Genomic DNA, 72,089 nt, shown 5'->3' with positions numbered 1-72,089 from the left:
AACTCAACTGTGGAAGGAACTGTGCCTCATTCCAAGATTATGAAGTCTCTGAAAGTAAGAATGTTTTAAAAGGTCTTCGTGATGGTCTTGATGACTAGGAAACTGTTCACATTGTTGTAAAAGTTACAGAACCACAAAACAAAATAAAACAAAACAAAACAAGTCATCATCCTACAGAAAAGAATGAGAACAACATCCTTATGAATGTTTTATGGAAATCTGTATATATCCGTAAACAGGACCCATCCCACAGCCCAATCTTCTATTCCACCGTGACACAATTGATGGACAACTGTGATAATTCGAAAAATGTGACAGGCGGGGGTTGGCAAAGTACAGAACTAAATTGGTATCATTTTTCTACTGTTAGAGAAAAGTTTCACTCTTGATAAAAAGGACATATTAAACCTAAGGATTAAAATGAATTTTCGTAATAGATTCGTGAGTTCAGTAGCAATAAAGTATCATTCTTCCCCCCCCCCCCCCAGGTGCATTTTGTGTTCCTAACTCCTTTGTTACAAATTATTGGGAGAAAATAGAGTTCTCTGGCTACCGAATACATTATACCTAAAAGTTTCCACATACAGTGTACGAATAACAAAGCTATTTATACTACTGTCTTGGCTTTCAGACCTTCTGACATAGAGGACTGCTGTTCTAAAATGTGTTTTAAGCTCCAAATTTCCTGCAAATAAGGTTATGAAGCCAAGGAAACCAGGTTTTCTGGAATTAACTTTCACTGGTTTCCTGGAGACAACCATCTGCAAACACCTATACATGGGCACTTGATGAAAATTGCATCGCATACTGTAGCCATGTAATAAGATGTTCTCATGGTTAATAAATATGGTTTGTAAGAGATGCCGAACTTCAATTGTTATTATTCAATAAGGGCATAATTGATGCTCATCTTGGTCACAGTAGCTGAAAAATCTTGAGAGTATCTGATGAGTGGCCCCCTCCCCGTGCATTTAAGAGTTTAAGCCTTCTGCTTTGAGAGATCTTATCCATTAGGATCAACCAAGAACTTTACTGATGAAAGGAACACCCTGTGGAGAGGACCGCTGTGCTCTCCCCTTCACAGCAATGCCACCCTATTCCATCCAACATTTACATAGCAAGCAATGCAAACACACAGTATCATGCAGCACCTAGCGAGAATGTAAAAAGGGAAAAAAAAAACAGTAAACAGCTGATATGCCCAACTTCCTCCATTTGGGAACAGTCATTTATCATTGCACAAGAGAACTCTGACCCCCTCAAAGCTTTTTGAATTTTTTTTTTTAGGTTTTACTTATTTTTGAGAGAGAGAGAGAGAGAGAGAGAGAGAGAGAGAACAAGCGGGGCAGGGGCAGAAAGAGAGAGAGGGAGGGAGACCCAGAACCCGAAGCAGGCTCCAGGCTCCAGGCTCCAAGCTGTCTGCACAGAGCCCGATGTGGGACTCCAGCTCACAAATGGGGAGATCATGACCTGAGCCGAAGTCGGCACTTAACCGACTGAGCCACCAGGCACCCCCACCTCAAAGCTTTTTCAGACTTCCCATCCTCTACCACATTCCTGCTCACAGTGGAGGAATGCAGCCCTTCAAACCACTGCCATGCAGGTGACCTCTCTAATTCATCAGTTTGTTCTTAAGAAGGGAATGCCTTCATTCCATATTTGTCACTAAAACATTTTATCCTCTTTGAATGTGTAACTGCTCATAAAGTATCTGAATAGTATTAAAGAAGAGGTGAGGTTAATAGTTATGAGATGTGAAGAGGTAAATCTTTCCTCCTGTTGCCACCTACCCCCCTCGCCAGACATTGAACTTCCATTCCCTCTAACTACTGTTACGCTTCCTGAAGAAGGAAGACACAGCTCAACAAGGAGATTCCTACTCTGCGTGTTGGAAATGCATGTAAGAAACTCAGGAGAGAGACCAAAGATTAAAATATAAGCCTAGAAGGGGCACCTGAGGGGCTCAGTCAGTTGGTTGAGTGCCTGGCTTCTCCTCAGGTCATGATCTCACAGTTCATGGGTTAGAGCCCACATCAGGCTTTGTGCTGACAATGCAGAGCCCACTTTGGATCCTCTGTCCCCCTCTCCCTGCTTGCGCTCTCTCTCTCTCTCTCTCTCTCTCTCAAAAATGAACATTATATATATACATGCCTAGGAGTCACCTCCCTGGGGATAATCACTGAAAATCCAAGAGGAGAAAAGCATGCCTTTCACTCATGCTTCCATAAAAGATTACATGGACAGTTGTGTTGGCTCATAGCACCAAAGGATACACCAGTTGGTGGCTCACAGTTCAGGTCGGTGCAAATTCTATCAAAACAAAAGCAGGTGACTGGCGTCTGCCTTAGAATGGATCATAACACACTGCTAAATTTCTTCAACCAAATATACATTAGAAATAGGGGCGCAGTCGGTTAAGCGTCCGACTTCAGCCAGGTCACGATCTCGCGGTCCGTGAGTTTGAGCCCCGCATCGAGCTCTGGGCTGATGGCTCAGAGCCTGGAGCCTGTTCCCGATTCTGTGTCTCCCTCTCTCTCTGCTCCTCCCCCGTTCATGCTCTGTCTCTCTCTGTCCCAAAAATAAATAAACGTTGAAAAAAAAATTTTTTAATAAAGAAATAAAAGCTGAATCCTTTTTACAGACTTTTGGCTGAAAGAGGGAACTTCCATGCTAGAGTCAAACTAGCGGAAGTTGTATGCCCTGCTCTTGCTTAATTAAGGTCCAGATTCCTGCCATCGGTGCTCCAGTGAGTCATCTGCATCCTGCCTGATTTACTCGGTGACGGTTGACCCAGTGCCTCGTGTACATAAAAGAATGATGAATCTGAAGCATATCGCGTCTTTGTAGTCATCTCATCAATTTTAAAAGTGCATTTGAATGGTAAATAAGATAGCATCTAAGATGATTATCGCCATAGTTTCATTCTCAAACACTATTCTTACATAGGACAGACAAATAGCAATGATGGAATGTGTTAGGAAGAGGCCTTTTATACCAAGCAGAGTCTCTTTTTCTGTAACATTTGAATACTTGATAGATTGACATAAGAAAGGTTGTTCAAGTCAATAAAAATAATTCTGCTATGTGGAACTTTTAAAAAGAACATTCTAATTCTCTTAAACCCTCATCAGAAATGTATCTCTATGTACAATATGTCACGTTGTATTTATGCATGTGAAATATTCACCACAATATTGGGTATGTGAACATAAATATTAATGGTGTAATACAAAAACAATTCTATTGATTAAAAGTTATCCTCCCTTCTGAGGATATACTCAGTACTATCATTATGCCTATTTAAGTGACTACCATCACTACTGAAACCACAAAGTAGAATTTAAAATTTTGAAAACATGTCTATATTCTAACCAACTATGAATGAAGTCGCCAGCTTCTGATTTAGTGCCAGTACATTTGCAGGCTTGTTTTGTCATTCCATTTGATTTTATGTTATTTTTAACTCTTCCCTATTGCCTCCTACTATACAAAGGCAGCTGTGTTCCCAAATGTGTTCAACTTCACAGTTACGTTGTAATTTTGTCTAAGAAAAAAAAAAAAGATGCAAATAAAACACAGGCAAAAGAAATCTTGGTAAAAAAAAAAAAAGTGAATGCACAAAGATGTTTCTCAATTAAATATTTGCATGAGGATACTACAGAAAGTTTTGAGGACATTTGTACATTTCAAGCCCTAGAGAACAAAGGACGTTAAACATAATTTTAAAAACATAATTATCGGGGCGCCTGGGTGGCGCAGTCGGTTAAGCGTCCGACTTCAGCCAGGTCACGATCTCGCGGTCCGTGAGTTCGAGCCCCGCGTCGGGCTCTGGGCTGATGGCTCAGAGCCTGGAGCCTGTTTCCGATTCTGTGTCTCCCTCTCTCTCTGCCCCTCCCCTGTTCATGCTCTGTCTCTCTCTGTCCCAAAAAAAATAAATAAACGTTGAAAAAAAAAATTTAAAAAAAAAAAAAAAAACATAATTATCTTTTATGACTCATAACTAGGCAGAAGTTGAATGAGTAAAAATAACTAGAAAACTAAACCAAGATATTGATGTATCACTATTTACAACTGAACATTTGTGTATGTAATATAACAGTTATAAAATCAATAAGCGAGGGGCGCCTGGGTGGCTCAGTCAGTTAAGCGGCCGACTTCGGCTCAGGTCATGATCTCGCGGTCCGTGAGTTCGAGCCCCGCGTCGGGCTCTGTGCTGACAGCTCAGAGCCTAGAGCCTGTTTCAGATTCTGTGTCTCCCTCTGTCTCTGACCCTCCCCTGTTCATGCTCTCTCTCTGTCTCAAAAATAAATAAATGTCAAAAAAAATTTTTTTTAAAGAAAAAAATAAATAAAATCAATAAGTGAAAATAAATATAAGTTAAAAAAATTAAATGGACGTTCAAATCCTTAGTCTTATTAACAAGCATTGTGATCTGGGCAAGTTATTTAATTTCTGTCTTCTCACCTATAAAGCAAAGATAATGCATGACAAGTAACTGTATCATAAGATTCTTAGTTGAAAAAATAAAAAAGGAAAAGAAACAGAAGCCAACTCTAGCTAGTTTAAGCAAAAAAAAAGTAACTTGTTAAATGTTTTCAAGTGACTACACCAGCTACAAGAGAACCAGAACAACAAACATAGATGCTATTTAGCAGAACCAGGGCTCTAAATCAGACTGTAAAAAGCTGGAGACAGCACTGCTATTCCCACTGCACACGGACACAGTGATTTGCATCGACAGCATCAAAATCACCAGACACAGGATGCTGTTGTTAGTATCTCTGTCACTGCTACCTCTGAGAAACTGGATGTATCTTCCATCATCTAAACCAGAACAGATTTTGTAGGATATATTCTGCTGGCAGAGTCAGCTTCAAAGACTGGCATGGGTATATCCAACTGGCAGAACCTGAGTCACATATCTGTACTTAGCTACAATGAAGTCGGAGAAATAAGTTTCTGGTTCCCATAATGAGGGGCCTACTCACTGGGTTGAAAGTCCCCTAAATTTAAATAGGATTAAAAAAAAAAAGAGAGAAGACAAAAGGAATGGGAAAGATCCATGACAGTCCACTCCTTTGGCATCTCAACTTTCTCATACATTCTTCCTCCTTATATATAAACTTTCAAGCGAATACATCCATTATTGGTTCCAGTTCTAAGCCAGGATCTCTGGGATAAGATTATTCCTCTTTCACTTTACCATCCCACCTTGAATAAGATGTAACCTATGGATTATAAAAATTGCCATCAGCATAACTCCATATAAAATCACAGGGGACAAGCAAAGGGTTAAAAGACAAAAAAGTATGTGTGCTTAAATACATATATTTTTCACATCAGTCCATTTTTCTTCAAGTCCTAAAGCTCTAGTTGATATTTATGGTTTTTCTTTTACAATATACAGTGCATATTTTTGTTCTTGAACCAGCAACACAACTGGTTGTTGCCTTCAGCTGATGAGATGACACCAAACTATCCCTCAGAGATCTGCGTCCTGAATGAATGAAGCTGCTCCAGTCATCCATCAACACGCACCACTGTGCAGGGAAGTACTTCAAGGCACTCCAGAGGATGCTTGGTTTCATCCATTCTCTATCCTTTCCTCCCTGCCTTCACTGATTAACAGCGACTCTATTTCTCTTAGATAATCCAAACCAATTACCCCTACTATAACATATAGTTTGCCTGTGAGTACACTGGCAGAAAAAGCTAAGAGTCATGTCGGTTTTCTCCAAATAAAGAAACCACATCTGGAGCAGCAATTTCAATGAGCATCGTTGTCTTATTAAGTGGGTCATAATCTACTCACATTCTTAAAATCCGCCAGTCCTGTGTATAGGCTAGATAGGTGAATTGAATGTCCATGTGGTAGAATAACTGCTCAATTAGCTGCAAGTTATTGATGAGGGCACTCATCTCTACAGTCCCTTCAGAAATGTGAAGTAGCTTTTCTATTGTGGTATGGAGAAGTAATTTGAGGGACTTCTGCTTCCTCTTTCCGACAGTGATAGCTCTCACTCCGTATGTTAATAAACCAATAAGGGTATTCTGCTAACTGCTGAATATTTGTACTCCAACTTTGGATTCTGAACCTGGGACATTAACTAATAGGTGGGTTTATGAACTCACTGGGATCATGTGAGAGCCAAAACATCATTAATCACCCGAGTTCCATAAGCCACTAGTCTCACTGGTGAACCACAGTGGTAGAAAAAAGCTATGACTAAAAAGCCCTTCAAGGATCTTGGTTTTCAAAGCCATGGTGGAGGGCATATTCTCTGGGTCAACCTGGGAGTCACAGTTAAGGGGTAGCTGAGCGTTTTGTACGTAATAATTCCTATCTCCCAAAGCTTTTGCATGCCTTTCTCTACAGTTCACTAAGAATGTTCTGACATCTCATTTTCCTTTAACGTGTGAAATTGTTGGGTCTACATTTCAGTTAAACAACCAAACAAATCGCTAAGGACACTCTCATTGCTTATGTTAACACACCGATACCGGAATCTCTGGTTGGCACATATGCATCAATAAATTCAGTCTAGACCAATATAGCATTCTTTCCACCTTGGGCTACCATAGTTAAGATTCATTTCCATACATATTATTTATATTTCTGCCAATATAAATTATCAAAATCTTGTAATTTTTGATGTCTTTGGTGCTCCTCTCAGATCATTTCTTGAACCTGCCTCCTTGGAACCTTTTTATAATCGAGTTCTGTTATAGACCTAGAAACTATGAGATATGGAGGAGTTGGGCAGGATCAATATTTCTCTATAAGACCTGAGGAGAATTTATTACAGATTCTTCAGGTAAAAGAACTCTAACTTCATCAGGTAAGAGAAAAAGGATATTTCTACTGGGAAGGGAGGCTCAGAAGAATTTGAAATAAGCTCAGATGTCTCCATGTCAATCTTTAAGGTTCCACTCTTTCCCACTAATGCCCAGCTTTAAAATGCAGTATCTTCCGAGGCTTTGAATTCAATTTGTGTTGTAATTCAGCCATCCACAGGATCTAGACCATGTGGTATATGAGATAAATACTTCTTTCAAGGCAATCAAGAAAGATTTCTGAGTCTCCACCCAAGCCTTAACCTGTAAATATAAGGCACCAATTCCATCATTTTCTTTGTCTAAGTTCTCCAGCAACTTAGGGACCTGTGCTCCCCTCAAAAATTTAAAATATCCTGTCACACCTCTGCTTACGCTTGGCATGAAGCTTAGGAACTATGGATACAACTGGCGTATAAAATTGACTAGTCTCAGGGATATAAACACAAATCAGTCTTATTTTCTCTCACTAAGACTTTGAAATTTACTTCCTGGAGAAATTTTCTCCTATTATTAGAGTCTACTAGGATTCAGATACTGTTCTAAGCATGTTACAAATATTAACTGAGTGAATCTTCATAATATAAGGCAGTAGTGACTATTATTATTCCCAATTTACAGAGAATGAAACTGAAGCCAGGAGCAGTTAAGAAAATGGCCCAAGATCAACACAGCTGGTAAGCAGTCCATCTGGGATCCAACCCCAGGTAGACATTTGGTTACAAAGTCTAGCGCTTTTAATCACCACATCATGCTGCCCCTTGAAAGTGAAGTCATGGGGCGCCTGGGTGGCACAGTCGGTTAAGCGTCCAACTTCAGCCAGGTCACGATCTCGCGGTCTGGGAGTTCGAGCCCCACATCGGGCTCTGGGCTGATGGCTCGGAGCCTGGAGCCTGTTTCCGATTCTGTGTCTCCCTCTCTCTCTGCCCCTCCCCCGTTCATGCTCTGTCTCTCTCTGTCCCAAAAATAAATAAACGTTGAAAAAAAAATTTAAAAAAAAAAAAAAAAAAGAAAGTGAAGTCACTACTTCCACCACCATCAGGCAGGAACAGCAGTGCCATCCCCAACGCTGGGCACCGGGCGTTACCACTGAAGGCAACGCCACCACTTCCTTGGGAAAATGCACAGGCAGCGATATCTACTGCCGTGCAAGCAGAATGGATTTCATTTTGTACTTGTGTTGTTTTCATCACTGGCTTCTGACTGGTAGAGCCTAAGTCAGATGGTCAAATCCCTATACTCTAATGAAATGGAAGATGGGGAAAAGATGAATATTTCTATAGTGGGAGGTAGAGACTCACTGGAGTTAGAATTCACCAAATATAAGAAGGGCACAAATGTCCAGGAAGGATGGCAAATGTCTTCTATACAACACCTAACACTGTGTCTTGCACAGATGTAGACACACACATGAAATAGGAACAGTAATGATTATTCCCATTCGTTACATAAAGCAGGGAATGTGCACTCTTATGTGGTATCTAGATCTTATTGTAATGAATCCACATTTCTTTATGCCTTTAACTTCACAAAATGAGTCTTCTGTCCATACTTTCCAGTAACACAGAGGAATATGTGTGTGTTACTTCTTTCATTAACATTCACCACTTCACCAAGCCTACACTGTCACAGACCAAAAAAAAAAAAAAAAAAAAAGATCTAAAAATACGTCAACCCACATGCTTTTGAACAAGAAAAAAGGGTTCTCTCTCTTTCCCATGGTGATTCCCTCTCCTCCACACTTCTCAGAATGTTGGTCTAAATTTAGGTTTAAATGACTTCTCAGGGTGCAATGTATTCCAAGATATTATCCACATGTTCATGTTCTCCTCAAATCCCTATTAATGGAAACAGACCCCAAATTAAGGTTCTTAGACATAGAAGATAACTTTAAGTTTTAACACGTCTTTGCAATTGGTGACTCAAGCATTAGGGAAAACTCATACTGCAACAGAAATAACGGAAGAACTAAAATGTTTACGCGTGTTTAGGTGTAAATATATGCACACTAACTAAAGAGAGAAACCAAAAACACAAAAAAGGAAACATGCATATTCCATTGTAAGGCATCATGAAAAATGTTACTGAATCAGATGAAAAGTTAAACCAACTTGGTAATTCTGTCTCCAGGGCGGCAGTAACAGTTCCCTCCAGAACGTGGTCAATTTGCCAGACGCACTTGAACTTTACAGATCCTACATTAAAAAGTAGGTAGCATATCTATAGGAAAATGTGTTCACACTCATTCCAATATCACTAATTAATTTAAACCCAAAGGATTATCAAGACACTACAACAGGAACAGGACTCCAAAGTCACACTGAGAATATCACATGACTTGAGAAACAACCAACCCTTGAAGGCCCTGAAAGCATCTCCATCACCGCGTATTGCAGATGCCTCCCATAGGATGAACAAGGGAGCAGCCTAAATAATTTCAAGGGAGCACTTAAAGAGGCCAGAGGTATGTGTATTCATTTTCATTTCTCCTGGGGCAGGAGCTCTATACATTGCTACTTATTCACAATCACATTGCTTATGCAGAAACGATGACCTGGGCAGAACCACAATGTGCCAAGAATTCTTTTCACATCTTGCTCCTTACCACTCTCTCCCACCCTCAGCCTCCCTTTCTCCTAACTCCATCACACATGATACCCTTGACCTACTCAGAGCCCTCCTCCACGGTGCCACCCTAGATACTGAGGTCAGTGTCTGCAGGAACACTCTTCCCTTCCCTCTCTGTCTTTAGAACCACTCCCTTAGGGCCTTGCTCTCTGCTCTTCTAGAACAGTGGGTAAACTAATACATTAATGAGACGTAAATTATTAGTGGCAAATAATGCCCTGGTAAATTACTTCTCTAGAATAGCTGCATCCTAAAAGGAAATACCTGAATTTTCACATGGTCTTCCCTGATTCCTCTGGGTTAGATTTCTCCATTCATTATTATCTCACTTAAATGTGACATTTTTCTTTTCTTTTTTAAATGTCTACTTATTTTTGAGACAGAGAGAGACAGAGTGTAAGTGGGGAAGGGGCAGAGAGGGAGGGAGACACGGAATCCGAAGCAGGCTCCAAGCTCTGAGCTGTCAGCACAGAGCCCGATGTGGGGCTCGAACCCACAAACTGCGAGATCATGACCTGAGCCGAAATTGGACACTTAACTGACTGAACCACCCAGGCACCCCAAATGCGACATTTTTCTGTATTACATTATAAAATTTATGAACATGTCAATCTCCAGTCTCAGATTATAAGATAGCAGCGGGCAGCCGCAACAAATTTTATATCCTGCAAACATCCAGCAAAGAGTTTTATCAACTCTATGAATAAAGCCTGACTGAACAAGCCAGTTTTTCAGAGTACCTCAAGTCACACCATATAGCATGCCTCCTACTCTAGCTTGGTATGAAATCCATTCTGGAATTAGGCAGTGGGTGGAACTGACATTTGGACCTCCCTGCCTCTCTCTTTCCTCCACAGGCAGTGAAGCTTCTCTTCCCCATCTGGCATACAGACTATTCAAAGTTGGGGTGACATGAATGGGGAGACCGTGAGAAAAAGAATGCTCAGGAAGTAATAAGGTTCTTTACAAAAGACTTCAGGGAAAAGAAGAGAGTGAAGTTGGATACTGTTCTGCAATTTTTTGCTTCTAGGAAACTAGTGAAAATGACAAAGTGGAAAAACAGGTGCTATAAAAAGTGCCAAATTATTCCTCGCCGCTCAGGTTGTTCAGCAAGACCATATCCAACAGGCTACTGAGTCATAGTTTTCCTGGTTGTGAAAAAATGATGTCATAAGAAACTACTCCCACAGAGCTGGTCAGTCACTTAACTCGGAAAATAAAGTCGACAAGATTCCAATAGCACGGCATATGGTATCATGTTACCAAACAGAAGACACTGCTGAAATAAGGTATGCCGTTTTACATTTTTAAAAATCCCATTATCAAGAGATATGCTTATTTCCATTCACATATGTGTGTTTAGAGGAAATATGCACATTCTAAAATTAAAGCTACCAGATCCAATGACAAGATATAGGTAGTTAATGGTACAAAGAAGAGAGAGAAAGAAGGAGAGGAGGAGGGGGGAAAAAGAAGAGATAAGGAAGAGGAGGAAAGAAAGACACTAGATAGAGTATCTTTAAGCATGTAAAGTATTTCTAAAATCAAGAATTCCTACCTCTTAGACACACGTCTGTCATTTTTTAACTGGCTGAATTCTTCCCGAAAAGTGCTACAAACTTTTAAAACATAATCTGCACCTGTGGTGAAGGCAAGCCTCTCCTCTAGAAATGGTGAAAGGGTGGTCAGCTTTCCTACTCAGCTACTAAGTGCATCAAGGAACACTGAAAATGCACCACTCTGTCCAGAGAGGTCTATCTAGCATTCCAGAAAACTTGGAACTAGAGATTTTAAAAAATGTGAGGAAAGCTCTGTGGTTGAAAGGCAATGAATACAACTTGACATTCTAAATAAACAATCTAGGGGCGCCTGGGTGGCGCAGTCGGTTAAGCGTCCGACTTCAGCCAGGTCACGATCTCGCAGTCCGTGAATTCGAGCCCCGCGTCAGGCTCTGGGCTGATGGCTCAGAGCCTGGAGCCTGTTTCCGATTCTGTGTCTCCCTCTCTCTCTGCCCCTCCCCCGTTCATGCTCTGTCTCTCTCTGTTCCCAAAATAAATAAACGTTGAAAAAATAAATAAATAAATAAATAAATAAATAAATAAATAAATAAATATAAATAAATAAATAAATAAACAATCTATCTAGAGGTGGGGGGAGGGCCAATTCTTAAGGAATCCATTTATTCATCCTTTTATTCACCCATCCATTAATTCACATATCCTTCTATTCACTCATTCAACGAGTGCTTATTGACAGCCTCTACATACCAGGCCCTGGAAATACTATACTGAATAAAGCAAACACAGTCGACAGGGTATACATTTTTCATTCCATAGTAAGGTTTTGCTTTTGCTCCAAGAGAAATTACAGAGAAATAATATATTTTGGTCTTGTCATTAAATGGCAAAATATAGCAGACACCTGATGAACCCCTCAGGGATATTAATTGGACTTTGTGTCACTAGGAATGTGATAAATTGATACAACAGAATATACTTCCATTAATTATAACTTGCCTCCCTCATGAATATTTCAGAACTCACTCTTTTAACAGGAAATGGGGGCAAAAGGAACAGAATTTTAGAAAAAAAAATTTCTTAAACTAAAAGATATATAAAGGGAATTCATCTCCTCTTCAGTCTCAAGCAAATCATTCACAGGTCAAAGGTGACAAAGAATTATCAAACTTTGTTTCAGTCTCCAAGGATTTTACATTGTAGATGTTAGGTTTCAGAAGAAGTGGACACCTGAGAGTCTTCCAAAAATCATAAACAAGCAAAAATAAGACTATGCCTTACAAACATTCAGGTTGTCCTGACACCCTTCACATACTGCTTTCCAGCCACGCTGCCTCGCAAACTGATTTTAAATCTCATACATCTCTTTTAATGAACTTAACCCCCAGATCATGTCTGTCTACTAAGTGAAGCTTAAAAATCTAAGGCCAGATAGTGGGTGCTTTTTTAACCAGAAATTCTAGCAGTGAAAACAAACGTGGTATCTGTGTAAACACCCTCCCTCCTGGCTTTAGATGGTCTCCAGTACTCTATCCAAACACTTCTCATAGCCCTAATGTGGTGCTTTGTCACCCCTTAGGGAGGTTTCCCCTATCCCCATGTCCCCAACATTTCCCGTGTTCCTCCCAGCATTTGGAGTGAGTTTTCCCTTGCTCTCCACACATCCAGTGTCACCTCTCCCTTCCAAGGGAGAGAGAAAGAAGGAGAGGAGGAGGGGGGAAAAAGAAGAGATAAGGAAGAGGAGGAAAGAAAGACACTAGATAGAGTATCTTTAAGCATGTAAAGTATTTCTAAAATCAAGAATTCCTACCTCTTAGACACACGTCTGTCATTTTTTAACTGGCTGAATTCTTTTGCTATTCTTTTGCTATTCAAATGCTATTGCCCATAGACCCAAGGTACAGACCTTGGTTCAGGCCTGGTCAGGTTAACAATGCTTCCTCTATCATCTCTAATTCCCATATGATTTTAGTTTGTACTCCACATGTTGATGCTTGGCCAAATATTGACAGCCTCTGTTCTCTGAAGACGAGGAGCTACTTTAATCAGTTACTAAAATATTATAGCACAGAAACACTTGGCCCAACATATGCCTAAGTGTTAGAAGGAAAGTGAGTCCTCAACTTGTTAAAACACAACAGGAAATACAGAAACGAAGAGGTGAAGGGTCTTCTATTCTTCCTTGTTCAAGGTGATTTGTCCTTGTTCCAAGTATGATCTAACTTAATTAGTGAATTATTCAAACTAAACGTGCCCTAAGAAATTATGAAATAAGCAAAGTTTGCCCACAATGCTTCTCACCTTTCCTTTTTAACCTAGACTCTGGGTTACTTTTTCTTCCCAGAGATCACAAAGGAGAACGAGTAATTGCCGTCAGGATCAGGTAAACTAAGTTACTCTCCTGAATGTAGTCTTGAGCCAAGGATCAGGATCAGGAGAGATCTCCTTTGCTTTGCCAGGTCCCAAGTTAGAGAGCAAATTTTCTCTGGATAACGATGCGTAACTGTTGGTATGTTCACTGCAGTGACATTAGGCAGAAAGAGTTTCCAATAAAATCGTCCTATTTCCTATTGAAGGTAGCATTATGGAACAATAATAGCTAAGATTATTTAAACCTTTGCATACGATAGTGCATTTAATCCTCTTGATCCTTTAATGCAGATCATGCTTTCAATGTCTATCCACCTTTGCCCCACACAACCCTGGTCTATGGACAACACAACAGCCAGAGTGAGTTGTTAATACCCTAAGTCAGACTATGTCACTGCTCTGTTCAAAACCCCTCAGTAATACCCAGTCTCTCTGCTAGTAAAAGCCAAAATGTTTACAATGGCCTTCGAGATCCTCCGGGGTCGGACCCTCTCTTCTCTCTCTGACTTCACTTCCTACTACTTTTTGCTCCCCTGCTCCACTCCAACCACCTGGGCCTTTTAGCCCAGATCTTCAAACACAGTAGGCACCTCTCTCCCCGGGGTCCTTGCTCTATTCCATAGGCTCCAATGACATCTTCCCAAAGAGATCATCCTTTTGAAATTGCAATACCCACTTCCATCCCCACAGTATTCCCTGTTCCCTTTATTCTACTTGATTTTTTCCCCCTAACAGTTATCATCATCTCAGATACTACATTATTTGTTTGTTTGGGGGCTTGTTTCTTTATTGGGTTTTATTTGTTGTTTTATCCCCCGCACTCTGGAATATAAGCTCTGCCAGGATCAGGGTTTTTAATGTTTTGTTCTCTTGAATTCCTAGTGTTAGAACAGTGCCTGGAATACAGTAGGCATTCAGTAAATATTCACTGAATGATTGTGTGAAAGTAATTGAGGTACAGAGAGATCAAGAAAATTGTTTAAGGACACACAGCCAATGAGAATTGGGATTTAAACCATCTCTGCATAATCCAACCTCTAAATAACAGCAGAGTGTTCAAGCTGAATCCCTCGGAAGCGGACCCTGATGCCAAGATTTATGTACAAGTAGTATATTAGGCAAATATTCCCAGGAGGAATCTATAAGGGAGTGGAGGACCAGGCAAGGAAGAGGAGGGAGTCAAGAAGGTAAGGCCTCAGACAGTCCTGAAAAGTAGAGTTTCTGCCTGACCCCATAGGGGACCTCTGGAGTATAAGTCACACATCGACTCAGAGGAGTCCTAGTCAGACCCAAAGCAAAGAGATGAGCTTAGTGGCCCTTCATTTGGCAGTCGTTGGCCAAGGGCTGGGAGATGGGTAAGGTGCTGAAGCACTTCCTTCTGGCTCTCTGTGCATAAGGGCAAAGAAGTTGTTCCAGTAGCCTGACAACGATTAGGGTTTAGAGGGGAAAGCACATCACAGGGTAGGAAGCCTTTGGAATGGAGGGACAGCACTAACACATGTGCTACGGTGGTCCTTCCATGTCCCTCCTAATGCCTAAAATCATGTCCCAACTCTAGGTCATGGCCTAAGACCCCACATAATCTAGCCTCTGTTGACCATTCAAGTCACATGTTGCACCACTATTCCCTTGCTTACTGTGAACTAGCAGCTCAGGGACCATGGCCTTTGCACCTGCTACCTTTCTTTCTAGAACACTCTTCATTAAACTCTACATACAGTTTCCTTTTCATCTTTCACAGGCCAGACAAAATACCTTCAAGGAAACTTTTCCTTAAGAGCGCACCATCCCAACACTTTTTATTTCCTAAAAAGAAGAAGAACAAAAAGAAAATTCCTTATCACAATCTGTAATCATTTTTGTTTCTTTATCTATGTGTATTCGTATTCTGCTTCCCCACTAAAATACAAGCCCCATCAAAATAATGCGATGTCTGTTTCCCCGCCTGCGCTATCCCCAGTGCCTAGCACATTATAGAAATTCAAACTATCCCTTGCATGAAAACAAACACTGAGAGATAAATCTCTAACCATGCAAAATCACAGCTGCATCTACCTACTCGAATCTATTTGAGTATATCTTCAAAAAGTTAAATTAGTTATCCAAATAACAAATAAGGTTGGAAAGATAAGGACATACTAGTCTGGTTATTAGTGCCACTTTTTAACCTGGTCATTTTAGCTTCAGATAGACCCCGCTTCTTCTCTTCATCCACAGAGAAGTCATCAATTTAGATACACTACATAAGACTAGAGGTTAAGATTGTGAGCTAAAATAAAAAGGTTTCATTAGCCCATAATTTTGTGAGATTAGTTAAAACTACCCAGGGACTTCAAGCAGAAGCAACCTACAAAAGTATAGAAAACTCTCATATTGTCCAGCCTCCATTAACATTCCCTTTTTCTCTTTTGTGAATCAGAAGATAGTACACCAAATGGAATGTAGAAGGAGTATTTGTATCTTTTCTTTTCTCAACAGTGGAATAAAAGCCACTCTTCTCCCCAAAATAAAATAGTCATTCCTTGTCTCAAAAAGTCTGCTTCTACAAGCACAGATGTTACAACAGATACAAACAGGAGCACAGAACGTGAATTTTAAGAACTCTCTGAGATCAAAACAAACTTTCAATTTGTTGTCTTGACTTAGAAGCTTCAAAGACTTCATGTGTTGTCTGATTTGCCACCAAGGACCAAAGCCCCCAGTGTAAATAGGCTATGAACATTTCCAACTTTCCGATCTTAAAGATTTCTGGCAAGGATGATCTTAGTAATTTCTTTGGAAGTAATGGCATGTTATCTAATAACATGACTAAGAATTCCTACTTGTACCTAAATTTAAACTCTTCTCTTTTTAATCCTAATAATGGGGTGCACACGTCAACTGGGCTTCCATCTTCCGTTCTATATATATAATAAAACCTATACTAGGAGTAAATGGTACCCTTTCTTCAAGGCCAAGCTCAGCCAGCATCTCTTCTAGGTAAATTGTCCCATTCCCACAGCATTAAGTAACCCACGCTACCTTTCTTAAAATTTCCAAAATACTTCTCCCTCGGTCTTCTGGTACCTACCTCTTTCTGCCATCTGTGCTAATGATTCTTGAAGCGAACCCGCCTTCTGTCCTCCCCTGTGTAGTAGCGTGGCGATGGGTTATGAGCTGTGCTCTCGGGCCACGCTGCCTGGCCTCCCCAACTAACCAGCATCACCCGCGCGTGTGATCCCTTCTGCCAGGCAGCAGTAGAAGGGATGCAGTTTTCTTCAACTCAACTGAATCTGTTTCAGCTCCTCATTCCACCTGATTCTGAAGTGACTTAGCCAATTCCAGGTTTCCTCCATCAATTCAGGGCTCTCTCCCTCCCCTATCAGAAAACAACCTCTTTCTGGTGCGGCATCCGTGCAGGGGGAGGGGGAGGGGGGTTGCCAGCAGTTATCATCAGCCCCTACTTGGTGTCGTCTGAGGAATAACTGACCTCATCTGCATCCTGCTGGAGGTGCCCATTCCCGTGGCCCAGGCCCAGTGGCTGCACACCGCTGATCCTCAGCTGCTGGACACCTCCAGATACAGTGGCCCTCAGAAATGTTGCCAGTTTCTCCTGCCTATCCAGGGCGGCGTTATCCTGGTCGTTTTTGTATCATAATAATAAAGAAATGACAACCTTGCTCTTACACATCCTTAGACATACTCTATCTTTCCAAGCCCCCAGAAACATGTACAAAGCTGCATCACCCACTGTGCCTTTATACCCAAAACAACAAAACAAAAAACAAAAACATAGGTGTGGGAGGATTTAAAGGATTATAACTAGAAGATATTTTTCTTTTTCAATGCCCTCTTTTTAAGTTTATATATTTATTTTGAGAGACAGAGAGAGAGCACAAATGGAGGAAGGGCAGAGAAAGAGAGAGAGAGAATCCCAAGCAGGCTCTGCACTGTCAGCTCAGAGCGAGACATGGGGCTCGAATTGGCGAACTGTGAGATCATGACCTGAGTCGAAATCAAGAATAGGGAGGGACCTCAACCGAATGAGCCACGCAGGAGTTCCAAACTTTTAATATTTGTTTATCAAAGTCATACCTGAAGACAAGCTAGTTGTAAGCAGCAGTCTCCAGCCCCGTCCCCTTCTGCTACCAGGCTCAGCCTCTAGCTGTTTGAGAAAAAGAGTACACGCTCTTGATTCGGACTGAGAAGTGTCATTTGGGCTAAAATCCCAACTGGGAATAATATGAAGTGCAACTGTTAAGAAAAAGAAAGCATACTGAGATCATTACACAACAACATATACATTCTAGACCGTGGTCAGAGTCAGTGCTTAACAGTAAGGAAGGCAGTAAATACAGCTCATTGTCTTGCACTGTCAAAGACTCTTTACATCTATTCTCTCTCATTTTTCAGCGGGACAGCAAGACCCTAAAAGGCAAACAAGAGTCACAAACTAGACTCTGCTCACCTCACCTGTCTCCTCCACTTTCTCTGCAACCACCTCTGACAAACCCAGTCTGGCTGAAATTGAGAAATTCAATAAGCCAAAATTGAAGGCAGACATGCAAGAGAAAAATGTCGAACTGGAAAAGCCAACCCAGGAACCCCAGTGACACCTGTGGCCAATACACACTGAACATTCCACAAGCGTTGCCTTCTTATTCTACTTCTTCTAGCTACTTAACTTTGTTAAGAAGCAAAGAGGTTGGATCAGATTTTAAATGATGGTGCTGCTCCTTTTCACATCAAAGAATCGAAAACTACTGACAAGGCCTGTCTCTTCCAGGCAGGTCTGGCTAGCAGGGAAGGAAAATCCTTGAATGTTGGTGAAAAAGCAGCTGGATGGCACCACAGTGAATTTCAGGTAGAAACCAACCAAGCTGGTCCAAGGTGTCCTGCAGGCTGTAAAATGCAATGTGACCAGAATGGCAGTCTGATTCCATTGCATTTGTTGTTGCAATTTGTTGCAGTGTTGTTGTTGTTCAAATGATTTTAACTATTGGAATGCATCATTTTTTAAATAAGCAAATAAAACACAAAAGTTTAAAACGTAAAGAAAAAAAAGACAAACAGCCTGGTTTCACATCTGTATTCACTACTTCACCCTTCAGCATTCTTCAAAGAATTGATATTGATGCAAAGATCAATCACTATTGACAAGGTTACGGTATAGGTTTTGCTGCACTTGGAGAGTCTGGGACGGTGGTGCCTGGGAAATGCATAAAATAACCCTGCATGGATCCTATCTCCCTTATCTACTATCTTTGTGAGCTTGGGTCAAATTAATCTCTCAAAGCCTCAGTTGCCTTGTCAACAAGACACAGATAATGATAGCATTCATGTCATAGGGGTACTGCAATAATTAAATTAAATAAAGCATATAGCACAAATCTGGCATTTGGTAAGCACTCAGTAAACAATAACTATCATTATTCTCACTATTCTTTATATTCTCATATGGCCCAGCCTCTTTGGGTAGTTGCTCCTGTCGCCTTTAAATCCCAGTTTGCTTAAAGTGAGCTATGCCTTAATTATGCTATCTAAACTCATGAAGCCTGTGATCATAAAATACAGACCAGTGCTGCAAGCTTAGATATGTAATAAGAAAAGTAAAGATCCACAGGATTTAGTTTTATTTACAGAAAGTGAGTGTTGAGTAAGCTAATTTCATTTAGGTGTTCAGAGCTATCTGTTCCCTAGAAATAGTCTTCATAACAAGATGTGTCCCTCAGTGAAGCGTTGTTTCCCCTAAAACACCTGAATCCTAAGAGTCAATAATAATGACACAATCATATTTTTAATTTACTGTCTACTATTTCCCAGGCACTACATATGTGTTTTCCACTATGATTTTATGTTTTCATCACAAACACCCTATGATGTGGGCGTATTAAATACACACACACGCACACACACACACACACATACACACACACACACACACACACACGTGCACACACAGAATCAGATGTTAAATTATATGCCCAAAGTCAAACAGTGAGTGTATGAATAAAAACCAGACTACAAGACAGGTCCATCTTACTGTAACACCTGTGTTTCATTTCATTATCTGTGTTCTTGAGGCACCTGGGTGGCTCAGTCCGTTAAGCATCTGACTTCAGCTCAGGTCATGATCTGACAGTTTGTGGGCTGGAGCCCCATGTCAGGCTCTGTGCTGACAGCTCAGAGCCTGGAGCCTGTTTCAGATTCTACGTCTCCCTCTCTCTCTCTCTCTCTCTCTCTCTGTCCTTCCCCTGCTCATGTTCTGTCTCTCTCTCTCAGAAATAAACATTAAAAAATAAATTAATTAAAATTTTAAAAATTCAGATAAAAAAACATTATCTATGTTCTTATAAACTCTAATGGATTCTAAGTGTGTGTGTGTGTGTGTGTATTTGTCACTTCTGTATCTCTAAATTTTAAAGTAGCTATGCAGAGGATGCCTTAAAGTAATAAAACCCAATCAAACTAGAATGGATGAAGTAATTTAAATGATTCTCCTTTGCAGGTTTAGCACATGCTTGAGAAACATCAAGTAGAACAAAGTGAATATGCTGCTGTAACAAATTTTAAAAATAAAAAATAACTAGACTTCCTTCCCCTCCATGAAGTCTTCTGCTAATGGATAACTTACCATTAGATGATAGGGGAATCCAAAATAAAGTAAATGGAAAAGGGATAAACTTCTAAAGGTTTATAAAAGGCAATAAACTTCTAAAGGCTTCTCTGAATTCCCAGCTACTGATAATGCTATTTGCTAATTTTGGAAGAAATCAATTCCAAATCTCTTGAATTCAGTTGGCTAGAAGAGAGGAAGAGAAATTATTGAATCTCTACTTAAATTACTTCCTTATAATTAAAAATTCATTTATCCATAATTCTATTGATCCTCGTGGCTAATAAATAATAATAATAAATTATTATTTCATATACAAGTGTTATTCCAGGTAATTGCATCCAGGATAACTCTATTACTGGGATAGCTTTATGACTGATGTTTACATGTCACTAACAATGACTCATGGCCTATATAAAATAAGCATAGTGCAAGGCTGCAGGCCTTTTCCTTTCTGTTTATAGAATAAACATCTAGGCTGAAGTATCAGACTTCTCCATGGCTGATGCATTAGTGTCTTCAGGTGTCCCCTCAAACTTTGAAGATGATCACAACCATATAGTGCTAATACTTCCCACCACAAGAGTTTATGATTTCCTTTAAATTCTATTAAAGGCTATGAAAACCATTGTCCAAGTTTGGTTTCTTCCATATTATGAACCATATCCCCTAATATCCAAGGTCTTGGGCAAAACTCCCTCCCACCAATAACTTGAATACCTCCTTGTCTTTCAATTCCCCCTTTTCCTGAAGTTTTCACCAGTTACTTTAGCAGGGCATCTCGGAATACAGTCCTTCATGTATTTCTTGCCCCTGGTTCCTTTCAGACAAATCTACTAAAAACATCATGGAGGCAGCTCAAAGATTTTATAAGTAATCAATCAATTAATTAGGCTTATAGATGGTACTCAAACATCAAAACTATCAATGTAAATAGGGACACAGTACTATTGAACAATTAAACATCTCTCTGAAATCTTCCCATGAAATTGTTCTGATCATGAAATTTCATTACTAAGGGCACGCTCTATTAGGAAATTTATGTATACATACAAATTTATAATATATATTAATATGTAATATATTCTATCTATATTTTAATATAGACAATACCTATTAGGAAGTTTATCCATACATGTATTTATTATTGTTTTAAAGATTGGATGTTTCTATACTTTTTAATAAGAAAATCATCTCTAAGCAGATATGGTTTGTACAGCTCTGACTAAAGACTCGTCATAGTTTATCTGTTTCCATCAGTTACTTCATTTTAATTTTGATAAAACTATTGAATAAGGGAAGTGTTTTTCTGAAACTCCACTTTATTCTCTGTGGTAAGTACATTGTCACAACAACTCATGACAAAACAAAGATTTAAGGACTATGGTCTGATCTCACCCATGAGACTAGATTAAATCAAGACAGGGCCCATAGGGCAGTTATATAGGAAGGGTATTTTCAGTGAAAGATGAATTGGGAAAGGGGCTACTTAAAATCTCAAAAAAATCACTAAGCAAAAGAAAAATTATTTTTAAACATGAAAGTAGGAAATGGGACATGTTCATTCATTTGTTCAGTTAACATTTATTACCTACTGTAATCATGTATTATTCTAGGAACTGAGTTTAAAGTGAAGAACAAGGAGCCCCTGGGTGGCTTAGTCATTTGAGCATCTAACTCTTGATTTCAGCTCAGGTCATCATCTCAGGGTCATGAGATGAAGCCTCAAGTCAGGCTCTGTGCTGAATGTGGAGCCTGCTTAGGATTCTCTCTCTCTGCCTCTCTCACTGTCCCTCCTCCACTCATGCATGCACTCTCTCTCTCTCTCTCTCTCTCAAATATAGATAAAATGAAGAGCAAAACCAATGCATTCTCTGCCCTTAAGAAATTAATATTCCAATTAAAGATACAGTTACAGGTAAACCATATATAAACACAACTTGTAGTGAATGTAATGGAATCACAAACTTGGTACAATTACAGAAAATTTAGGAGATCACCTGTTTAGAAACAGTGACAAGGAAAGCCTCATATTTAACTTGAGGGTTGTACAATGAGAAAAGATCAGCTGTGCAAAGTGTTGGGGGATGAATACTTTAGTCAAAAAACATTTTGTAATGGGACAAAGAGTAAATATTTTATGTTTTGAGGGCCATTTGTTCTCTGTTGCAACTACTCAATACTGCTATTGACAATTCCTAAACAAATGAATATGGATGTGCGCTCCAATAAAAGTTTATTGACAGAAACAGTCTGTGGGCCAGATGTGGCCTATCAGCTATAATTTGCCAACTCCTGCTCTAGGCACACATACGACCTAGGGAAGGACAGGAGAGGTATTGCTGTGTTCAAGGAACCGATAGGACACTGTTATGGCTAAAGTAGAATAAGTGGGAGGGGAGGGGCATGAAATGAGCTTAACAGGTAAGCAGGGCTCAGGTTGCGCATGTCTTTGGAGGCCAGGGTAAGGACTTTGGATGATATTTAAACAACTTATAGTTTTAGCAGGGTAGTAACATGGTGTGTGTTTTAAAAGCTCATTACAATTTCTATGTGGAGAATGGACTAGAAGGCTACTGAAGTAGTTCTGGAGGTGCCATCATGGCCTGGATTCACATGATGGCAATGAAAATGGGAAGAAGTGAATATATTCCAGAAACATTGAAAAGTGAGGATCCGAAATCATGGATTGTGCTGGGGTGGGGACACAATGATGAAAGAGAAGGGAAAATTAAGTTTGATGCTCAGCTCTCTGGCTAGAGCAATTGGATTGACCATAGGCAGTCAACTTGAGTTAAATGATAAATTCCAAAGAGGAAGACTAGAGAGAGAAAAGCATTGCAAGTTAAGTTTAACCCATATTAGAAAATATTTTAAGACATAACACTTGCTGAACACACAGCGTGAACATATAGATGAACTGCCGTGCCATCAATCTACTGTTGGAATCTGCCACTGAGCTCTAAGTCTCCTGAGGTAGAGAACGCATTTACCCAGGACCCAACACAGCTCCTGGTATACACCAATCACTCAGTGATGGCAGCATTAAAACAAAAATAAATGCTCTTGAGGGGCAAAGATGGCAGAAAAGCATGGAAGGTTTTTTTTACGTCTCTTGCCCCTGAAATGCAGCCAGATCAACACTAAACCATCTTGCACACCTAGAAAACTGATTTGAGGATTAACACAACAATCTGCACAACCTGAACCACAGAATTCAGCAGGTACACAGTGCAGAGAGGTGAACTGGGGGAGAGAGAAGCCGTGGAGGGCAGAGAGCTGTTTTTGCTTGTGGAGAGAGGACAGAGCTGAGGGTAGAGTACGGGAAAACCAACCCTCCACCCTCAGAAAAAAGGCAGCTGGAGAGAAAGTGGAAGAGTGAAAACAGCCACAGTGAAAAAAGCCACTCCTTTGTTTCTGAACAAAAAAAGGAGAAAGGAGAGAGTTTAATTCCATTAAGACTCTATAAACAGGGGAAGCAGAGTCTGAAACTATGCAGCTTGATACCTGGCAGTGCTCTGGTAGGAAGGGCGATTTCCCAGAAGCAGAGAGCAAGGTCATCAGGGTCCTCAGGCCACATGGGGAGAGGCAGTCCCCCTGCTGGGAGGACATTTCGTGGAGGCTGTGCAGCCACCCCACAGGCAAAGATCCCAACGGACCCCGGAGAACAACCACATTCGCTGGTGTTGGAACAAGGATATTAAGGGGGAAGTCTGGCACCAGATGTGTGTTGTGACTTTCCATACCCTGAAATGCTGCTGCTACATCGTGTGAACTTTCTCTGGCATGGGCTGGCATCCAGCCACAGTCTCCGGGCATTGGCAGCAGGGTGGTCTCTGTGAACATTCCTGGGGATGGGCCAGCACCTGGCTATTGCTCAGTGAGACCCTCCCCCAGAAGGTCTGAGCAGGTCAAAGCCACAGTCCCTCAGAAGTCAGAAGTGAGGGGCCAGGAAACTCAGCCCCATTTGAGATAAAACTCAGGAGGAAGTGCCACCTGGCAGCCTGACAGCTTGGCTATGTAGAAGTGGGGAGTAGATGGAAGCCAGAGACAAAGGAGGGGTGCTTCATTGCTAGGTTTGGAGAGCAGAGTTCCTATATTAGACACTGGGTAACTGGGTGACGCCATTTTCATCCCTCCCACGCATGTGCATACACACCTACGCCTGCCACAACAACCCACCCCAGTAAGCTAAGCAGCACCATCTAGTGGAGGATGGAGCCACTACACTAAACCCTGCCCAACTGGGCCAACAGCGCTCTTGATGAACACCACAAGTCTCTCCGCCTGCTTAGTTTATGGACTATAAAGTGCTTCATAGCTTGACTTCTACAAGAAACCAGATGTAATTTCAATCGTACTTCATTCTGTTTGCTGGTCCTTTTATTTAATTTTTTTTTCTTTTTCTTTTCTTATCCTTGACTACAGAAAGAGAAAAAAAATCTATTTTTATTTTCCATTTTTATTAAAAAGATTTTTTATTTTTTCTATTATATTTTTTATTTTGTAAATTTTTAAATTCTATTTTACTTTCATCATTTCATTTTATTCTATTTTATTGTATTCACTTTTTTCAAATTTTAAACGTTTTCCTTTTTTCTCTTTATTTTTTCTTGTTTCTTCTTTATTTTCCTTTTCTGATCCTTCCCTTTTTTCTCTAATCTATCAAGCTTCCTTCAACCAGAACAAATGCTAGGATTTAGCATCCTTTATTTGATTTTTCTGTGTTGTTTTTAATTTTTAATTTTAGTTTTTTTTACTTTATTAATTCCTTTTCTTCCTCCAAAATGATGAAACAAAGGAATTCACCCCAAAAGAAAGAACAGGAAGAAATGACAGCCAGGGACTTAACACAGATACAAGCAAGATGCCCAAACCAGAATTTAGAATCACAATAATAAGAATACTAGCTGGGGTCAAAAATAGATTAGAATCCTCTTCTGTGGAGACAAAAGAAGTAAAAGCTAGCCAGGATAAAATAAAAAATGCTATAACTAAGCTGCAATCTCAAATGGATTTTATGGCAGCAAGGATGGATGGGGCACAGCAGCGAATCAATAATATAGAGAACAAACTAATGGAGAATAATGAAGCAGAAAAAAAGAGGGGACTAAGGCAAAAGAGCACAAAATAAAAATTAGAGAGCTCAGTGACTCATTAAAAAGGAGTAACATCAGAATCATAGGGGTCCCAGAAGATGAAGAGAGAGAAAAAGGGGTAGAAAATTTATGTGAGCAAATCATAGCAAAAAACTTTCCTAACCTGGGGAAAGACACAGTCATCAAAATCCAGGAAGCATAGAGGACTCCCATTAAATTCAACAAAAAACTACCATCAAACAAGGCCTATCATCGTCAAATTCACAAAATACTCAGGCAAGGAAAGAATCTTGAAAGCAGCAAGGGAAAAAAGTCCTTAACTTACAAGGGAAGGCAGATCAGGTTTGCAGCAAACCTAGCCACAGAAACTTGGCAGGCCAGGAAGGAGTGGCAGGATATATTCAATGTGCTGAATCGGAAAAATATGCAGCCAAGAATTCTTTACCCAGCAAGGCTGTCATTCAAAATGGAAGGAGAGATAAAAAGTTTCCCAAACAAAAATTAAAGGAGTCAGTGACCACTAAACTAGCCCTGCAAGAAATTTTAATGGGGACTCTCTGAGGGGAGAAAAGACAGAAAAAAAAAAAGACCAAAAGAAACAAAGATTAGAAAGGACAAGAAAACGCTACCAGAAATTGCGACTCTACAGGCAATAAATTCATATCTTTCAGTACTCATGTTAAACATCAATGACCTAAATGCTCCAATCAAAAGACACAGGGTAACAGAATGGATAAGAAAACAAGATCCATCTATATGATGTTAACAAGACCCATTTTAGACCTAACGACACCTTCAGATTGAAAATAAGGGGATGGAGAACCATCTATCATGCCAGTGGTCGTCCAAAGAAAGCCAGAGTAGCCATACTTATATCAGACAATCTAGATTTTAAAACCTGTAACAAAAGATGAAGAAGGGCATTATGCCATAATTAAGAAGTTTATCCACCAAGAAGACCTCACAATTGTAAATATTTATGTTCCAAACGTGAGAGCACCCAAACATATAAATCAATTAATCACAAACATAAAGAAACTCCTTGATAATAATACCATAATAGTAGGGGACTTCAATACCCCACTTACAACAATGCACAGATCAGTTAACAATCAACAAGGAAACAATGGCTTTTAATGACACACTGGACCAGATGGACTTAACAGATATATTCAGAATATTTCATCCTAAAGCAGAATACACATTCTTCTCAAGTGTACATGGAACATTCTCCAGAATAGATCACATACGGGACACAAATCAGCCCTCAACAAGTACAAAAAGATCAAGATCATACCATGTGTGTTTTCAGACCACAACACTATGAAACTCGAAATCAACCACAAGAAAAAATTTGGAAAGATAACAAAGAGTTGGAGACTAAAGAACATCCTACTAAAGAATGAATGGGCTAACCAAGAAATTAAAGAAGAAATTAAAAAGTACATAGAAGCCAATGAAAATGATAACACCACAGCCCAAAACCTCTGGGACGCAGCAAAGGTGGTCATAAGAGGAAAGTATATAGCAATCCAGGCCTTCCTAAAGAAGGAAAAAAAGTCTTAGATACACAACCTAACCTTACACCTCAAACAGCTGGAAAAAGAACAGCAAACAAAATCCAAAACCAGCAGAAGACAGGAAATAATAAAGATTAGAGCAGAAATCAATGCTATCAAAACAAAAAAAAAACCAGTAGAACAGATCAATGAAACCAGGAGATGGTTCTTTCAAAGAGTTAACAAAACTGATAAACCCCTAGCAAGTTTGATCAAAATGAAAAGGGAAAGGACCCAAATAAGTAAAATCAAGAATGAAAGAGGAGAGGGGCGCCTGGGTGGCTCAGTCGGTTGAGCGACCGACTTCAGCTCAGGTCGTGATCTCACGGTTTGTGGGTTTGAGCCCTGCATCGGGCTCTGTGCTGACAGCTCAGAGCCTGGAGCTTGCGTCGGATTGTGTGTCTCCCCTGCTCCCTGCCCCTCCCCCACTCATGCTCTGTCTCTGTCTCAGAAATAAATAAACATTAAAAAAACTTTAAAAAAAAGAATGAAAAGGAGAGATCACAACCAACACTGCAGAAATACAAACAATAATAAGAGAATGTTATAAGCAATTATATGCCAATAAAATGAGGAATCTGGAAGAAATGGACAAATTCCTAGAAACATATAAACTACCAACACTGAAACAGGAAGAAATAGAAAATTTGAATACACCCATAACCTGTAAATAAATCAAATTAGTAATCAAAAATCTCCCAAAAAACAAGAGTCCAGGGCCGGACGGTAATTCTACCAAACATTTAAAGAGTTAACACCTATTCTCCTGAAGCTGTTCCAAAAGAAAATATCTTACGTAATGAGCTAAGGAGATTGATTTGTCTTAGTAAAATACAGAAAGTTACTGAAGAATTTTGAAGAGCAGAAAAGCATAACCAGAGTTTGTGCTATAAACAGTGTTGCATTGGGTACAGAGACAAATGTGTCAGGAGTTGGGGGAAATTGTTAATAAATTACTGAAATCTCATAGAAAGATAATAAAGAGTAGGTCCAGGGTTATTAGTATTAGAAATGGTAAGAAATATAAACTCAAGAAGTCTTTTGGTTGGAGAGATTGATTTATTTATTTATTTTTATATTTAAATAAATATAGCCCATATATATAAAATATATAATTTGAGACTAATTATTATTCACAACTAAATAACATAAACAATACAAAACACTTAAAAATTTTTTTAGTGTTTATTTATTTTTGAGAGAGAGAGAGACAGAGCGAAAGCAGGGGAGAGGCAGAGACAGAGGGAGACACAGAATTCAAAGCAGACTTCAGGCTCCAAGCTGTTTGGACAGAGTCTGATGCAGAGCTCGAACCCACAAACTGGAAGATCATGACCTGAGCTGAAGTCAGACACTCAGCTGACTGAGACACCCAGTCTCCCCTGAATACAAAATACTTTTAAACATTAAATCATAAACATAAGTGCCAAATTTTTAAGGCAAATGTTGAGTGATTAAGCTAGACTAGACTAAGAAGTTAGTATGACTGAGACCAAAAATTAACTCTGAGTTCTCTGACAGCTAAAATAAACAGAATAAAAACAAGTGGAAGCGGGTGAAAATTGTTGGATTATATAGCTTCCAATTGCTATAAGGAGACATATCAGCTTTCTGGGGGAGATATACTGAATTTTACACTGTGTATAAAATCATACACTGAATTATAAATATATGTCCTAGTCTTGGGGCGCCTGGGTGGCTCAGCTGGTTAAGCGTCCAACTTCGGCTCAGGTCATGATCTCGTGGTTTGTGAGTTCAAGCCCCGCGTCAGGCTCTGTGCTGACAGCTCAGAGCCTGGAGCCTGCTTCAGATTCTGTGTCTCCCTCTCTCTCTGCTCCTCCCCTGCTCATGCTCTGTCTCTCTCTGTCTCAAAAGTAAATAAAACATTAAAAAAAATTTTTTTGAAATAGATCTCCTAGCCTTTTATATAAGGAACATTAGGACTATAATAAACTATACCATAATAGCTATTTAATAAAATAAGCAAAAAATGATTCTTCATGTCAAAAACTTGTATCTTATATCCCAATACCGAATTAAATTGAAGACATTCTACTGTACACCTGTGATGGTATTTTCACAGAAAGTAGGAGCAATGGAATCCAAATAATGAGTTTTACAGTGACTTGACTTGATTCAGAAATAGAGCTTGGAAAACAGGAATCGATGATGAGTGGTTCCCTTAGACATTCCCTACCCAAACACGAAGTACCTTAGTGAGATCCACTCTACAGCAGTACAGACAGCATGGCAGATAAGAGCTAATGGCATGGACTCTGGAACCAGACAGCCCAAGTCCAACACCCATTTACCAGAGACACTAATGGAAGCAGTGTCATTAGAGCAGCTACTGATACCAAACGGCAAGGTGGTCTCAGGACTGGGATAATCAACAAAGAAAAGTTCCAGTATGGACTATACTCTCTGCTGGCAAAGAGGTCAAAGTCAATTGCCTGCTACACTAACTATTACGCTACTGCCTAGAGGAAGAAATGATTAAGGTATGGCTCCACAACTGGATTTCTCAGTTTGATTTTGAAAAATAAACTTCCGTGTTTCAGGGTATCCAATGAATCTAAATGTGAATAATTTCATTATGAATCTAGTCTGAAATGATTTATTTCCTGATTTTGAATTAGTGTTCCTATGACATGTACAAACTTACCATTTTGCTAAGACAGTTGGGCTGGCTGCACCTAATTTCAATTGAATTTTTGAACTTTAAGGATCCAGTTTAGTCAAACTGTTATTTGATCAGGAGTATTTTCAGTGTACCTCTTAGTCTGGCTTGTTATTTTAAGAGTGCAGAGTCATGTTGAATGAGGAGATTATCTTTTGGCAAGTGTATACAATGTGAATTTCTTAATTGCACCCAGAAGCAATGGAAGGAAAACACATTTATTAAATATTTTTAAAGACTGTTTGTTATCTTAACTATATATCAGTAGTTCAAAAGACCACCAACCCCTAATCTTTTGATTCTAGAACCACCTATGACTAGAAGTTTATTACTAGTCTAGAACAACCTAGACTAGGCGTTTATTACGTGAAAAACAACAGCTGTGACTTTTGTACTTCTTCCAGAGCAAGTTATCTTTGCTTGCGAGTAGAATTTGTTGACACTTACCCTGAACAAAGAGTTGATGTCAGTTGACCTCATCTTGTTCTACCCTTTCCAATCCCTAGCCCCTTCCAACTTTTGCTCCCTCCCTTGATTCTGGCTTCTTGATGGATATCCAATGCACACTCTTAACTCGCTGCCTTTGCTTCAGGTGTTCTTTTTCTCTCCATACTCTCCAATCTGAGAAAATTCCACTCCATGTCTCATAATACAGTGCTAACTCCTCTGTTACAGCATCTGTTATATGCCCTTCCTCCCTGACTTCCTTGAACCCTGCTGAGGCAAAAACTGACTCATTCATCTCTGTATTCCCAGCACCGTATTTGTTTGGCAAATAGCAACTATTAAATAAATGTTTATTTAATTAATTCTTCTTATGATATCTAAAGAAGGTTGGAGGGTTGAAATATTATGTCCTTTCCCAGTAGCATGCTTAGTTTTTACTTTATTCCAGGAACTAAGATGAGTTTCCGATAAGCAGTGGCTTTCTGGACAAAGGGATGGCAGCACAAAGACTTTCTGAAGAAGCAGCATCATGAAACATAGAAAGCAGTAGTAACAGATTCAGACACAGGGGATTAGCGTTCCCTGATAAAACCATGATTATATTAGCTGGTTTTGTGGAAAGTGCTTAAAATCCCTTCTGTCCTGCCTCGGATGGTACAGAACCTTGTAATCCTACCTCTGCTTCTATAGTGGTGTCTCTTCTCATTCAGTGGCAAACGCGTAATAACTCAGACCAGGTAACAAGGTAGACTGGGAGGATGCTTAGTGATTGACATGAGTGTGCTAAAATAAAAATATAGAGCTAAAATTAATAGAGCAAGTTAGAATTATGATGAGGCAATACGAAAAGAGAAGTTATCATAACAGCAAGACTTCCCAGGTACATAACATGTAAAAGGCAAGGGAATGTGTAGGGAGGAGGGCAGGGACTTTGCCTGCAGACAACATAGTCTTCCAATGTAACATTTGCAACAATAGTTGTGTTTCAGAGGATTTTCTAAAGTACTGGAGTCTGGGGCCACAAAACAGTAAAGAACTAATGTACCCACTTGGTCTGTAGACGATATCCAACAATTCCACAGACACTAGTTAGAGAACATGAACATGGTACTATTCTAGACTCTAACACCTACAAAATAAAAGGAAAATTGTTAATCCCAAGGGAAAAAAAAAAAACCACAATCAGGAGCCAAACAAAGCAAGAGTCACAATCTAATTATTGCCATAATCTTCAAGAATCTGTAGCCAGTGAAAGAAATGGAAAATCCTGCAGGAAATCAGAGAAGCCCACCACTACCTGGCTCCACAGAGCCCCTGTCCTGCCCACCTCACCATCACCTTCCAAAAGTTTATTGGTAAATTGACAAAATTCTCAGAATTCTCAGTGATGTTACGCATGGAGAGAAGAAAGCTGAGTAGATTTTTTTTTTCTTTCAAAATGGAAGGCACATAAGTGGCTGACAGAAACTCATGAAGCCAGGAAAGAGAACAGAGCTGACTCTTCAAGGGGAGAGCAGGGGGGGCTCCTAGGTCACACAGAAATCAAAGTCCAAGAGGGCCCCTCACAAGAAAGGAGCAGACCCTCCAAACAGGGAATGGATATGGAATAAGACATTGCACAAAATCTCAGGGGAGGGGCGCCTGGGTGGCTCAGTCGGTTGAGCATCCGACTTCGGCTCAGGTCATGATCTCACAGTCTGTGGGTTCGAGCCCCACATCGGGCTCTGTGCTGACAGCTCAGAGCCTGGAGCCTGCTTTCAATCCTGTGTCTCCCTCTCTCTCTGCCCTTCCCCCACCTCACTTTGTCTCACTCTGTCTCTCAAAAATAAGTAAATGTAAAAAAAAAATTAAAAACAAAATCTCAGGGGAAAGAGCGGTCTAGGTACTCAGATTGCACTCCACCTCATCCAAACTTCCCAGCCTTTGTCATTCCCTCAGGCTAAGAAGAGCAAGCAGAACACAAAATTCCTAGTCATCAGTAGGAAAAATATCTCCAATATTATAGGAACAGAGTTACGTAGCACTCCACTTTCACTTTGTCCAGAGCCACCCAAGCAACATCAAGATGGAGAGAATGTCCCAGAAACTGTGCAAATATACTCTACACTGTATGAGGATTCTCCAGAGAAACAGAACCAACAGGAGGCATGGGGTGAGGGTGAAGGCGTGTGCTTGTGTGGAGAAGGAGACAGAGATTGATTTTAAAGAATCAATTAAGGATTTTAAGGAATTAGCTCACACAGTTGTGGGGGTTCACAAATCTAAAATCTGCAAGGTAGGCTGGCAGGCTGGAAATACAGCAAGAAACTGATGTCTTGAGAGTAAAGGCAATCCGGAGGCAAGAATTTCCTTTCTTGAAGGGCCTCAGCTTCTTTCTTTTAAAACCTTCAACTGCTTACATGAATCCCACCCATATAATGGAGATTGTAATGGCTCTACCCAAAGGCTACAGATTTAAATATTCATTACATCTAAAAATACTTTCATGGCAACATTTGGAGTGGTGTTTGTCCAAACAACTGGGCAACATAGCCTAGCGAAGTTGACACATAAAATTAACCGTTGATAAACACACACATAGCCACCTAGAGTAATAATAATAGTTAACATTCATTGCATGGGCTAGGCACTGGCCTTTATAGTTCACAGGTATTTACTCATTCAATTCCCAAAGCAACCTTATGAGATAAGTACTATTTATTATCCTGTTTGACAGATTAGAAAATTGAGGCAGGGAGTGCTTCAGTAACTTGTCCAAGGCCACATGGCTAGCAAGTGGCTAAGCCAGCATTAAAATTGGTAGCGAGTACTCACGCATTTTACCACCGACCTAGAAGAAAACGTAACTCCGGAAACAGAAGGACATTCCCTCAATTACTTCATACTAAGAACATCTTCATAAGAGCATGAATACAGTAAAATAAGAGCATACCAACAAAATAATAAAGCAATCAAATGAGACAAAAAAGGAAATTACTAGTCTCTGAGAAGAAACTGGAGACTATACAACACGATTATGGAAATAATAAGTAAATTAGAAACAGCAAGTACAGTATAGACAAAAGTGAACTACTGACACAAAGAAGAAAGAGTTCAGACAATCTAAGTGAATGCCGATGAAAAGGGCAAAGAATTAAAGCAAATCAGAAAAATATTAGAGGCATGAAATATTATTTGTCTTACAATATTACATAAATATATATAAATAAATATAATATCAGGACACAAAGAAAAAGATCATAATATTCTTTTTTGTTGTTGTTAAGTTTATTTTCAGAGAGAGAAAAAGCACACGTCAGTGAGTGCAGTGAGAGATGTGGGGCTCTATCCCATGAACCGTGAGATCATGACTTGACCCAAAATCAAGAGTCAGACTCTCAACAGACTGAGCCACCCAGGTGCCCTGCCCATGATATTCTTGAAGTGGAATTTCCACCTCAGTAATATGTTCACAGACATAATAAAATAGAATTTCCCTAAATAAAGAAAGAGAATAATCTGCAAAACCAAAACAGTTCATGATACTCCAAGAAAATTAGATGTAAGATGATCAACAAGGCATATCCTAACTGAACTATTGAATGTCAAGTATAAAGAGACTTTCTCAGATATTCAAGCAAAATGCAAAACACATACAAGCAAGGGGAAAAACTGTCCTACCTCAGAATTCTCCAGGATACCCGAGGCAATGGAGCAATATCCACAAAGTCCTGGGAAAATGAAGTGTAATTTTAAAATACTTTAACTAATCAAGATGTTGTTCGAGTTCAGAAGCCCCTGACAGATATATGCTAGCATGAAAGAACTCAAGGAATGCAGTATGCCTGTTTTCTTCTTAAGGAAAATAATGTGCTTGACAATGATATCCAGCCGAATCAGAGATAAAAAATAAACAAGAAAGGCAAAGCTAGGTTAAAAGGCTCGTGGTGAACAATGAATTTGTTTAAATATAGAACGAACAGTAGACAACTAATGGAAATATGGTAGTAAAATTAAATGTGAATGTTATAAACCTCAATAATGTTCAAATAATTGTATAACTAAGAAAATTGGGAGGTGGGGGGAAGGGGTAATGGGAGGAAGTTAATGCCCTCATCTTTCAAAACAGAGAATAAATAGATATTGTCTGAATATCTATTGTTTTAAGTATTACATGCTAGCCTCTAACGTTTATTCCTAAATCTTGTTTTTGAAAATTAATAGATTCTTTTATAGAAAAAAGTATCTTGTGAAGAAAGTTTTCACTTTTGTTTTGACTTCTACTTAAGACAAATAAAATATAAATTACTACCTGTCATTAAAAATACTTGTAAGGGTCCAATCCTATTTTCGTAACTTTTACTCACCTACTGCTCTACTCTTCGATTGATATAATATGCCTAGAGCAACACTCATAATGATGTTCTTTCAATGCGTAGGGTAGCAATTTCTGAGTTTTGAGTAATTTTTTAAAAAATATATTATTGAACTTTTCTGCATTGCTTTATTCCTTATAAAGAGTACATCACGTCTTATTTTTCAAAACAAACAGGCAACTCTTTTCCCTTTAAAAATTGTGAGCAGTATATCAAGATGTTACCAATGGTTCATTCTAGGTTATAAAATTGAGTGATAGCATTTTTTTCTTTGTACTTTTCTGTAAGCTTTTAATTTACAAACATAAATAATGATTTACTAACTACTTACTTTTCCACCATTCTACTTCTCATACATATTTATTTTATTAATATGTATATTTTCACAAAGTTGATGCTCTGGGAAATAAAGCACATAAAGAGCATAAATATCTCAAATGAGACAAATAAAGAATGTAAGTATCCCAAACCCTGCAATGTTCAAGGAGAAAGCATGTCAGTAAGTGCATGATCTTACCAGGAACACTCAGTTAGCAATTAATGAATGACATGGAAAAAGTGAGTAATGAGTTCTTTGACCACTTGTCTATCTCATTATTGTTTATTACTCAATCCTATGAAAGAGCCAACAGGGAAGAAATTGTGAAGAAAAAGCTGTCCTTATTGTTACCTCATATACCACGTCATCAACAAAGAAACAAACAAAAAATTAATCTAAAATGCCGCCCTTTAGGTATGGAATTTTACAAGCTGGAGAGGGATATAAATACATATCTGCTTATATTAAAATAACCACAATAACAGTAATAATAAAAGGATAAACTGAGAGCCTAAAAAGTAACAGTAAAGAAGGAAACAGAGGGCCTGGGGGTGAAACTACATTCCTTTGAATACATTATGTTTTGAATGTTTGCATTTGGAATATGTATTTTACATAATGTTAAATAAAACAGAAAAAGCAATCCCTAAAACTCAAGAGCAAAATGAGCAAATGAACCATGTGTATAAAAGTTGGTAGCATAACCATACAGAGAAAAAACTTTTAAGTGACTTTAAAACACTGTAAGTTTACTGAACAGACCTAATGTGGTATGTCCTAAGGACAAAAGGAATTGTAAATAAACACTCTTGATCTGCTTCCAATAACTGTACTGTTAATTATGTTGGCATTGTGTATTGAGATAAAGCAAATGAGTAATCATATTGATGTCACTGGGAACTGGGACTTTTTGGCATGGAAGAAAAGGTGCAAGGGAAGACCGTAAGAGTGTCCTGATTTGGATAGAAAGTGTCAGCATACGTTCATTCACAATTTTATATACACCCACACCCACTTACACATTTTCAGCTCTATTCATTGAAAAGATCTTGAAACAATGAAGAACTCTGTGGCGATGTGCACCCATAATGCCCAGATTATAATCTCTAATTATCATTTCTAATTCAAAGGAAACAAGACCTCCTTAAATGCAAATTGCAGGTCTGAGACAGGAAATATAAAAGGTAAACGTGAAATATCTTGTCAGACGAAAAAACAAAAGCCATTAAAGCCCATTTAAGGCATATCAAAAGCTTCAGGAGCCAATTTTGAAAAGTCCTGCTGGCCAAGAATTGGGATAATCTAAGCATCAATTAGAAGGCTTCCTTCTATCCTTCTTCAAAGGAGTGAAATACTTCAAATGTGTTTAAGTCCACGAAGTCATAATAATCCTAAATTTGGGGAGAGGCGGCCACATACGAATGTGTTAACTTACTAAATCATTATTTTAAAAATTGGCAAAGGGAAGTAATTAAGCATTTATCCCATGTTTCCCAAATCAGCTCTTAGAGTAATTAAATAGTTGTTGAGAAAAAAGTTGCTCTTTATATGGAAGAAATAGTCTAGCTAATAAATTAAGAATCAATGACAAAATCAGAATAAGCCTATTTTGAAAGTACTAATGAATTAATGGATCTAGAAAATGATCATCAATATCTGCTAACATCTCAAAGGGAGGAACAACCAGATATCATGCATCTCGTAACAACACATGGTCTTGTCAGAAAACCTGAACCCACGTAGGATGAAGCTTCTAGGTACCATTACCAATTAACAGGAAAGAGGACAGAGGAACAAGGTAAAAGAAACCATCAGGAGGCAATCAGCAAACTCCAGAATGTAGTACACTTTACTGACCAGTTTTATCCATAAACTACAAGAAGGGAGCAGTGATGGACAGAGGAGAGCTATTGGTTAGGGTACATTTAAGAAATAAGTGAACCAATTTCAGTGTATGGACTTCATTACAATTCTGATTTCAACTATTAAACTCTGTGGAGGAGGGGTTTATTTATTTATTTTTTTTAATACATGAAGTTTATTGTCAAATTGGTTTCCATACAACACCCAGTGCTCATCCCAAAAGGTGCCCTCCTCAATACCCATCACCCACCCTCTCCTCCCTCCCACCCCCCATCAACCCTCAGTTTGCTCTCAGTTCTCAACAGTCTCTTATGCTTTGGCTCTCTCCCACTCTAACCTCTTTTTTTTTTTTTTTCCTTCCCCTCCCCCATGGGTTCCTGTTAAGTTTCTCAGGATCCACATAAGAGTGAAACCATATGGTATCTGTCTTTCTCTGTATGGCTTATTTCACTTAGCATCACACTCTCCAGTTCCATCCACGTTGCTACAAAAGGCCATATTTCATTTTTTCTCATTGCCACGTAGTATTCCATTGTGTATATAAACCACAATTTCTTTATCCATTCATCATTTGATGGACATTTAGGCTCTTCCCATAATTTGGCTATTGTTGAGAGTGCTGCTATGAACATTGGGGTACAAGTGCCCCTATGCATCAGTACTCCTGTATCCCTTGGATAAATTTCTAGCAGTGCTATTGCTGGGTCGTAGGGTAGGTCTATTTTTAATTTTCTGAGGAACCTCCACACTGCTTTTGTGGAGGAGGGGTTTATGAAACAATGAGGGATACTTGAACATTAACCAGGTATTTAATGTGATAAGGACTTATTTGATATCATTTTTAGGTGGAAAAATGGCACGGATCTGCTTTTATATTTTTTAATCCTTACCATCTTTATAGACATGTTGAAATAGTCACCATTGAAATGATATCTGGAATTTGCTTTAAAATAATCTGAGTGGAGGGGAAATAGGAAAGGTTTGTCCGTAAAACTTGCAAGTGGTTTCAAGTGAATGATTCTCTCTACTTTTGTATATAATTTCCCACATAAGAAGTTATAAATACAAAAATAGAATGCCTCACCCTGTGAGGATGGCTGTAAAGAAATGAGATAGAGATGTGGGAATTTCAAAATTCAGGACTATTTAAGAAAGAACAGCAAATATGAGAGGAAAAAACATTACTGACTTAAGTGAATTGCAAAAAAAAATGTTATTTCCTTTATGCGGTATACTAAACACATCAGAATTGAAAAATGTAATACTTACTTAGCAAAGAGGAGAAAACAGCTGCACCCAAGATACCTCATTTGATTCATTTGGAGATGAAAGAAATGTGTCTGCAAGGTGAAACCATGGACTCATGGAAAGCTGTGATTTCTGTACGACGTTATTTGTCTAATAGTTTCATATTGTTAATGACCATCCAGTTAGCATCTTCATTACACTTATTCTCATATACAGGAGAAATCAGTGGATGATCTGTAGAATCCTTTAATGACATCCAGAAGGATCCTGTACACGGTCTCGCCGGTGTCTTAGTCTTCAGCGAGAAAGGGTAGGAGAGAACAGAAAACGTCCTCTTCCAACCCCTGTTCCTGGATGTGTGAAGGAAGAGGTTTTTGCTAGCTTGGAACAAAAGATATCCTAGGATGGCACTGATAACAAAAGTTCTACGTGTATCGCCACGTTTAAATTCTCCTTTCTCCAAAATGTAAAATACATCTGCTTTCCATCCTCTGAAATGCTATGGGACTGAAAATCCTTTTGTAATGCTGGAGAAACGCCAGTATTCTATCTGGTTTGGGAGAAGGATGCTGTGCTCATAGAAGATACTATATCTCAGAAACACTTAAGACACTGCAGATGAGATATAAGGTGGGAAAAAAAAGCCTTTTCCTTCCATTTGAAATGCTCTTCTTAGCATAATTTCCGACGACAATATCTTAATACCTTAAGTTATTTGGCCATCCTTAAAAGTGCAACTTATCCTGACGTCTCAAGGGACAAAAAAGTTACGGAAGTCCGAGGAATGAGTCACTTTGCTCAATTTTGATGAGTAATCTCAGGTGTCATGGAACCTCGTTCCGAAGGAGAGGGGAGGGGGCGTCAGCTCTGCAGACGGAAGAAGACGGGCCGCTCGGGATTGGATGGCGAGATCTCGATTTTCCCAAAGTTGCGTCATTTCGAACCCAATTGGGTCCAGATGTTATGGGCACCGACGGGTTACCGTCTCGGAAACTCAATCAGACGCAAGCGAAGGAGAGGAGGCGGTTAATTAAATATTGAGCAGAAAGTCGCGTGGGGAGCGTGTCACGTGGGCCTCGGGGCTCGTCGGGGCTCATATAAATACCGCGCGGCACCGAGCGGGCAAAAGAGCGCGCCGCTGCCTCCACCACCTCGGAGACCGAGAGCGCAGAGCGCCCCGCGTGCGCTCAGAGCAGCCAGAGGAATCCTTCGGGCCTGCCCGCCGCAGTAAGTGCCCGCGCCGCGCATCGCTCCGAGGTGGCGGCTGGCCACGCTGGATGGGCCGCTGGAGCTAGGGACAATGGGAGGACTGCGGGGGGACAGCGGGGCGACGGGTATCCCAAACGCCAAAGCCCCTCACTGTTACCCACCTGCAGAGCCTGCTGGCTTGAAGGTATGGATCGGTGGGCCTGGGGCGGAAGGAGTCGGGTTCCAGGGAGAAGGGGATTTGAGAAGCTTTGGGGCATGATTATCTTTCCTAAGGCGTACAAGGTATCCTTTAGGCTTTTTATCCCTCGGTTCAGTCGGCCCTGATTTGGCTGTGAGACCAGAAATTATGCTGCCCAAACTCTTGGATAACCATCCCCAATATGTACCTTTTTTCTTCCCCACAATTCCCAGAAATCCAACATGAAAATCCTCGTGGCCTTGGCCGTCTTTTTTCTCATCTCCACTCAACTGTTCGCAGAAGAAATCGGAGATAACGATGATCTGAATTATTGGTCCGACTGGTCCGACAGCGACCAGATCAAGGTGAGAACGGGTCTCCAGCCGGGGCGCGCCGTTTTTCCAGGCCTAGGGGGCCATCACTTCCCCTGCGATAACATTCTAGTTAGCCTGGAAGACACCGTGACCGCGACCAGAGGCGGTGGAGGCGCGCGGGGAAGGGGGGGTGGGGGTGTAAAGGAACGCCATTCCCTCGGGCCCGCACGAGATTTTTGTGCCCAGGATCCCAAGTTTCCTCCCGGGGTCTGCGCCGTCGGGTCTCGGGAACTCCCGGGGGGAGGGGGGGTCCTCATAAGGCTGAAAACCTTACAAGGTTTCATCCTGGGGTAACGGAGATTTCGGGGACTCCAGTCTAGCTGCAGGGACCGGGCGTTTGGAAACGGCTGGGCAGCAGCAGAAGGGGGCGCGCCCAACGCTGGTAGAAGCAGGGGCAAAGGGCAAGTTGCTGGGGGCTTCGAAGGGCGGGGTGGGTGGGAAGGTAGCTTCCAGCCTTGACTTTTATTTTGCTGACCCGAGGACGGAGCTGCAAGTTTTCCTTTACTGGGCTCGCAAGCTATTCCTGCAAGGGGGCGCGCCTCGAGGGAACAGTAAAAGTCTCGCGGTGCAGGTCTCCAGTAAAGCGTTGTCATTCCCTCCCCGCTCCCGACACACACCTGTGTGCGTTTAGGGCGGTCAGGTGTCTCCAAAGCCCGCGCCAGAGTCCAGAGAAAGTCAGGTGGCTGCGCGACAGATGGGCGGGGGGTCTCCAAGCTAGGAGCAAAAAGCGGAAAGCGTGCAGAGCTCCGGGATGCCGCGCCGCCCGCTAACCATTGGGGGCGGGGCTGGGGGGTGGAGGCGCGGCTAGAACCGAGTTCCGCCGGGAGGGGTGTAGGAAGGGAGCTCCCTGGCTAGGACCCCATTCCGCCCCGGCGCGGGGAAGCCGGGCCTCCTCTCGCCTCCCTGTGGGGCGAGCTTCCGGGCACTGGCGGCGGTGGTGCCCGCAGCCGAGCTTCTCCTAAGGCTGGCGCGCACCACTGGAATGACTCGGGTTTCCCGGCGCCACGCGCTGGTTGCCTACACGCTCGTTTGTCTGTGCGTCCGCCCCCAGGAGGAGCTGCCCGAGCCCTTTGAGCATCTTCTGCAGAGAATCGCCCGGAGACCCAAGCCTCAGCAGTTCTTCGGATTAATGGGCAAACGGGATGCTGGTGAGATGGGCAGCCATCCCTCTCTCTGTCTCTCTGAGCAGTCGCCCTCTCTCCCCGTCGCCGCTTCTCAGAGCTCCCAGTCTCTCTTGCTCTTTGAGTAGAAGTTTCCATCCTAAAATGGATATATCCCCGAGGAGCGACTCTGGCCTTGACCCACCAACACACACACCAGTCCGCGGAGGGAGGGAGAGATCGTTTGCGCGTGCCTCACACAATTAGAGTGACCCAAATCAAGAACGGGGACCAGCCTTAGCTGAGCTCTGCCTTGACCGAAGATCCAAAATGACAAAGCGGAAGGCGCGGGGCCTCCAGGGGATCTAACTGCCTGTGGAAACCCATTTTAGACCATTGGGGTTAGATTAGATTCAGGTGCCTCATGTCTCGTGATAGAAATATTGTTACCTTTTATTTGTCACATCAGTGGAACGTGCAAATAGTTAATGTCAATTCATCTTTTGTCAGATTCCTCAATTGAAAAACAAGTGGCCCTGTTAAAGGCTCTTTATGGTAAACATTTCTATAAATCTTTATTTTACTAATGTGAATGCACACGTAGGAAAAGTGAAGAAAGTCTTTTATGGGCGAAATAGATTCTTGGTCATACCTGTTTAATAAAACTATAGACTTGTATACATCTCTGAATGTCAAATAGTAGTCCCGCCCCGAGATATGGTTCTTATGTGAAAACAGGTGGTGTGGCCTAACAGTTACTGTTAGGCTTCAGGGGCCTAATAGTTCTGGGTTTAAATCTGGCCCATAGAAGGCCCTCAAAAATACTCCCTTTGGAATATTTTTGGCTGCTATTCTGCTTTTATCATTAACAATTTGGTTAGCATTTATGGGTCTGCTATATTCCTCAGGATAGTACATGAATGGGAAATGTTAGGTATTTTAAAAATCAACATTTTATAATTCTCTTAAAAATGTAGCGTCTTTAAAACAAATCTGTTGCTCTGCTAACTTGGCCTTTCTTTCTTCTAGGGCATGGCCAGATCTCTCATAAAAGTAAGTTTCTAATTATTTTGAATAATTTTGACATTTACCAATGCAAAGATAAATTAGATTGAATTTCATTTTATATCTTCTGTAATAACTTAGGACTTAGTATTTTTAATGAAGAAGGTATTAGAAGGGGGGAGACTCCTATTAATTATATCCAGAATAGGTTTGTTCAAAGCTGTTTTTTAGACCTGGATACTTACCAAAATGATGCATTATGTTAAAAATCCTTTTAACTCCTACCTAACCTGTTGCTGATATTCCTTATCCATGGAAACTGTGAGATAATAAATGTTTATTGTTGTTTAAGCTGCAAAACAAAAACAAAAAAACAAGAAGAAATCCTTTAACTCCTATAAATTGTTAGTTTTAGATAAGAATTTCAGTCCAGGGGTAAAAATCCACAACAGAGTCCTCTCCTTTCACACACACCCTCTCCCATCCCTTACCACCTCCACTGCAAAAACAAAAACAATAAGCATTTATAGGCATCTCCTAACATTTCAGTCTGCTAGGTCTCCTGAGGACATCATGTATTAGGGTCATCCAGCAGCCAATTGAGAGGATCGAGTGAACGAGTAGAGAATCCATAGTAAAGAGAGCTAGAAATGCAGTTTTTTGATCCCATAAATGATCTATCAAAGTTCAGGGAAACATTTCATAGGGCAGTGGAGATAGCAGACTTGTGGCACTTGACGTTCATTAGATCTTAGTTTTCCAGTTAGTAGAGCTCAAGTTGACAGGAAGTCCCCCCTGGGTCCACCTCAATCCTACTCACTTACCCCAGGGTCCACTCACATCTCCTACTTGGACTTGGGTTCACTGGTTGGCAGAGGAGGTCACGTTTAAACAGCAGTCCTATTCTCAAATAATACAGTTTAAACCACGAGACCTTTTGCCACTAAAGTTGAAATAGTAAGCTTTCCCGAAAGCTTTATGTTTGAAAATAAATCTTATTCCTATTTACATTGTAAAGATTTGACTTTGAAGGAATTGTATACAGCAAAATTCTATATAATGAAAATAAATGTGCTCTATTAGTGTGAAAACACACTTTTCCAAAAGGAGTATTTTTTAAAATCCAACAAAATAGAAATAGTGACCTTCTAGAAGTTTATAATCATCAGGTGCAAGGATCTACTCAACTAAGGTTCAGCTCCTGAGAAATAACAACGTAGTCAGAGACACGAGGACATCTACTTGGATATTTCTGTTTGTGAAGTTAACCCCCTAAAAGTCAAAGCTAGCTTAAATAGCAACAATATTTAAAACATATATGAGCAGATAGAATGTAATATGAATAAAGTGTACTTGCTAATATTTAGACATAGAATTAAGAAAAATGCTTTCTTTTGTATTGTTTAATGTCATTTGTAAGACTTTTTAGGAATCATCATTTCTTCAGTCTCCCCAAAACTTGAAATGGTTATGTATTTATTATATAGGCATATGTTCAGAAGCTTGCTTTTCTTCAGTACAAGTTTTAACCATTGATTTCCTCGAAGATCTACATATTGAAATACCCCTAAATGTATTTTTCCAGGGCATAAAACAGATTCCTTTGTTGGACTAATGGGCAAAAGAGCTTTAAATTCTGGTATGTATAAAACCATGACTGAAAATAGACAATATCTTAAATCTATATTTTTTTCTAAAGGTTAATTTTCAAAGTACTAAAAAGGCATAATAAATTCAAAATGAGTATTTGTGATGAAAAAAATGTAACTGCAATAAATAAGTCCAGGCATGGATTTGTAGCCGATTAAGCTAATATCACCCAGGATGCATCGATCTTTCTCAAACCATCAGCCTTCCCAGCATCTTTCCCACGTAATCCTTACTTAACCTGAATCCTTGGGCTGGTCTACTACTCTTCCCCTTATATTTGTTACATCAGCCACACTTAACTTCACTGAACTAAGAGTGGAAGGGTATGTGGTGAAATAAGACCAGGTTTCACTTACTACCAAGGTAATTTGAAAGTCTTAGAACACATTACATCCAGCAGTCTTTCAGCACAACATAAACAAAACACTATTTCCATTTATGCAGATCACTTGCTCTTTATGAAGTTGTAAAGACTCAAACTCGAAACATCCTGATGGATGTTTGAGAGTATGAGAATGACATAGTCCATCCCAGTGCCTTCAAAAAGGAACATGATCAAGCCACCCTGCAGGGCTGCGATCCCTTCCCGCTGCAAAACTGAGCGTGAAGGGATGCCACGGTTCTCTTAACCCAGTTTAATCTTGGATAAGTCTTTCACTTACCATAAAGGCTGCATATTTCCTTGCCTCTCTTTAGTTTGTCTTCTGTGAAAAGGCCTCATACGTAGATCTGAAAACCCACTCACCATACCATTTTTCAATGTGAAGTAATTCCTATATCCTTTTCATAGAGACTGATTTTTTTGTAAAGCACATGCAGCTTTTATAATGATTAGGTTCCTTAGGAAAGCTATTCAAACTATTTTACGTTCAGTGGAAAGAGAATTATAGTACTAATCAAGTAATTAATTAGAAAGCAACTGCATGACTCAATCATTTAGAATATTACAAGTTTTTAGAAAATCTGTAAGAAGTGCTGGCATAATTATCTGAAAAATTTATGTGAAAGTGATGTATCCCTACTATGGGTTCCGTACCTTCCAAATCTAGATATGACATTCGTATACCCGTGTTAGTAATTTTGGGGCTGCTCAAGTTAAAATTTTATTTTATTTTTTATTTTATTTTAATTTTTTTTTCAACGTTTATTTATTTTTGGGACAGAGAGAGACAGAGCATGAACAGGGGAGGGGCAGAGAGAGAGGGAGACACAGAATCGGAAACAGGCTCCAGGCTCTGAGCCATCAGCCCAGAGCCTGACGCCGGGCTCGAACTCACGGACCGCGAGATCGTGACCTGGCTGAAGTCGAACGCTTAACCGACTGCGCCACCCAGGCGCCCCTATTTTTTTTTTTTTTTTAATTTTAAAGAAGTTAACAATGTGCCTAATGAAAAGCTTGAAATTATCTTACCACATGCTATCCTCTAGCTTTTGGAAATGGAATGTAAATTTAAACCACCCTGGCTTTACTTGTAGCAGAAATGTACACCAGCTCTTATACAACTGTGGTCTTCTTGATAATCCTATTAGTCACCAGCTATCTATTTCCAGAATTAATACAGGTATCAGAACATGGTTAACTTTACAAATAATACAGATATTGCGCAATTTACACAGATCAAATGCTTTTAAATGTAGGTAGGGTAATCATATAATTACAGATAAATAGAATCACTAGAATGAATCAGAATCAATTTATGACTAAATCTTCACGCCTCCATTTCAGTTAAGAAACTGTAAAAGGGAAAAATGGGCAAAAATGTAACCTACACTCAGATCTTTTCATATGACCAGCTGAGGCAAGGTTGTGATTGTGTTCTGCAGACATCTGATTCTTAGCCTTTTGTGGTCACAGACCCCTCTGACAATCTGAGAAATCTAGAGCCCTGCTTTGTAGAGAACGCCTCATTAGCTTATGAACACAAAAATTGACATATAGTTGTGGAGAGTTCAAGGACCAGGTAAAAAAAAATTCTGCTTCCGGGGAAGAGGCTATTATGTTCCAGCTGACACTAATGAGTCTTTGGTTAGTTTGCATTATTTCACCTCACTTCCCTGAGGGTCAGATCCTGTTACCTGAAGCTTGTCAGGAACTGAACTTGGGCTTGCCCTCCTCTTCCTCCTTCTCCTTATACAAACAAAGCAGGATGAGAAATGGACTTTTCCTTCTCTGACAACTGCAGACCTCCTTGAAATTGCATATAATTTAATAATAATATGTAATATAGTATAATTCTGGCTTTTTTTTTAAGTCCAGATAGAGTATTTAAATTACTTGCTAGCCATACGTTAAGTACCTTTGGAGCATTGATTAATCTTTCACAGGCCATTATTAGGCTGCTAGGAGGTAAGTTAAACTGTGTTGTATGTGGGTGGCACAATTGCCCTACCTCTGACCATGAACAAGGACAGTCCATCACTGGAAGGTATCCACAAGACAAGAGACCCTCACAGCCTTAGGTACTCCTATAACAAGGATCCAGAAACTTTTTCTGTAAAGAGTCAGATAGCAAATATTTCAGATTTTGTGAGCTGTGCAGTCTCCGTAGCAACTACTCCTATCTGTCAATAAAATACTAAAGTAGCCATAGTACATGGGTGTGGCCATGTTCCAGTAAGACATTCTTTTCTTTATTTAAAAAAAAAAAAACTGTTTTAATGTTTATTTCTTTTTGAGGGAGAGACAGAGTGCAAATCCGGGAGGGGCAGAGGGAGAAGATGAGGGAGACAGAATCGGAGGCAGGCCCTAGGCTCCGAGCTGTCAGTCCAGAGCCCAATGCAGGGCTCAAACCCACAAGCTGTGAGATCATGACCTGAGCTGAAGTTGGACGCTTAACCAACTGAGCCACCCAGGCGCCCCAAGATGTTATTTTCAAGAAAAGGTGGTGGGCTGGATTTGTCCCATGACCTGTAGTTTGTTGACTCTGTCCTAGAATAGAAGTCTCACATTTTGCTTTTATCCTGCTACTGTTTCCATTCCTGTACTTGAGGAATTATCCATTCTATAAATCACCAAGGGGCCTGCCCCTACTTAAGAAAGTTGTTGGGGAGTAACACTGCAACAGATTGTGGGAATGTGCTTTGGGGGCACAAAGTATATGGCAGATAAGCTGAACAACCAAGAATTCTGTGGTTAGAACACTTCCAGTCAGGATGGAGACTGAAGCAAGATTGGAGGACATGCAAATAAAATTCCTAGAAATACTTCAGTGGAGGGGGGAAAGTCATTATGAGTCTTTAATAAATTCCCCTATGTCTTGAAGTTTATTTACCTCAGTGAATCCTCTTAAAAAACTCTCTACGTTCTCTTTGTTCTCAGTGGCTTACGAAAGGCGTGCGATGCAGGATTATGAAAGAAGACGTAAATAAACCAGCTAATGTGTAATTTATTGAGCTTCATTTGTGTCAGTGGCCAGTGAAAGGTAAAATGAGACATGCACTATGAGGAATAATTATTTAATAACAATTGTTTTGAGTTGAAAACTCAAAAAACTGTTTTTCATATCGTGCCAATATGTGTTGTGAAAGTGTGTTAGAATTCTAATAGGACTCCCTCAGACATAGAAGCCAGTGGTAATTTCTCAACAAGGCACAGTGTTCAATGAAAGTGAAATACAGTCTTCAAAGAAGTCATTTTTGTTTCTTGGAAGCAGTCACGTCAGCCACTGCTAAAGGAAAGGAAACTCACAGACAGGCTTGTGCTTCATCTGTTTTCATGGTGGAAATGTACTAAGATTTGGTATAAAACTGTATCCCTGCAGCATGTTTCACGTGTTGTGACTATATAGAGATGTTTTTAAAGTTTTAATGTGATTCTAAGGTCTTCACTTCATTGTATAATGCGTTGTGAGTTAACATTTTAAATAAAAGAAAAATTACCTTGAAGATTGGGTTTTATTCTTTCATTAATAATTCTCAAACCAGCAAACTTTCTTTTAGTAGATGAAATCTGTTTGAAGCTATTTTGGCTGCTACATGGTGAAACATAAAGCAACCAAGTTTCTCTTGTGGAAAATTACTACAATATAATGTTTCCCTCTCACACACACACACACACACACACATGCTGTTTGTTTGTTGTTGTTGTTGTTGGCAGCTCAGTCATTTGGCATGAGATCATTCACGAGGAAAACAATTACATTTTGTAATCCAAACAGTAAAGGATAAGTTCTGTTTATACATGCCTGTGATTTCCTTTTACAGATAGGATAATAATCTGTCTTAAAGATGCATTGCACTGGTTATTTCATCAGCAGCCCATTTAAGCCCTGCTTGGAGCTCAGGTATAAATTCATCAGTGTGTGACCCTTACTAGAATTAAGATCCCAAACCCTCACAAAGGTCATCAAAAGATGATACGGAAACATAGGGGACTGATTGAGAATACAGCATCACTCCTGTAACAAAGACAAGAGCACCTTTCTAGCATTTCTAAGGATTCCTGTGAATTGCCAGCACCTAAAACACTCTAGCAGAAGCATGTGTATCAGGAATAAATACAGAGCAATCAGAGCAAGGCTTTTGTGTATTTATTTAAGGGGGAGGATTGGTAAGTGTCGTTGGAATCATTTTCTGATTGCATAGAGAGTGTGGGATATTGACAAATGGGACGATGACTCAGGAGTAGCAGTGTTTGGTGACATAAAACTCCATGATTTTAGCCTGGATTAGTGACTGTTGTTGATCAATGTTAAAACCATTTGTGGGACAGGAGAGCTAAAGTATATTTTAACCTTTATATTTTTAAATGAAAAATTTGTCTTAAACTCTAACAAACTCATTTCCTGTTAACACAATACATTGAAATATTACAAATTATAAATAATAAGCAAAATGGAGAAAATTGGCGTCCTCTAGAGCCCACTCCCCAATAGTAATGCTTAACATTCTATTTAATAATAATTGCTGGGGAGCCAGGGTGGCTTAGTCAGTTAGGCATCTGACTTCCGCTCAGGTCATGACCTCACCGTTTGTGAGTTCAGTCCCCGCCTCAGGCTCTGTGCTGACAGCTCAGAGCCTGGAGCCTGCTTCAGATTCTGTGTTTCCCTCCCTCTTTGCCCCTCCCCCACTCGGGCGTGCTCTCTCAAATAAAAAATTAAAAAATAATTGCAATATATAATAATAGCTATCATATATAATCACTCAAGGAAGTATTATCAGCATCAATTTACAGATGATATGAAGCTCAAGGAAATCGTGGGGTCAGAGATTATAATGAGAGGAGTCAGTACTACAAAGGGATTATCAAGGAGAAGGAGAGGAACAAATTAAAATCTAACAATGAGATTGATTAAGCAAACCGGTATGTTGATACAACTGAATGTTCTGCCATCATTTAAAATGGCGTTATGTGTTTAGTGACATAGAACAGGATATCTGGTATATTCTTAGGCACAAAACAATATGCCTGCATGATATATACATATTTATTTCTGCATAGATACTCTACCAGGAAGGAACGATACAATGGATGAGCGTGGGGTTTGAACCGCTCAAGTTTGGGTCCTGGCTCCATCAGTTGAATGGCCATGTGATGATGGGCAAGCCCCTTAACTTCTTTCTGCGTCATGATCCTCATCAGAATTGGATTAATGCTGGATTAATGCTAGTACCTGCCACTATCATACACTAGGATGCAGTGGATGGTATCCTCTGTGGAGCTTAGGTGAGGGCTGTGGAACATGATACCTATAAAGCTTGGAGCATAGTCTCCAGCCCACAGCCAAGTATTTAGTGAATGTTACCTGTTGCCATTGTTAGCTACTCTCCCAAAAGCCAGCGGGAAAATTAGCACCATTTTTTAGCAACCGGAATGTTTTTTAAGAGCACACTGAAGAAGCACCAGCATGGGGTGGTTTTTATATACTTGCTACACAAATTAAATCTAAGGTTGTATCACAAACTGCAATGCTCTGTGCTGTTCATTGTTGTGCTGGATGGTCCCCATGGCCTGTTTCACCTCTGAGCGTCTATAAGTCTCCGCAGCAGGATCCCACAGTACTGCAGAAGGACCTGCATCAGCAAGAATTCATCCACGCCTGCTTTCCCTCCAGGTCCAGACACCCGACAACACTTGTCGGGAAGGGAAGGGAGAGGAAGTTCAGCTTTACGTGTATATTCATGAAATATTTACTATTACTTTCCCTCTGTGGCATGGTTCCTTTGATGAAAATAAGTTTTCTTCACCTTTCTTCTTTCTTAAATATTTTATTCTCTTATGAAACAGCAAGAAGATGCATCTATATAATTAAGTTACCTAAATACTTTATTGCTGTGGTTTTTTGTTTTCTGGTTTGGGTTTGGGTCAGGAATGAGGGCAAAAACAAATGATACTCAAGCTGAGTAATTTGAGGAGAATTTAATGAAGGGACTAATTACAAAGCTGTCAGCAGGGTGTAGAGAAGCCAGCAATGGAATGTGGGTCTCCAGGCTGGCACCCTTAGGAGCCACTGCTACCCCAGGCCTAAAGGATCAAGAGGAGGAAATGAGGGTCTCTGTGTGCAGAGGAGCACCTGGCAGCTGCTGTCTTCAGTAGAAGGGCAGAACCAACACAGGGTAGTCAGGTATGTAGTGGGGGAAGAGGGTGGAAAGGCCAGGGAATAAATACCCCAACCTCACTCACCTCCTATTAGGCAAGCCCAACTGGAAACAGAGGGCTAGGAGACCTTGATGTAGCCCACACCAGTAAGCAGCATAGATAGGGCACCAGAGCAGGTGGGAAAAGCTGATGGGTTCATTTAGAGGTAGATAATAAAATGACGTCCAATGGGTTATACATGCCATTACTGTGAATCCAAAAACAGAAAACAATAAGTTGAAATTCAAATAGAGAAAAGTATAAAGTAAAAATGAGTCTTCCTCTGGACACCCAGTTGTTTTTCCTTGGAATATAGTTTCATAGGGACTTACCCAAACAAATAAAAATAATATTTTAATCGGAGCACATGCTGAAATCTCCCCTCTTAAGACCAAGGCATTATGATTTTTTGTTATATTTTAAAAGTACTCTTTTTGTTATATTTTAAAAGTACATTGTGATTTGTGAAAAGCAGAGTAAGGACTTTTGGTGGACCAGAAATTATGTGATCCTTGAGAAAGAAAGCACACAAGGGGCCACATTGACAAGACATGGCCCTTGCAGGGAATCACAGAGGCTGTAAAAAAAAGGGGCCAACCCCAGAATAGGGAACTATACTGCTGCAGAATATGGACTTCTCATCAGCAACACTGGGTGCCATGAGATAAGGTAACAAAATCTAAAACTTCTTAAGGAAAAAAAATACTTGGTCAAACTATCCTTTAAAAATGAGAATGAACTTGTAAAAGAAGAAAAACCAACTAAAATCTGTTAGCTTACATTAAAATCATCACAACAGAAAAATTCAAGATAGCTGTTCTGCTGGAGAGCAGACAGCCTAAAGAATTTCTATGTTAAACTGATGAGAGTCAAAGTTCTGTTATATTCTAAGAATTGTTCACTGTTCCAGTTCTCAGAAGGTATGGGGAACTTAGGCTGCATTAGTCAGGGGACAGGATTTGGGGACTGTGAGAGTGGAGCTAAAATTTTAGCAGCTGTTAGATAGTCTGGATTTAGTAGGAGTGGTGAGGAGGAAGAGGTAAGGACTAGAATGTTGCTAGAATCAGGAGAATAAATTCAGCCATTTAGCTTCTTTCATGAATGAAGGACATTTTCAAACATAGCAGACCTTAGAAAGATTACTATCCACATTCTTTGAAAGAATTACCCCAGGATATTATTTTAGCATGAAGAAAAATAAATCTGAGAGGGAGTAATGAGTAAAAAACATGGCAACAAAGAAATAATATGAAACAACATTGCTAAAATGAAATTTGTATGTGTGTTAAATAAACCATCTGGAAATAAAATTCCATAAGATGTCAACATGAGAATTAGCTGGGGGAGTATAGATGTCTGGTCACATAGGCACCCTCAGACTCCCATAAGGAAAGCAAATGTTTAGGCATAGTGAGCTACCCTATCATACGGGAAAAGTTCTAATATCAGCAAAGGATTGAATTTACCAGTCAAGTTGCCCGACACCAGCCAAGGGCCAATCTTGCAGGCAGGACTTGTCAAGTGTAACAGTCTCAGGCCTGCTATGTGAACTAGTTTTTTGCAAAACATGCATGGCCTCTATATCAAAACCTGGGTATGGAACCAGAGAAATTCTCAGGAAGAAATTTATGGCCATAAATGAATTTTTCCCCAAATAAAAGGGGTTGAAATCTAATGAAAAAGATTTCACCAAAAGACACTAAAAAGAAAAACAAAATAAGTCCACTGAAGAGAGTGAAGGAATTGAGATTAAACCAGATAGTAATAAAACAAAAACTATAAGAACAAACACAAAATGATAAGCTTGATCAATTTTTTTTCCAAAGAAAAAAGTTTTAAGGTAAAACTTTGCAAATCTATATTTAAGAAAAAAGAAACAGAAGGTAAAACTTGACATTGGCAGGAAAATGGCTATAGATACACAGGAGTTTGAAATTTTTTAAGATAATACCATATAAAACGGTACCAATGCATGCAAAAACATCAGTGAAAGGATATTTTTGGATATTAAAAATTAAAAATATTGAAATTCGTGGGGCGCCTGGGGGGCTCATTCCATTAAGCATCTAACTCTTGATTTCAGCTCAGGTCATGATCTCACAGTTCAGGAGACTCAGCCCCACATCGGGCTCTGCACTGACAGCGTGAAGCCTGCTTGAGATTCTCTCTCTCCCTGCCCCTCCCCTGCTCGTGTGCATGCGCACACACTCTCTCTCTTTTTCTCTCTCTCTCAAAATGAATAAACACACATTTTAAAAATATTGACGCTAGTTACAATAAACCTGTGAATGACTGTGAAGAGTTTACAGCTGTACTCGTTAACTACGCTACTTCTCTCACACCGATACCCAAAAGACTATGGTGCAGGCCACTTAATAAAGAAAATCAACTAAAGCTCCAGGAATAAAGGAATGAATTTTTTCAGGTTTTACAAACTGTTTCAAAACTAGGAAAACAGGACAGGGTAACGACCCAACACAATTAACAAGTTTGGTCTCACCCCGAAAGAAACTACCCAACCCATTCAATAATACCAGCCTAACTCTAACGACTCTGTCCAAAAACTGTTAGAACTAATAAATGAGTTCAGTGAAGTTGCAGGATACAAAATCAACATATGCAAATCGGTTGTTTGTACACACTAACAATGAAATATCTGAAAAAGAAATTTTAAAAATCCCATTTACAAAAGTATCAGAGCCAATGAAACACTTAGGAAGAAATCTGACCAAGTAGGAGAACAATCTATAAATGAAAAGCTAATTAGACACTGATGAAAGAAATTAAAGAAGTCACAAATAAATGGAAAGATATTCCATGCTCATGGATTGGAAAAATTAACATTGATAAAATGTATATACTGCCCAGGTGATCTATAGATTCAATGAAATCCCTATCATAATTCTAATGGTATTTTCTTACAGAAATAGAAAAACAATCCTAAAATTTGTAGGAAACCACAGAAGACTCAAAAGAGCCAAAACAATCTGGAGAAAGAAAAACAAAGCTGGAGACATCATACTCCCTGATTCCTGTAACTATATTACAAAGCTCTAGTAATCAAAACAGTATGGTACTGGCACAAAAACAGACACCTAGATTAATGGAATAGAATCAAGAGCCCAGAAATAAATCCATACATACACAGTCAACTAATATTTGACAAGGAAGCTAAAAATAGAAACAACAGTTTCTTCAATAAATTGTGCGGGGAAAATTGTATATTCACATACAAAAGAATAAAATTGGATCTTCATCTTACATAGCTTACAAAAATTACTTGTAATGAATTAAGGATTTAAATATAATACCCAAAACTGTAAAACTCCTGGAAGAAAATATAGGGAAAAGTCTCCTTGACATTGGTTTTGGCAATGATTTTTTGGATATGACACCAAAAGCACAAAAAAACAAAAGCAAAAATCAACAAGTGGGACTACATCAAACTAAAAAGCCTCTGCACAGCAGAAGGAACAATAAAATTAAAAGGCAACTTACTGGATGGGGAGGAAAATATTTGCAAACCATATATTTGATGAGGGCTTAAGGTTCAAAATATATAAGGAATTCACACAAGTACATAGAAAACAAATCTGATTTTTTTTTTTAATTTTTTTTTTCAACGTTTATTTATTTTTGGGACAGAGAGAGACAGAGCATGAACGGGGGAGGGGCAGAGAGAGAGGGAGACACAGAATCAGAAACAGGCTCCAGGCTCTGAGCCATCAGCCCAGAGCCTGACGCGGGGCTCGAACTCACGGACCACGAGATCGTGACCTGGCTGAAGTCGGACGCTTAACCGACTGCGCCACCCAGGCGCCCCCAAATCTGATTTAAAAATGAGCAGAGGCCCTAAATAAACCTTTTAGCAAACAAGGCATACAAATGGCCAACAGAGGCATGAAAAGATGTTCAACATCATTAACCATCAGGGAAACGCAAACCAAAGCCACAATGATAGATCACTGCACACATATTAGAATGTCTGTCATCAAAAAGACAAGAGATCACGAGTATTGGCAAAGATGTAGAGAAAAGATGTAAAGAAAAGGAAACCCTTGGGGTGCTTGGGTGGCTGAGTCGGTTGGGTGTCCAACTTTGGCTCAGGTCATGATCTCACAGTTTGTGAGTTCGAGCCCCGCATCGGGCTCTGCGCTGACAGCTCAGAGCCTGGAGCCCGTTTCAGATTCTGTGTCTCCCTCTCTCTGCCCCTCCCCTGCTCGTGCTCTGTCTCTCTCTCTCTCAAAAATAAATAAAACGGGGGCGCCTGGGTGGCGCAGTCGGTTAAGCGTCCGACTTCAGCCAGGTCACGATCTCACGGTCCGTGAGTTCGAGCCCCGCGTCAGGCTCTGGGCTGATGGCTCAGAGCCTGGAGCCTGTTTCCGATTCTGTGTCCCCCTCTCTCTCTGCCCCTCCCCCGTTCATGCTCTGTCTCTCTCTGTCCCAAAAAAATAAAACGTTGAAAAAAAAAATTTTTTTAAATAAATAAATAAATAAATAAATAAAACATTAAAAAAATTTAAAGATTAAGGAAAATAAAATAGAGAGGTAATTATAGATGAAAAGAGACTTACAAGATACATCAACCAATTGAGTCTTCTTTAAACTAATAAACTTTAAAAAATTATGAAACAATCACAGAAGTTTGAACAATGGGTATTTGATGACAGTGAAGAATTATTGTTAATATTTAGATGTGATCATTGTATTCAGTTATGGTTCAGCAATATATGAATCACAGTCCTCAACCTCAAGAGGCTCAGAGCTAGTAGGAGGAATACACACGCGAGAAATGATTTAAATGCAATAAGGCAAGATTAGGGAGAAGTGAAAAGTGTCCTCGGAATGCAGAAAGGGTATTATCTGGGAGGTATGAGAGAGGTGAGTCTCCAAAAACAGCAAGTTTTCAGGGGGCAGTCAGGGTGGAAAGGTGTTTGGAAGCAAGGAATAAATCTAAAGACAGACAAGTAGGTGTGAAAGAACAGGATGTGCTCTAAGGAGTGCAAACATTTGAGTCTGATTACAGCACATAACAAGTGGGAAGAGAGTCTGGAGAGACAGGCTTGTATGAGATCATACAAGAATTTCTTGCTTCCATACTAACACTAATGGAATAGCTGGTTGATTTTTAATTATTTTCAGAGGTGGAGAAATATCACTGAAGAGTTACAAATACTCTTCTCTTTCTACAGATGAAGGGTTCATTGTAGCTTTGGGAGACAATTTGTTTTGTTTTAAAAATAAAGCCAAAATGGGTCGTTTATCATAGAAATATTAAGAAAGCACTGAACTTGGACAAAGCCGTGTGAAAGAATAGTGTTATTAAACAAAAAGCTTCTTAGACTGTTTGCAAAGAAATGTCAGGAACCACTGTACTGAGAAAAACTGCTGCAAAGCGCTTAGTTAGCTCTTTAACCACCAGAGAGAGTCAACACAAATGGAGGTTTTTATGGACTTTGGAAACAGTGCATCTTGGAGAAAACGTCACAAGCATGCCATTGAATCATTTACATCTGCTATTGCAATATTTGGTTTGTTTTTTTTCAACGTTTATTTATTTTTGGGACAGAGAGAGACAGAGCATGAACGGGGGAGGGGCAGAGAGAGAGGGAGACACAGAATCGGAAACAGGCTCCAGGCTCTGAGCCATCAGCCCAGAGCCCGACAGCGGGGCTCGAACTCACGGACCGTGAGATCGTGACCTGGCTGAAGTCGGACGCTTAACCGACTGTGCCACCCAGGCGCCCCTGCTATTGCAATATTTGAACCATGAATAATTTTCACTATAATCATTGTTTTAATAATTTAGGTAATCAACCTCAGCGATGCTTTGAAACATTTGAAGTAACGAGTAAATAAAGTGACTCTATGGGTACAGTATAACAAGATTGTTACTTTATCTTTTTCTTGCTAAACAGAAGCATGAGAACAATAACTTTGGAAAAAAGAATTATAGTCTGTAGACATTTTCTTAACTTTTAAGTAGAGCTAACATTTTATTTATTTATTTATTTATTTATTTATTTAGAGAAAAAGAGCTCGTGCATGGGAGCAGGAGAGGGGCAGAGAGTGAGAGAGAATCCCAAGCAGGCTCTGCTTAGAAACCCAGTCAGAGGCTTAACCAACTGAGCCACCCAGATGCCCCAACACTTTAATGATAAGAAACTGACTCCCTTTCCTTCCTGTCCTCTCTCTCTCCTCCCTCCCTTTTTTCTTTCCCTCGTTCTTAAGCAGAGTGTATGTGCTTATATACCATAGCTATGAAGTCACCACTAACCCACATTTAGATGTTTCAAACTAAGAAGTTGTGCTCTAATGACGCAAATTAAACACACTTTTAACACAACTATTTCCTTTCAGGGTTAGCATTTTTCCCCTAGAATTTCTCCACAATTCTGGCGGCCCTATTCCTGGAAAGTACCATTTGTTCTTGAAAACAGTGTGTATCTTTTTCATCAAATTCTTGCTCACTGGAAGTTCCTGATATCTGTTTCTTCAGAGCAACTGGCCTGTTTTTCGGTAAAATGCAAACTGGATTGTTCTCGCACATGTACTATTATTTACCAAACAAGCCAGACTTGGGAGATCATATGATTGCCAGTTGTGCTTTGTCTGAGCTGTGGAAACGTCTGGGTTGGAATAGAAGATCTCCCCTCATCTCCCTCTCCTGAATTTCTCTCTTAAGAATGGGTATTTCGGGGGCGCCTGGGTGGCGCAGTCGGTTGAGCGTCCGACTTCAGCCAGGTCACCATCTCGCGGTCCGTGAGTTCGAGCCCCGCATCAGGCTCTGGACTGATGGCTCAGAGCCTGGAGCCTGTTTCTGATTCTGTGTCTCCCTCTCTCTCTGCCCCTCCCCCGTTCATGCTCTGTCTCTCTCTGTCCCAAAAATAAATAAACGTTGAAAAAAAATTTTTTTTCAAAAAAAAAAAAAAAAAAGAATGGGTATTTCGTTGACAATTATTCTGGAACAACAAAGAAGCATAAACCATAGAAAGGGGAAGAACGAATTTTCTTCTAACGAAGCAGGAAAGAAAAAGCTCTCCAGAGATTCTGCTCAGTAGAAGCTGATTTGCCTTTCACGACGGGACTGGACAGGGACTGGACAGGGACTCAGCATCAGGTTTGGGACCTAAGAGTGGCCAGTTCTACAGCTTGTTTAAGCTACTCTTTGTATGTCACTACCAAAATATCAGCAGCTTTGCACACATTAGAAACCCTCTGAGGGGTTTGCACCCTTGGAACAAAGCTGTGGTGGCATCTTACTATTTTTCTGTTTTCAGGAGAACCCAGACTGAGCCCCTAGCCATACTATCATTCACATATAATGGTAGAATAGAGATATTTTCAAGCATTCCAAATTAAAAAAAATTTACCTTGCACAGACCCTTTCTCAAATATGTAATGGTTATGCTCAACAAAAAGAGAGCTAACAAAGAAAAAGTAATAAATATGAAAAACAAGCTTAGGACTCAGGAAAGAAGCGAAAAGAATTTCCTGGCTAATTGCAAGGTAGATTTCAGGGTGGCAGCTTGCACTACAAAGAAAGAGCTTCTCTCTAGGTCCAAGAAGTGTTACTCAACATGAAGAATATAGTGAAAGTTGTCATCACTAAGACTCCTGTTACCAATGTAAACACAAACACATCTTGTAAACATCTTCTAAATACCAGAACAGGTGCCTAGGTGGCTCAGTCAGTTGAGCGTCTGATTTTTGACTTCGGCTCAGGTCATGATCCCAGGGTCACGGGATCGAGCCCTGCATTGGGCTCTATGATGAGTGTGGAGCCTGCTTTAGATTCTCCCTCTCTCTCCCTCTGCCCCTCTCCCCCACTTGAGCACACTCTCTCTCTAAGATAAAATTTTAAAAATAAAAATAAATAAAAGTATAGAGATGATTTCTAATCACTGCTTTACTGGGTCATTATTTGCAATAAAGGAATATTTAAGGAAGTTAAAAAATTTTCATCTACTGCCATTTGTAAAATGGTATTTCTTCATAATACACACTAATGGCCTCTTCTAAATAGATGTTAAGTCTGCTAGGAAAATACGTCATTGTGCATTTGCAGTCTCCTGTCAATTTTGACTCAGATATGTCGGGCTATAAAAAATGTATTCTAGGGACGCCTGGGTGGCTCTAGTTGGCTAAGCATCTGACTTCGGCTCAAGTCATAATCTCGCAGCTCATGAGTTCGAGCCCCACATCGGGCTCTGTGCTAACGGTTCCCTCCCCCACTCACACTCTGTATCTCCCCCTCTCTCTGTCTTTCTCTGTCTCTCTCAAAAATAAAGATTAAAAAAATTTAAATAAATAAAATAAAATAAAAATATATTCTACAATTGCACAGAAGTATTTTTGGGTGGTTTCTTAAAAATTCCACTGTAATGGCTTCCTTGGCACCCAAGTATTTTATGTGACCCCAACACATAATGATGGAGGTTAGGTTTGTGTTGTAACATTTCAGAAAGGTGAAAATTTAGTTGCATTACTCGGGCATAAGGAGTCAGAAAGACTGACTCATTCACTCTTTTGCTCATTCACTTGTCCATTCATTCATTCATTCATTCATTCATTCATTCATTCATCATATGTCAATTGTCTTTTAGTTGTAAAACCTCTGATAAGTGAATTAGACAATGGTACTGACATCAAAGCACTCACTGTCTTACAGGAGGTTGACATATGCCCAAGTACAGCAATTGCCATAAGAGAAATACAGGTGAAGTATGATTAACATGTGATGCCAGAGACCATTTCCCTTTGGCTCTCTGGTAATCCCTTACGCCTGAGACAGTGCTGGCTCATACTTGCTGAATAAGCGCTCATATTCACTGAATGGGGGAGGGGGAGAAAGAGTGATTACAAGAGGAGGTGGCATGGAATACAGGCTTCAGTGACGGAAAGATGTGGTTATGGGAAGATGAAAGAGGCAGGTTTCAAGCACCAAGGTCATACTTGTGAGTCTTACTTTGATTGCTCTGTTTCCATTCTTTCCCAGCTGGGCAGTAAGTGCTTCAGTGTAGTCCCAAGTCTCCCTCTCAACACTGTCCTACTACAATCACGTGAGAAGTCATCTATGAATATAAGGGCAAATGAAGTTCCAGAAACTTGGGAAAATTTGTTGAACTATGGTCCATTCATCAAATGAGTGCTGTCCTTTCAAAGGAGTCATCTTGAGGTTTATGCACTTAGTTCCAAGATATTGATATTATTCAATATACAAAATATTATTCAGTTGCCTCCATAATACTCATCAACTCTTTTTAACATCCACAATGGTTACATTTTTATCCTTTTAGAGAGGCTTTGATATTTGGGAGTCCTGATACTTCTTCCACTGAAATGTACAAATAGATCATTCAGTAACATGATTCTTGAATATCTTAAAGAGAACCCACAATTACAGAATATTTGTTCCATGTGGTGACAATGCATAGAGATCAAAAAGGAGACTGGATGCATGCTTACATTACTGTCTTACTTAAATAAGTCTTCAACTACCCACTATAAGGTAATGGCATATTTTTTTTCAGCAACAGAACATTAATTTTTACATTAATTTGATTTTTTAAATTTTATTTTATTATTATGAAAATACTCAAGATCTACCCTCTTATCAAAATTTCAAGTATATAATACATTATTGTTGGTTATATGTATGATGTTGCACAGCAGATCTCTAGGGCTGATTCCTCTTCCTTAACTAAAACTTTATGCCCATTGATTAGTACCTCCCAATTTCTTCCTCCCTCCAGCCCCTGGCATTCCACTCTTTGATTCTATAAATTTGACTATTTAAAATTTTCATACAAGTGAAATCATGCAGTGTGTGTCTTTCTGTGACTGGCGTATTTCACCCCAGTTATTTCACTTACTGCACTTATCCTTAAGGTTCATCCATGTTATTACATATTACAGAACGTCCTTCTTTTGTAAAGCTTAGTAGTAGTCCATTGTGTGAATATACCACATTGTCACTATCCAGTCATCTGTTGATGGGCATTTAAATTGTTTCCACTTCTTAACTCCTGAGAATAGTTCTGTAATGAACATAGGAGTGCTAATATCTCTTTAAGATCCCGATTTCAATCTTTTTGGACAAATATCCAGAAATGGGATTGCTGAACCATATGGAAGTTCTATTTTTAACTATCTAAGGAATCTCTACACTTTTTTCTATAGTGCTACACCATTTTGCATTCTGACCAATAGTATGCAAGAATTTGTAATATTGTGTTTCTAAAAAGCTCAATAGAACTGAAGTACTAACTACCCATCTATCTATTGGAACTTCTGAGTTGCCAGCAACTCAGTTAAGAGTTTGAAGTAAGATCAGACTAAAAACTCCTGGATGATTATTTTAAAGACTTATTGTATTGCAAACAAGTACATCAGGAGGACTAGAATTTTTTTTTTAATAGAAACCATGCATGTGCTTCTCAACCATAGAAATATCCTTGCAAAAACTTCAAAGAGTAGACAAGCCCTTCCCACATAATACCCACTAGTAACATATACCATGGAACAAACAAAAGAACATTCTATTTTTTTAAAAGTGTAAGATGGCTCAGAAAGGGATCTTACCTATGCTCCTAGATGGTTAGCATATTTCCCCCTGTATCAGCAACATGATGTAGTATTAAATGCTGTGTCTTTGATGTCATAGTTAGAGAAGATATGCTAACGTCTTTCCCTTAATGTCCAGGATAAACTATATTTTACATATACCATCCTTCTATGTTAACTACAGATTTCTCCCATTATTCAGGAATAGCCAAAGATACTCTGTCTGCTCTTTACCGTTGACTCAGAAAATAAATCAACATGTGGAACACCTCACCTCAAATCTGATAGTTTAAAAAAAAATACTTTCAGAAAGTTCTATTAGCTAGCAATAGTGTAAGGAATATTTAAAAACCCTTGTTTTTTTTATTTTAAAACATGTCTATCTCATTTTTCTTTTCACTTTGTATCTTAGATTGTCAAGGTTTTCCTCAAAATTAAAGTAATAATGCATGAGACAATGTCATGTCCCTTCACTCTTCTAAAATGTTCTAAGAATTTCTTATAGGCTTGTGGATATCAGTTTCTTGATCTTAATAGAAGAAACTGAGGGAGAAAATTTCCCATCAAACATTTGTCCAAGAAAACTAGTGAAGCTTGAAAAAAATGCTCTTTTGAGAGAAGCAAACCAAGAAACAGACTCTGAACTACAGAGAACTCATGGTTCCCAGGGAGGAGGGGGGCGGGGGAGGGTGAAATAAGTGATGGGATTAGGGAGCGCACTTGGGATGAGCAGCAGGTGTGATACAGAAATGTTGCATCACTAGACTGTGCACCAGAAACTAATATTACACTCTGTTAACCGACTGGCATTTAAATAACTTAAAAAAGAAAAAAAATAAAACTAAAAAAATCTTTGAAAATGCTTTCAAATAGTAAGTCATTTATGTAACGTGCAATAAATAATTACCACTTGTTTTTAAACACACTAGAGCTATTTTCCTGTGTGATTTATATTAGAAATCATTAAGCCAAGTGGAATGATATATTTCAGTGGTTCTCAAAAAAACCCATCCCCCTGGGACCATGATGCATGGCATTCATAAAACACCGCAGCTGACCTGATCCTAGATAGAGGGCCTCCGAACAGGACATTCTGAAGATGGTAAACAATTTCCAGTAATGCTACCCTCATGCTCAAACAAAGCGTGCAGGAATGTGAGTGAATAAAAGTGATGTTCTCTTTCTTTACCTTAGTTTTTCTCCTTTTTAAGTTCTAAAACCTTAGAATTTTAACTGTTATTGTTGTGACTCACCTCACGTCTACTCCTGACTCCCTGGTATTTCATTGTAGCTACCACTACTGTTTTCCATCATTCATAAATTATGATACATGATATAGTATTAACGAATCACTCACTCAACTGAGCGCCTTTCTTTCGCCACGCGTTTATGGGACGTCTGCTAGGCTTCAGGCTCTGCGACGGGCACTGGCCTTTTACAGAGACAAATGAGGAGTCCCTGAATTCGGTTTTGTCTCTTACTGATCAATTCATTGAATGACTGTGAACATTGAATGGCTGTTTTATGTTAGACTTCTATAAATGACAAATTATAAAATGTGCTTTATCTTAACTCAAGATTCACTGCAATTTTTAAAATTACTGAACATTTTGCCTATTTCACTTAATACGCACTTACTGAACACTGTGTGTATGATAAAGAGGATGAAGGGAAAATCTTAGGTTTTAAGAAGACCAATCAGAAATTAAGCCATAAGCTTGTGGTGAAGATGGCAGTCACATGTAAGGTATGCTCCTTCCCTCCCCCAGACCTACTGACATTAAAGGAAGAGAGGATACTCTATGTATGACTGTAATATTCTACTTAGCTTCCTAACCAAGAAAAAGTAAAAACAAACCCTGCAGCTCCTCAATTAAATGAATTGAGTTGAGACACAGAACCATCAAGTGAAAGAAATAAGAGTTGTGTTCAATTACTAGCTATTTGAATACTGGAGAGCCCAAAACTCATCTAGCCTCAAACCATCTTAAAATATTTGTAAGGGGAGGGGCACCTGGGTGGCTCAATCAGTTACGTGTCTGACTTTGGCTCAGGTCACGATCTCACAGTTCATGAATTCAAGCCCCGCGTCAGGCTCTGTGCTGACAGCTCAGAGCCTGGAGCCTGCTTCGGGTTCTGTGTCTCCCTCTCTCTGTGCACCTCCCCTGCTCTCACTCTGTCTCTCTCTCAAAAATAAAAAAACATTAAAAAATTTTAGAAAAGTATTTGTAATGGGAAAATATTGTCAAATATGCTTTTATATTAATGAAAGATGCTGTGAGAAATTAAGATACATCTTGTGAGGTTAGTAACAACGTGGGAACTCCAGCCTGGGAAATAAGTTTGCAGCCCAATGGACAGAGCACTGTAGTGGTTCTCAAAGTGTGGTCCCTGGGCCAGCAGCAGCAGCATCACCTACGAACATGTTAGAACTGTGAATTCCTAAGCCCATTCCTAAACCTACTAAATCAGTAACTCTGGGAGTTGAGGCCAGCATCAGTGTTTAAAGGAAACTACCGTGATTCGGAAATTAAAGCAGACATCAGAACCCTTTAAAGGGCTTGTTAATTTTGCCAGCAGTGTGAGAATCAGAAGCATTGTTAGAAAGGCAGAATCTAAGTCCATCCCAGACCTACTGGATTGGAATCTGCAGTTTTCACAAGATATACAGGAGACCCGTGCATATTAAAATTTGAGAACCACTGACACACAACAGTGTTTTGCAAATGTCTTTGACCCACAGAATTTTTTTCTCTGTAACACAGTGTTATGCACACTGCAGGGCCAGGCCCAAGAAAGGCGAGGGAAGTGCCCAGGGTGGAAAATTTAAGAAGATACTATCACAGTCTATTTCACCTGAATGAATGTGTGAATTGAACTGTGGAATATATATATATATATATATATATATATATATATATATATATTGTATTTTTAATATCTTCACAATATATCTGAATTAATACTATAATTTAAAAAGAAAAAAGATTCCTCTTCTTCAAAAATAAGAAGGGGAATACATGAGACAAACACTAAAATTGTTACGTTAATAGAAGCCCCAAATCGGTGAAGAGGGTGCAGGGATATTATAAATTAGGATTTTATTCAGGAAATTTTATTCATTTATAGAAAAACTGGAATCACTGAGTGCAGTGAATGATTAGTAGCCATTAAGTCGTAGCACAAAACCAGTTTACTGAAAGTCAGGAAGCCTGGCTTCCAAAGCAATACAATAACCATGGCGTCATGATTCTTTCTTGGCACTGAGTTGGTATAAGAGCATCTCACATGTTTTTGTGCTTATAGCGGTGGCAAAAGAGTCTTACGTGGAAAATAAATTGTATATTCAGTCTTCCATGCAGCAGAGACAATGTATCCTGAATGGATCAACTGATCTGTTTTTGTTTTCTTATTTTGTGTAGTTTTGTCCTTCTTTGTTTTGTTTTAAATAAAATAATGTGAGGAGGATTCTGCTGAAGACGATAGACCTAAAATATGACACACTCAAAAGACTTACATTAATAAATCCCTCAACTAGGGCCAAGCTGTCTGTAAGCGTTTTAATGTCTTCGGAAGGCTGTGCCCAAAGGTTTCCACGTGTGCCTCAGGAGCGTAGCACAGCTGAGTAAGCCCACAAATAGGAAGAGAAAGATAAAACCGTATCTTCAGCAAGCACTACAGCATTACTTCCAGAAACCACACTTCCTCCTCCCCCCCCCCACCAACAATACTGCAAACAGATAATGGAATTATTCTTTTAGCAATAACTTTTACTTTGTTGGTTATAGGTAGAAGTGGCCAGAAGGGAATTATAGAATGTTTGAGTTAGAGAGACCAGATAAAATCTTACCTAACGACTTCTGGCTGAGGAAGCTGACATCCAGAGAAGTCAGGTCGCTCCTCAGTGACAGCAAAGCAGTGAGGAGAAAGCCTTCCTCCCCTTAGTCCCTGAGATGATTATTTGGTTCTAGTTGTGGGAATGTGATTCATTGGCTTTTCTTAAACTCAAGTTAGAATCTGCTTCATTTCTATTGCTATAGAACAAACCACTACAAATTTGGTGGCTTAAAACGACTCCCGTTTACGAAATGCTCACAGCATGGTGGGTCAGTGGTCCGTGCACAGAATGGAGAAGGGGTCCTCAGCTCTGGTTCTCAAAAGGCTGAAATACAGGTCTCGACCCACTGCACTCTCATCCAGAGCTCAGAGTTTCTGCCCAGCTCATGTGGTTGCAGCAGAATCCAGCACCTTGAGCTTGTAGCACGGTAATCACCATTTCCTTGATTGTCCGCTAAGAGATGCTCTCAGCTCCTGAAAGCTGCCTGTACTCCATGCCGTGTGGTCACCTAATGCTCAAAGTCAACTATGAAGACTCTTTCTCATGTTCAATCCCTCTCACATTTCAAATTTCCCCGACTTTGAACCCCTTTCTCTAGGAAGAGCCCCATTCCTTTCAAGGGCTTACCTGACAAAGTCAGGTCGCCCAGAATAATCTCCCTGTTAAAAGCCAACTGTGCCAAGTAGAATAACCTAATCGTGAGAATGATAATCCACCACATTTACCAGTCCCTCCCATACTCAAGGGTTGGAGATCATCCTAGAATTCTGCCTACCACAGGGGAGCCTGGGTAGGCAGGTCTCAGTTGGTTAAGTGTCCCACTCTTGTTTTCAGCTCAGGTCATGATATCAGTTCATGAGTTTGAACCCTTTGTCAGGCTCTGCATTTACATTGCTCCTACCTCTCTGCTCCTCCTTCTCTCATGCTGTCTCTGTCTCCCTCAAAATAAATAAATAAACTTAAAAACATTCTATCTACCACAGAACCCTTGCATTTCAGCAGCCTGCCATAGCACTGGCCCAGCTGTGGGCTTCATTGAGCTGAACAGAAGGTGCTTCAGGATTCAGCACATTTCTGAGGGCAGTGCAACTGAGATTGTGGCCGTGGGAGATTAATGAGCTTCAGAAGTTCTTGCCCAGGGGCGCCTGGGTGGCACAGTCGGTTAAGCGTCCGACTTCAGCCAGGTCACGATCTCGCGGTCTGTGAGTTCGAGCCCCGCGTCAGGCTCTGGGCTGATGGCTCAGAGCCTGGAGCCTGTTTCCGATTCTGTGTCTCCCTCTCTCTCTGCCCCTCCCCCTTTCATGCTCTGTCTCTCTCTGTCCCAAAAATAAATTAAAAAAAAAAAAGTTCTTGCCCACTCCCCAAATATCAAAAAAAAAAAAAAAAAAAAAAAAATTCCAGAGGCTTATAGCCTTATGTAAAGAGTGGTATCCAATCTAAATAACATTAGATTATCAGGGGGAACAGAAATAGCCTTATGTAAAGAGTGGTATCCAATCTAAATAACATTAGATTATCAGGGGGAACAGAAACATTTTAAATGTCTGATTTAAATACTCAAAATTATGGTCTTCCTGTAAAAGCTGTGTTCTGATTCTCCCCTTCATCATTGAAAATAAAAGTAACGACAAGTGATGGTTTTGTGTATTGTAAAGACAACGCTTCATTTATGATGATCTTAAGCCTCTGTTTTGAGCTCAGTAGAAGATGCACTTGTTATAAAGACCAAAAAGCATTGCATGCTGCTGGCAGATGTCCCACCTGACCATTTCCATGGCTACAGCTATTTCAGATCTTCTCTCTCTCTCTCCTGGACCCTGCCTTAGCCCCTCAGCAGTGCCCCGAGATCCATTTGATATGCCTTATAATTTTTTCTTGATAACCAGACTTGATGTACTGATTAAAAGAAACTGCTGAAAATAAACTGTTAGCAATGTGCTGGTGAGGCATGGGGGAGCAACCTGTTCTATGGTCCTATGAGTAGGTCCCAGTCTTTCAATGAGCCTGTGCCTCTGGACTGTGAACTTCACAAGACTTTCTCCATTTTGTTCCTCCCCCCTCAGATGATACAGATGGCTAAAGTGGGCAGGAGTTGCCTATTTCCCTTTCCTCAGGTCAATTAGGCTTTGGCAACATCCCTGTAAATTAGGCTAAAGTTAACTAGTTTCCCCTGAGGGCTTTGGTATATTTCAAAACGGCACCTTTTCCCTTCTTCCTGCTAGAAGTACTAGGAGATTTTCCTCTGCTGTTTACTGTGGGAACCTGGTCAAGCTCCTGGAGATAAATCTCACAATATTGTAGGGGCCCCCTATGAGTAGGTCCCCCTGAAGTTTTAACCTCTCAGACTTGTCAACAATGAACCTCCAGCAATTCCTCAGTTACGGTTCGGGTTTTCCTTCCCCAGCACTGGTTCCGCTATGGTTTCCCGTCAGGATGCTGCTCAGGTAAGATGTGACTCCCTGCATTCATGTCTCCAATCTTGGAGAGAAAGCCAATGTCAGAAGCGAGGGGGTTCTTGAGCCAATGGGTAAGAAAGAATTCTTGAGAGGTCTTTGTTGCAAAAAGGTGATTTTATTAAAACACGGACACAGGATTCATGGGCAGAAAGAGCTGCACTAGGGTTGTGAGGAGTGACTGATTGTATATGTTTAAGTTAGTGGGGGCAAAGGATAATGTAAGTCTCTAAGGAATTTGAAAGCTAGGCTTCCAGGACCTTGAGGGTCTAGCTGCTGTTAAGATAAGGTTACTTTTTCTCTTTAATAAAACAAAAACATTAATGAACTAAGGCAGCCATGAGTTGCTTGAGGAAGGTCATGCTCTGCGTGTTTCAGGTGTCTGTGAGATGCAGGCTGTAAGGAATTTTAATTTAAGCTACATTTCTCTTGCCTTTGTTCCCCTCATCAAGGAACAAAGTTGCTTTTCCTAAATACTTTAGGTATGACATATTATACACACACACAAACACACACACACACACACACACACACATTTTGACTTACGGCATTACCATTTTAAAAGAGAAGTAGCTGCCGCTTGCATTTTATGGAAAAAAAAAGTCATGATATACAACTACATTTTCAGCTGGGATTTCTCATGCTAGCTATGATCTTTCCTATACTCTCTTTCCTTGTCCATCTCCCAAAATCTATTCTAATTAAGTAGCTGGTATCAGTAACAGAAGGCCATAGTTTGAATTTAAATCATGGTGTCATAGTCTCCCAGGGTAACTTCACTTTAAACCTTAAAGCAGAAAGTACAATGAATAGCTTGTCCAATGTTGTACACACTTACAGTATCAAACGACAGGTGGGGAAAGGTTGTGGAAAACATGACAACAATCCAGATATACTGAAACCATAGAACATATGCAACGTATGAGACCAGCCCTTCATAAACTTGGGCTTTTGTACTCAAACTTATCTTTTAAACACAGAAAAAACTCATACTTTCCTTTGGTTAAAGTTTTCAGTAGCTGAGGTTTCATATACGCTGTTTTATTTGCAGGTTGACATTTCCTCTTTAATTCTAATATGCATGATTTTCCCAACATCTGAATCTTCCATCAAATATCAGAAACATTGCCTAATATAATTAAACTATATATTAAAGAAAATGATTATATTAAACTTAAATGCTTTCTTTAGGGCTGGTTCCTATTATCACAGGTTTACATATTTCCATCCAGAGGAACATGCTACTAAAACGGAAGAAGGATGTTATTATGGCGTTCGTTTTTTGTAGCACACAAACACCTAACAATTTCTCCAACAAAATGCAAGATATATACTTAAGATAACAGCCTGTATTTGGATTATGCTATAATACACTTCTCTTAAATTATTCTGTGTAGGTGGGGTGCTATAAAAAGAATGTTTTTCTTTTAGTACAATGTGAATTGCACAATGTGCAATGTAACATTATTTTGAGTTTTTAAAAAGGCTTTTCTTTTTAAAGGAGAAGCAATTCAAATACTAAGTATTTCTTTTCTCATACATGCTATTAAGTTTATCCTTAGTTTACAAGTTACAATCTCAAAGTCTGAGGCTGTTTCGTTTTTAAAAACTAGAAGCCACGCCCCCTAGAAAAATAAACAATCAACATGAATTTGGTTCACTTGAGTGATTTCATCTAAATAGTACTAAATATTTGGTTCAGTCCTGATACCAAAACCATGTTAGACGTATCAGTCAATAAATACTTAGCCATAGAAAATGCAAGGTTATCCGTTAATTTCCATGCAGCATATAGATGCCAGTTCTCTGTTCCTTACAGAGCTAATACTTGAGTTGAACAGACAGAATAAAGACATCGAAGACAAAAGGGGGCAGTTCATGCCTGATGCCAAATAAGGAGCACTGGCACCACAGAAGCTTACAGGAGAAGGATCCCGTAGGAAGGGTTACTGAGCAAACTTTCTGTCTTCCGGGTGGTATTCAAGTGTCTCTTTTATCTTTTAACATGCGTGGATATGTTGATATATTCCAACAGCATTTGTAGAAGTGACCCTTGTCAGTGTCAGATTTCTTTCGTGTGTTTGTCCTTCAGGTGTAGGGATAGCAAATCTATTACACTGATTCTACCCCTTCCCCTACTGCAGACATAGAAATCCCTCCCCAAATAGCCCCACCGGCAACACTCACCATCAGCTGATCAGCATTGGCAAGCCAGAGAAGACTGGGCAGCAGGCTCCCTGCTGTCCCCAAACTTAGCGGGCAGCTTGGCATGCAGCAGGTCTTCAATAAAAATGAGCTTAGCGAATTCATTAATGTTCAATTCCATTCTTGACTAGGTATGAACCATTTCTTTACTTACAGAACATAGCGTTTTACTGCTCTCCAGGACCAAGGAGGGACATTACTGGGATTGGTTCATGGGTTGGTGGCATTAAGAGCGAAATACGAGGGGTCGTAGAGGCAGTGGAATATAGAAAGCGAAACGGGCATAAAGCAGGAGGCTGCAGAATGGAAAGGGAAGGTCTGAAATCTGAAGAGTAAACTAATGGCATCTAGGTCAAGTTATGCCGACCTAAAATCTGAGGGAGGTAAAATTATAAAGCATGACTTACATACAAGTAGGTATCGAAAACATTTGTACAATTTAAAAAGAAATAATAGGGGCGCCTGGGTGACGCAGTCGGTTAAGCGTCCGACTTCAGCCAGGTCACGATCTCGCGCTCTGTGAGTTCGAGCCCCGCGTCGGGCTCTGGGCTGATGGCTCAGAGCCTGGAGCCTGTTTCCGATTCTGTGTCTCCCTCTCTCTCTGCCCCTCCCCCGTTCATGCTCTGTCTCTCTCTGTCCCCAAAATAAATAAACGTTGAAAAAAAATTAAAAAAAAAAAGAAATAATAAAATAAACACTCATATGCCTACTACCCAGGCCAAGAAATAGAATATTACCCTCCCCAGAAGCCACTGTGTGCCCTCCCTGATTGAATCCCCCCTTATCCTTCTCGGTGGTAACCATTATCCTGAAATTGCAGTTACTCTGTTTTTCTTCCAGTCATTACAACCTTGTCCCTATGTTTGAACATTTGTAATGGAATAAAATGTGTCTCTTATTCCATAACTTGCTTCTTTCGTTCAAGTTTATGATGATGTATGCACTCGAGTTACTCATTTTCACTACAGCGTAGTATTTTACTAGATAACTATTTCACACCTATTTATCCGTCTATTTATGGACACGAGTTTTTTCAGGGTTTTTTTTTTTCCTATACAAACAGTACTGCTGTAAACATTCAGGTACAGATGTGCCAAAGTTTCCTGAGAGTATATACTTAGTAGCAGAATGGCGGGGTGGTATGGTTTTGTTCAATTTCACTAGGTAATACACTCTGTTTTTCAAAGGCAACGTACCAATTTGCATTTTGCCCAACAGCAGATGAGAGTTTCCCAAGCTCTACAACTTTGGCTGCATCTGGTATTGTCAGTCTTTCTAACTTCTGCCAATTTGCAGAATAAATAAATAACCCCTACAAGTTAACAAGAGCCTCCATGCCTTGCAATCATCTCGGAAAGCTACAGATGCACAAATTCTATGGTCTAGAATTTCCATTCTTAGGCATGTACCTTAGAAAAACTCATGCATCTCTGTCAGCAGGAGGATGAATACAGAATTGTGGCATATTCAGTCAACAGAGTACTATGCAATAGTTAAAATGGGTTTAATCTCAAAAACACAATGTTGAGGAAATGTTGGAATTTTTTAAAATATTGAGAAAGTACTTTTTTGAAAATTTAAAATATGCAAAACAATACTATGTATTGTACATAAATACCTGTGTATGTCATAGACATAGAACAACATTACTCGTGATGATAAACATGAAATTCAGGACAGTGTTTACCTCTGGAGATAGGCCTCCACAGTATGTATTGTGTTCATTCTTAAGCTGAACAGTGAGTCATTAGCCTTGAAAGGGCGGGCCTACGCCTGCCGACTCCATCTTGTTCTGTGTCCTCTACCTTGAGTGACTATGTCCCTGACATGGCCCCTTTTCTGGGAAAATCGCAGAAACCTCAGACCACGCCTCCTCCCCTTGAGTAACCTCCCGCTCACCTGTTCAAACTTCCTGATCAAAACATGCCCAGCGACCTGCATAACAGGACTCCGACCCTTCCCCAGCCAATCAGCTGAGGCCACAGCCATTACCTCACCAGCTGCCCCTAGACCCCTATAAAACCTTTGTTCTTTTGAAACTCGCCCTCTTCGCCTGGGTGGCGCAGTCGGTTAAGCGTCCGACTTCAGCCAGGTCACGATCTCGCGGTCCGGGAGTTCGAGCCCCGCGTCGGGCTCTGGGCTGATGGCTCAGAGCCTGGAGCCTGTTTCCGATTCTGTGTCTCCCTCTCTCTCTGCCCCTCCCCCGTTCATGCTCTGTCTCTCTCTGTCCCAAAAATAAATAAACGTTGAAAAAAAAAAATTAAAAAAAAAAAAAAGAAACTCGCCCTCTCTCCCCGGTATCTCACCGCTGCGTAGGTGCAGGTAGGGGATTGAGCTCGAGCTAGCTCGAATAAAGGCTCGTTTGCTTTTGCATCGGACTCGGCTCCCTAGTGGTCTTTGGGGATCACGAATTCTGGGCATAACAGCCTCTTGATCTTTTTGTATATCCAAAATATTTCTAATTAATTTAATTAAAGGTCAAGGATCTATGGGGAAAGGGGCGCCTGGGTGGCTCAGCCCGTTAAGCATCTGACTCTTGGTTTCAGCTCAAGTCATGATCTCCTGGTTCATGGAATTGAGCCCCCATCAGTACAGAGCCTGCTTAGAATTCTGTCTCCCTCTCTCTCTGCCCCTCCCCAGCTCTCACTGTCTCTGTCTCTCTCAAAATAAATAAACTTAAAAATTAAAAAAAAAAAAAAAAGGAATCTATGGGGAAAAAAGGAAGTCAGAATACTTAAAATAGTGGGCTGTGAGCAGGGCAGGCCTTCTGATGAAAAGATTCTTTTTGAGAAACCTAGATAAGGCCCCTAGAGTGTCCACATCCCACCCGGTATTGAACCCTTCACCTGTGACCACGCTCCTGCCTTCTTCCGTTGCAGTGTTGACTCCCTTAACCTAGAGCCCTGCTTCTCCTTCCTGGCATTTGCACTAGGGTACCACCCACCCGAGAGCGTGCTGCCCCCTACAGCTACTCAGCCACTGCTACCGTGTGGCATCTCAGCACCCCTCCTGGTCCCTGCCAAAGGAGGCCTCACACAACCTGCTTCGGCAATTCCCACTTTTCGATGGGACATCTCAGCTTCACAGAAGGTGGCAGGAGCCATTTTTTGAGGACATTTCTGAAATGATTGGTGACACTGCATTAATAAAACATTCCTCCCAGCACGGGCATTTACTGGATGTTCTCATTACTGAACCTCAGGTGGTATCTGCAGAGTGACTGGTTTTCTTGAATAGTCCTCATTTCTGTGCACAGCTGGCTTTCCCACTTGATATTCTGCTTAAATGCCTACAATTCTGTGTTTAATAGTTAAGTGCAAAAATGCTCTAAGTTTTATTGTCACCATTGGGATTCTTTTCCCATCGTCTCTGTGCTCCGTGCCCAAAGCTGAACTAGCATTTGGTGAAATGATGCCACAA

The 72,089-nt window shown here is 40.0% G+C and overlaps 1 protein-coding gene across 5 annotated transcripts; it reads left to right on the top strand.

The window, feature by feature from the left end:
• The first annotated feature begins 38,374 nt into the window (after positions 1–38,374).
• TAC1 (tachykinin precursor 1) lies at positions 38,375–46,915 on the top strand. 5 transcript variants are annotated; one of them, XM_040472594.1, is made up of 7 exons: positions 38,375–38,741; positions 39,135–39,266; positions 40,327–40,423; positions 40,886–40,930; positions 41,405–41,428; positions 42,966–43,019; positions 46,350–46,915. In XM_040472594.1, exons 2-7 carry the CDS (start codon positions 39,144–39,146, stop codon positions 46,397–46,399), a joined length of 393 nt encoding a protein of 130 aa, XP_040328528.1. In that variant the 5' UTR covers positions 38,375–38,741; positions 39,135–39,143; the 3' UTR covers positions 46,400–46,915. The 5 variants fall into 5 exon arrangements, with proteins under 5 accessions (XP_040328528.1, XP_040328526.1, XP_040328527.1 ...); XM_040472590.1 differs by lacking the exon at positions 38,375–38,741 and adding an exon at positions 38,791–38,907; XM_040472592.1 differs by lacking the exons at positions 38,375–38,741; positions 42,966–43,019 and adding an exon at positions 38,786–38,907.
• The last annotated feature ends 25,174 nt before the right edge of the window (positions 46,916–72,089 follow it).

Source organism: Herpailurus yagouaroundi, unplaced genomic scaffold (genome assembly GCF_014898765.1).
Source record: "Herpailurus yagouaroundi ecotype Mexico unplaced genomic scaffold, PumYag 100, whole genome shotgun sequence".
Classification (NCBI taxonomy): Eukaryota; Metazoa; Chordata; class Mammalia; order Carnivora; family Felidae; genus Herpailurus; species Herpailurus yagouaroundi.
This window is presented reverse-complemented; position numbering and strand designations above follow the sequence as displayed.

Coding starts and splice junctions, on each gene's coding strand:
- TAC1 (XM_040472590.1), top strand. CDS start 38,815: ATGGGAGGACTGCGGGGGGACAGCGGGGCGACGGGTATCCCAAACGCC. Junction 41,429..42,965: donor TGGCCAGATCTCTCATAAAA/GTAAGTTTCTAA, acceptor GTATTTTTCCAG/GGCATAAAACAGATTCCTTT. Junction 43,020..46,349: donor CAAAAGAGCTTTAAATTCTG/GTATGTATAAAA, acceptor CTTTGTTCTCAG/TGGCTTACGAAAGGCGTGCG.